General features: G+C 36.3%; 7 protein-coding genes, 2 long non-coding RNA genes and 1 pseudogene across 12 annotated transcripts in view; 5 read left to right on the top strand and 5 right to left on the bottom strand.

The window, feature by feature from the left end:
- Positions 1-1,911, bottom strand: part of LOC149050189 (uncharacterized) — a 2,821-nt pseudogene extending 910 nt beyond the window's left edge.
- Positions 1,912-10,029: 8,118 nt separating this feature from the next.
- Positions 10,030-13,492, top strand: LOC113667472 (uncharacterized). 2 transcript variants are annotated; one of them, XM_089196150.1, is made up of 3 exons: positions 10,030-10,167; positions 10,497-10,660; positions 12,375-13,492. In XM_089196150.1, exons 2-3 carry the CDS (start codon positions 10,515-10,517, stop codon positions 13,096-13,098), a joined length of 870 nt encoding a protein of 289 aa, XP_089052276.1. In that variant the 5' UTR covers positions 10,030-10,167; positions 10,497-10,514; the 3' UTR covers positions 13,099-13,492. The 2 variants fall into 2 exon arrangements, with proteins under 2 accessions (XP_089052276.1, XP_027039090.2); XM_027183289.2 differs by lacking the exon at positions 10,030-10,167 and having other exon boundaries at positions 10,371-10,660.
- A 714-nt stretch (positions 13,493-14,206) lies between these two features.
- On the top strand, positions 14,207-22,950 carry LOC113667483 (BRISC complex subunit Abraxas 2). Of its 2 annotated transcripts, none has more exons than XM_089196149.1 (10): positions 14,207-14,309; positions 14,383-14,473; positions 14,566-14,602; positions 15,716-15,788; positions 16,525-16,636; positions 17,237-17,330; positions 18,209-18,334; positions 18,916-19,000; positions 20,121-20,235; positions 20,619-22,950. In XM_089196149.1, the coding sequence occupies exons 1-10, from the start codon at positions 14,238-14,240 to the stop codon at positions 20,915-20,917; spliced, it is 1,104 nt and encodes a 367-aa protein (XP_089052275.1). In that variant the 5' UTR covers positions 14,207-14,237; the 3' UTR covers positions 20,918-22,950. The 2 variants fall into 2 exon arrangements, with proteins under 2 accessions (XP_089052275.1, XP_027039101.2); XM_027183300.2 differs by having other exon boundaries at positions 20,469-22,950.
- A 771-nt stretch (positions 22,951-23,721) lies between these two features.
- On the bottom strand, positions 23,722-25,777 carry LOC113667480 (uncharacterized). The gene is made up of 6 exons (XM_027183297.2): positions 25,532-25,777; positions 25,312-25,391; positions 24,567-24,641; positions 24,337-24,403; positions 24,150-24,209; positions 23,722-23,856 (listed from the first exon to the last, which is right to left on the bottom strand). Exons 1-6 carry the CDS (start codon positions 25,668-25,670, stop codon positions 23,798-23,800), a joined length of 480 nt encoding a protein of 159 aa, XP_027039098.2. The 5' UTR covers positions 25,671-25,777; the 3' UTR covers positions 23,722-23,797.
- LOC113667479 (ES1 protein homolog, mitochondrial) lies at positions 25,762-32,240 on the top strand. The gene is made up of 8 exons (XM_027183295.2): positions 25,762-25,889; positions 26,603-26,655; positions 27,447-27,560; positions 28,242-28,361; positions 28,715-28,807; positions 29,612-29,645; positions 29,820-29,942; positions 31,798-32,240. Exons 1-8 carry the CDS (start codon positions 25,782-25,784, stop codon positions 31,918-31,920), a joined length of 768 nt encoding a protein of 255 aa, XP_027039096.2. The 5' UTR covers positions 25,762-25,781; the 3' UTR covers positions 31,921-32,240.
- On the bottom strand, positions 29,144-33,615 carry LOC149050188 (uncharacterized). The gene is made up of 3 exons (XR_016183599.1): positions 33,274-33,615; positions 30,266-30,319; positions 29,144-29,327 (listed from the first exon to the last, which is right to left on the bottom strand). It is a non-coding gene; the product is annotated as an uncharacterized LOC149050188 (long non-coding RNA).
- A 472-nt stretch (positions 33,616-34,087) lies between these two features.
- Positions 34,088-41,917, top strand: LOC113667463 (alpha-L-fucosidase). The gene is made up of 9 exons (XM_027183281.2): positions 34,088-34,173; positions 35,544-35,908; positions 37,241-37,347; positions 37,423-37,553; positions 38,275-38,405; positions 39,238-39,338; positions 39,765-39,897; positions 40,228-40,398; positions 41,121-41,917. Exons 2-9 carry the CDS (start codon positions 35,571-35,573, stop codon positions 41,362-41,364), a joined length of 1,356 nt encoding a protein of 451 aa, XP_027039082.2. The 5' UTR covers positions 34,088-34,173; positions 35,544-35,570; the 3' UTR covers positions 41,365-41,917.
- A 4,754-nt stretch (positions 41,918-46,671) lies between these two features.
- LOC149050187 (uncharacterized) lies at positions 46,672-48,914 on the bottom strand. The gene is made up of 3 exons (XR_016183597.1): positions 48,774-48,914; positions 48,007-48,083; positions 46,672-46,811 (listed from the first exon to the last, which is right to left on the bottom strand). It is a non-coding gene; the product is annotated as an uncharacterized LOC149050187 (long non-coding RNA).
- A 587-nt stretch (positions 48,915-49,501) lies between these two features.
- On the bottom strand, positions 49,502-63,868 carry LOC113667481 (putative ATP-dependent RNA helicase DDX56). The gene is made up of 26 exons (XM_089196148.1): positions 63,765-63,868; positions 63,645-63,686; positions 63,443-63,519; positions 62,095-62,137; positions 61,915-61,998; positions 61,634-61,704; positions 60,589-60,661; positions 59,363-59,460; positions 59,197-59,248; positions 58,717-58,755; positions 57,946-58,010; positions 57,449-57,499; positions 57,276-57,329; positions 57,046-57,117; positions 55,963-56,054; positions 55,513-55,531; positions 54,975-55,024; positions 54,188-54,254; positions 53,428-53,531; positions 53,228-53,301; positions 52,852-52,882; positions 52,464-52,522; positions 51,773-51,878; positions 51,597-51,694; positions 50,753-50,815; positions 49,502-50,132 (listed from the first exon to the last, which is right to left on the bottom strand). The coding sequence occupies exons 1-26, from the start codon at positions 63,828-63,830 to the stop codon at positions 50,106-50,108; spliced, it is 1,677 nt and encodes a 558-aa protein (XP_089052274.1). The 5' UTR covers positions 63,831-63,868; the 3' UTR covers positions 49,502-50,105.
- Positions 63,869-64,345: 477 nt separating this feature from the next.
- LOC113667455 (transient receptor potential cation channel subfamily A member 1) overlaps positions 64,346-69,660 on the top strand; it is a 6,963-nt gene continuing 1,648 nt past the window's right edge. The window contains exons 1-5 of one of the 2 annotated variants that reach the window (XM_089196146.1): positions 64,346-64,469; positions 64,609-65,412; positions 68,050-68,297; positions 68,773-68,898; positions 69,386-69,660. The exon at positions 69,386-69,660 is cut by the window's right edge and continues 1,648 nt beyond it. In XM_089196146.1, the coding sequence (XP_089052272.1) occupies positions 64,797-65,412; positions 68,050-68,297; positions 68,773-68,898; positions 69,386-69,660 (1,265 nt within the window). In that variant the 5' untranslated portion in view covers positions 64,346-64,469; positions 64,609-64,796. Of the gene's footprint in view, positions 64,470-64,576; positions 65,413-68,049; positions 68,298-68,772; positions 68,899-69,385 lie in introns of those variants that run through there. The other variant, XM_027183274.2, reaches the window with a different exon arrangement.

Here is a 69,660-nt window from a genome sequence, read left to right as displayed (position 1 = left end):
GTATTGGTAAAGTTCTGAGGAAGCTCAGCAGGATTTATGAGATCCACAGAATTGTTCCCAAAGTGTCACCTTAATGGCTCCATGTGGGTCCACAAGATAGGCAAACAACTTTTTTTTTTCACAATCCTCTGTCTTCACTTTTTTTGTTGATGACATCTGAATAAGTTTGGCTTTGATGGTGATACTTTGATTTGTGTTTGCAGCTGAAATTGATTGGATATTGTTGGCACTTGGCAACTCAATTCTTGAAAAAGGTATTTCTTTTGTAGGCTCTAACAGTACATTGTTATTCATCAGTACTGTGGTTGCATCTCCTGCTCTTTCAATTCTAAAATTTTGAAGTTTTATTGGAGATTTCTTTCTGCTCATTTGATCAAAGTGTTCCTGTTTACTTCTAGAGAAGCAGACTCCTCTTACTAAGCCATCGGTGGTTTGTATGGACATGTCAGAAGTAAGATGTCTTGCTACTTTTTTTAGTTGGAGACACATTGTGTAAGAAACCAACAATCTCTTCTTTTTGTTCTTCCATTGACTGCAAGTGAAAAAGAACCTTTTGAGTTTGTTTCATAGCAATATAATGTATTTCAAAATTTCTAATAACATAGGGAGCACTGCATCAAAAGACGACGACGACTACGACTACTACTACAAATTTAACTATAACAACAAAATGCCAAAAAAAAAAAACTTACCTAGGTGAATTATAATTTTTTATTTGTTAACTTATTCATTATAAATCAATCAACAACAGCAGCCTCTACAGACAGGAAGGAATAACACTAAATGAAGGTTGGGGAGTGCAGTATACTGCAAACTGTTTATTAGATGATACTAATACTGAAAATCAAAGTGAACAATTAAAAGAAATAGAAAAGAGCAGTGGTTCCAATAAGCAAGATGGAAATGACAGTAATGATAATGATGATCAGTGGACTGAAGATGAAGCAGAAACACCCGCTGGTGTTACTGACACCATGTTGACCAACACACATTATTTTGAAGACAGTCTGCCTCAACGTATTTTAAATGTTGCACCAGGAGAGGGAAACAAACCCTTAAGTATATTCAAAGATCAATATTCTGAAGAGTTAGCATATCCTGGTATATTCCTTGGTCAAAGTCGACCAGAAAATAAAGATAGACTGGCTAATGTTCATTATAGCGACATTTATAAATCTGAACTAAGACGATCAGATAGGAGAGCTGCTATGTGTGTTGAAAATATATTCTTCAAAACAAAAAAGCTTCAAATGAAAATTCTCTTAGGAAAATCACAAGTTGCACTTAGGAAGTGCAAAGGAAATAGCAAATCTTCAAATGCTGGACAGTTGAAATGTGAAGGAGCAATTGAGCGCTTGATTCATCTTGATGAAGGATTCCAATTTTTGAAAGCATTGATACCTTACAACTGTATGCAAAGATCTGTTCCTAGCGATGCTTAGATAGTAATTATCATGAAGAATACTAGTTCTAGGTTTCTTTCCTCTGTATAAAATCGCCACAGCTTTCGCACATGTTTGTCCAGTGATAGATGTTTTCACGTGTGTAGTGAAATACGTGTATCTTCTGCCAAATCCATTTCGTAAACAGGGCATATTATATCCCGCATTGGGCTTTGTAATCCCCAAGTGAGACTTAATAATTCCCTTAACGGGCTTTTCATTCCCCAAATGGAGCTCAATTGTTCCCCGAAGGGACTTTGCATTCCCCAAATGGGTCTCATAAAGCTTATTTTGCGTCCTGAGCACTTGCAAAATGGCCGGGCGATGATCGTGTTGGCGCCGAGAAAGCTTCAGTCGATTTACAAATTCAAAGCATCTTTCAAAACCTTTCACTCGGCCGGAATGACACCCAGTGCGAATGCTGTGGCAAAATAAGAAAACACCCTTTAAGAAATCCATCACAAATATGAAAAGCGAAAAGATCACTCACCTTGCAAGCAAAAATAATACACCCTGGCTTGACGAACGAAATCAGGACGATACGACCCAACGTTTTTCGAAAGCACATGGTTTGACGAATTTGACTTTGTCCTTTTCTCAGATTTGATTGGTTCCGAGTCTTCCCGGAAATCGGTAGTTTGCCACGACCTCTTTCATTTGTCCTTTCCTCGTATCCTATTGGATAGATTATTCCCCTGAGGAACGAAGTTTGCAACCGAAAGTATTACAGGCCGAAAGTATTACAGGCCGAAAGTATTACAGGCCGAAAGTATTACCCCTCCGTGTATACTTCATGTATCGTGTCACCAAATGGAATCCGCATTTAAACGTCAAGAGTAAATCCGAGATCTTGTCGTATATGAAGTAGCTGGTCGCGCGTTTTACAGATTACCTAAGTGACTGCATACATTATAAATGCAGCAGACACAAAAATCAAGTGTAGTTATAGACATTTTAATATGTTTCCAGTCATTTTAACGGCCAGTGAAGATATAACTGACCAAAACAGTTATTTGTGTCCGACACGTTTAATTTTGTTATTATGCATCTCGTTATGGCGTCATGGTAATTTAACCGAAATTCGGCTGGTGGTCATCTTTTGATGGTCAAAGATCCCAAAGAAATAAAACCCAAATCGTAAAAAACTATCTTTCAAGGCTTCTTGGTAGTGTTATTGTAAACTTTGAGACACTACCACATGTATTTTTGCCAAGCTATTCTAGGCCACCTTTGCCTTGATTTCAAAAGGCCGAAGATGTCGTCTCTTAATAAGGACGTAGCTCCTCCAAGAATAACATGAGACAAAAACTATCACTTTGTCTCGATAATGCAAGTCCAACTCAATAAATCTATAACTAGAAAAGCCCTTCCGTTGCATTTTTGTTAGCATGACAAGTGCCCGAAAAGTGCATAATTTCAGGATCGCGCTTGGTGAAATTTGAGCTATTTACCCCCGGAAATGTTAAAACAAATTATTCCCGTTAAAGTGCATCTTTCAAAAATCTAACCCCATTTCCGTTTGTTTACTAGATAAGGCTACCCACAGGCAAAAAATAAACCAAATCGATTTTTGACCGTGTCCGCGACTTTTTCGATAATATGTGATTTTTATTGACATTTACTCTTAAGTCGTTCTATTATGATTCTTTACGTCCCGGTATACTGAGACCCTCTGTTCCTTTATTCTCATATGAATGAGGTTTTCTTAGTAAATCAGCGTCATATTTAGTCAACAGAATGATGGCCATGGATAATAAGTTTGGCGATGGGAACACTTACCAATAATACACAAAATGATTCAGTATTGTTTGACAAACTGATTTGTTAGATCAATTATTTATACTGCATTAAATATTATTTCTTTTGATTACAGCACGTGTCTTGCTTCCTTTCTTTCATAGAGTTCGCCACACTTAGCAGACATGCCTTAATATTTCCAGATGAAACAGCTTCGAGATTCTATCGATTCCCAATCCTCTGACCACTACTACAAGTTTTTTTAGAAGAGCCTTTGTTAAAAAAAAAAAAAAAAAAAAAACGGGAATTTTATTTAAAGTTTTCGCAGAAAGAAATCTAATAGGTGTAACAGGACTTCTTTGTTTTTGTAACAGTAGAACGCATGGCTGAACCTGAACAGACAAAAAAAAGCATGGGACAATTGTTTCACTCACAATTTTCTGTTTGTTTGTTGTTTCTCAAGAGTATCAGTGTGATCTGTTTATAAGCGCGAATTTATTTGATTATTCCCCGATATTAATCAGGAAATCGAAGCGTTTTTGAAGAGGTGCCTGTTTTCCTGTTGAGATAGTTTTGTCAAATTCATGAAATAAAAACCATCTGCGATAATTTTCGTCTAACAAAATGAAAAGACTTTTCAACGCTGAACAAGTAAAAATAGACTAAACATTTTTGATACCCACTTGATCATTTCACACGAATGTCTACAGAACTAAGAAAAATCTGATTCTTCCTTAAGGATTGCACAAGCCCAAGAGATTATAAACAGTTTCTAACCTCCTAACGAACCGCGGCCAATTTCCCATTCCCTTTTCCCCACCACAAGTTCTGTGCTTTTTTTAACATCACCTACCGAAAAGTGCGATTATTGTTAATTCTTCAAGACTAGACAACAATAAGAATTAAAAACAGCCCTTTCGATCCAATTACAGCTCTTTAAAACGAGCTTATTCTATTCAGGTGCTAAAGCAGGGCAAACAACAGTAAGGCCAGTGATCGATTCTTTTAACAATGTCCAGAGCATATACTGAAGAAGCCTAGTACGTGCCCTCTTTTTTTATCATCATATTTTTATATGATAATATTATCATATTGTCATATTTGCAAAAAGGATTTTCCTCCCGTAAGGAGAACCACATCGGTAGGATAGTTTCTTTTTGAAGTAATCATTTCTTCAGTTGATTCCTGGTCTCTAGAACCTGTGTTACCTTGAATTTCTCTTAACTCGAAGTGGTTTTGTTTCCTCAAGTACATTAAACTTCGTTTCCTTTGTCATTTTATTCACGATATCGTCAACTTTACCATTACTAGTATGGACCAGGTTTTAACGAGACCAGAACGGTATTCGATCCTTTGTAGATCATTTTATTAATGTATTTTTAGCAGTCTGTTGACAACCGTTTTGTTTATTCGGTCACGCTCAGAATGACCACGATCTCATATCATCTTAAAAAAGATATCGCAAGGATCTGAGAACGAATTAGCCACTTACGTTCCAAATATTACTGCGGCCGTTTTCACTCTCTCCCACTCTCTCTCTCTCTCTCTCTCTCTCTCTCTCTCTCTCTCTCTCTCTCTCTCTCTCTCTCTCTCTCTCTCTCTCTCTCTCTGCTTGAAAGTTAACGTAACCATGTTAAAAGCACACTCCTTTTCAGTTTTTTTCAGCAATTTCCTGTTGTTAATTTTTTCCTATCTCTTTTAATTTTAATAAATATGCTACATAGGACGACAATTATACGAGAGTTCTATTTTGTGGATTGGCGATTTATAATGTTTCTCAGGACCACATTTTTTAGTTCAAGATGAGTGAAATTTCTCCTGGAAACTAATTTTTGCGATTTTCTGTTCCTTAGTAATATGAACGGAACAACATTTTCAAAATTTTCAGGTTGTCGAGTGATGCACAAGGGAGTTACACAACATTTTATTGGTAAATGGATGTTTCAAGTGAGTTCGCATTCGAAAAGTCTTTTCATTTCACAGAATAGTAAGATTTTTATGCAACTCTGTTTTGATACATCTTGTTTCATTTCCCTTGAAGGTTGTAGATACGGGGAGTTCGATTCATGATCCGATCAGAAATTCGAAAATACGCGCAGAAAATCAGCGGAAAATTTCATTCATAATTGTTCTTGGAGTTGATGTTGGACACGAGCTAAGTCAAAATCGCCCCTTGCTTGAGGTACCGGACGTGGCATGATAACTGACGGAGCTTTCAAGTAGGGTTTCTTCTTTCAGACCCTTTCTTCATCCGCGCACTTAGACAACACATGGCCGCGAGACAGGCTTTCAACATTGTTTCAATAAAACTGACTGAACAATTACCCCCAAGCCTTGTGTGCTGAGATCAAGTCGCCCCTGGAGAACTTCAGAAAAAGATTCTTTTAAGGATTAAGATAAAGATACTATCATTTACAAAATTTGTGCTGCAAACAGCTGTAAAGTTTGAGCAGTGTGGTTCCAAGCTGCCTTCGAAGTGCGCAAACGGCAATCTCGCTTCAAAAATTTTATTTTACGTTATTATGCAGTTTATAATTATGGGTGATTCTTATAACGTCAACACTCTCAGACTCCTCTTGCTCCTCTCCCAACCTCCCTTTTATATGCATTCATTGATAGCAACATGTGATGTTTTTCATTACATAACTCAGATAACAGTGAGTATAGAGACAGTTGGAGGGGTTTGAAAATAGGGATCTTTGTACAAGGAAAGGAGTCACAAATTATTTCAACTACAATTCTGCAAACTGGCAAAAAGGATTTTTTTTCTTTAATGATCATTTTGTTAACTGCCAAAAATACAAGTAACAAGAGATGAAAAAATTCTTAACTGTTTTACTTACACTGTTTGCGTGGATACGATCAGATACGAAGCATCTAGAGAGATCAATTTTATCAGTTATGTACCTCAATGTTGCCATTTCCACAACTGGTTGATCCTTTTTCAAAGAGCAAAGGAAGCATAAGTTGGACCCATGCTCTTTATCTATTTCTATGAGGTTTTTTTAATTCCATACGCTTTGTTGAGATATTAAATTCAAAGTGACTCAGTCAGTTATGTCTCAGGTCGCGTGCTCGAACGACCTTTACAATGACGACATTTGCAGCAAAAGCATTGCCAGTTAAGCACGAAAAGATTTCATTCACACATCTTTCCATGAGCTCCTTGATTGGTGTCATGTTAGCGGAAAAGCAATATTAACGAGCTTTCCTGAAAAGGAGGCAAACAGAAAGCGCAGTATTTCGTGGATTGAGCCAAGTGCACTATAACGAGAGTTTTCATTCAGATATTTTCGTATGGCAGTTAACGTACACAGTTAATTCAATTTTACCTGAATAAATGGCGGTGCGTATCCCTTATAAAATTTGTCTCAGTAGCCTCATTGAATTATGTTGGTCGATTCGAAAACTGAATGGCTAATGAGCATTTATCATGTCATTGCCCACGTTATGTAGAAAGGGGGTAAGTTTCTAAAGAAACTGTGGTGCTGCGTCTGTGGAAGAGTATAGCAGAGTAATTTAGTATTGTCAACTGATTCGACAACGTAAATTGGCCACCGTAAATAGTTTCAGAGCTGACGTTTTGAGCGTTAGTACTTTGTCAAAGAGTTCAAAGGTGGCGATTCGAGCGTCAGCCCTTCGTCATTCCCCTGACGAGGGGCTAACGCTCGAAAGGTCAGATTTGAAACTCTTTAAGGTGGTCGATTTACGTTATCAACTCAGTTGATAATAATGAATTATCACGTTATGAAGGTTAACTAAGAACCTATGTAACCAGAGACTAGTTTGATTCCAAATCAGATACCTATGAATTTAAAAATTAAATTCAACGAAAAGGCAAACAAAGAAACGCCAGCTCTCCAAAATTCACCAGGGTAGTTTCTCTCCCTTTTTTGATTTTTTAAGTGTATAACGTACTCCACTTTGTGATCATTTGCACATTCACCAGCGTTTCACTTAAAAAGAAAAAAATAAATGCAATCTCATCGCGTCCGAGCTGAACGGTGACAATATAGAACGTATTAGCACGTTATCTCATAAAAAAAAACATTCCATGTCCCTCACATGGTAAGTCGGCCCACCATACCTGCTAAATTTTGGAATTTTCAGTTAATGATGAGAATAGTTTTCGGACCCCACTCCTTGCGACTGCAAACCAAAGGAATAACAAATTTGTTTAAACAGCTTAATGATGTAATTTTCTCGAAGCTGAAGGGAATTGAGTTGCGCGCAAGCAAAGAATTAACGTTAATAACAGATGGTTGCCACTGAAATGCGATTACTTTGTCATATGCCAGGACCACTTTAAGAAAGGGGCTTTAAACACTGTCTTACCGAGTTCACGGTCGTATTCACACGCTCACACGTACGCAACCTAAATTTTCCTCATGCTAGAATTGCTAACTGTTTGTTTAAAATTTTCAGCTGCTTCATCGGCTATCTTTGATTGGAAATAAGTATTTCACTCTCGATGAAGGAAAACTAAGGTATTTTCTTCATAATTAAAATTATCGCATTTTTTCTATGGCCTTCAACTACTCAAATCAGTCAGCCAAAACGGCTTAAAGCTTAAAAGCAACAGCAAAAGACACAGTACATTTTGCTTCAGTAATGTTTTGTATCAGTGGTGTTGCACGATTTTGGCTTTCAAGCTAGAAAAAACATCCATTCAAGAATGGATAGATAAAGAAAATTGTATTTTGTTTAAAGAGTGCTTATTATAACTTTCCTGAGTAGACCATCAACCCAGTCACTTTCCGTTTCCATAAACAGGCTAAATTTTGATCTCCAAATAATTTGCAAGAAACTGCTAAAATGTAACGTAAAAAAGGTTCCTGTTCGTCATAAAACTTCTTTGCTAGTGCGAAAACTGTGTATAAAACGGGGGAACTTGAATGTTGTTGCCCTAGATTAACGTTGGAGCCAAATAGAAGTATGATTCACTCCTTTGCTTGTTTGATTTTTTGGGAGTTCTCATCCAACCTATCATTCAAATGAAAAGATGACCGCAGAAAGCAATTTAAACTGACCGAGTGGCATCAAAATTTTCGAGAAAGCTATTCAACGCATAGTCGTTTTTGTGTTTGGCGGAACACATTTTCGGAATTCGAAATGTCTGAACTTTCTGTTAGGAATTAATTTTTGTGATTTTCTGATCAAGTAGCTAAACATTATGATGGAAAGATAATTTATATTTTCAAATTTTTGAACAGAGGATATATATAACTCGATAGAAGGAGATCTCGATTAAGTTCAAATTCGAAGTATACGAATGACCACTTTATCCATTTGAAGAGTTTTCATTCAACTGAAGGTGTTCAATTATTGCTGCGTGTGATTTTGCGGTACCTTTCTTATTTTGCGGGGAGTGATTTTTGCCGATGAAGGACAATCTGGAGAATCTGTCAACACTAAAATCTACAAGGCACAATTCATGCGATTTATCCGTGGACTTCTGAATAGAAGAAAAAGCTTTAAAGTTTAGACACAATGAGTTGACCACGCAACCTATGCCTTGAGCGGTGTCGGGTCTATCATGTTTCCGACTTTTCAAGCAGGTGGAGAGGTGATCATAACCAAAACGTTATGTTTATTGTCTCGTCAAGAACAAGCAAACACAAATGACAATTTTATGGCGATAAATAACATGCTAATGATCCTAAAGAAACGGGTTCAGATCATTGTTTATTTATTTATCGCGAGCTAAAAATCTGAATTATTGGCGCGTGTGAAGTGAGCCACAAACACGTGTTGGTTCGTCGCTTGAACAATATAATGTTCAATTATCACTTTCCTGGTAAAAGTAACAATTTGTTTGTGGCCACTTAAACCCAATTCGAGGAACTGTTGCTTAAATGATTACCATTTAACTTTTACTGGTGGTTAATTCAGCAAAACGCACGTACATAATTTACAAAATAAGTGATCTTTTTATTTTGGTGCTGTCTTCAACTGAGCAGAGAACTATTCCAATTGTGTTCATTGTTTTGAGTTATCATGTCCTGTATAATTATGCTTGAAGTCGCGTTACTGCTGTTTTTATTTCTTCAGTTTTCTAATCTAGAAATCGTACGGTCGGCACAAAGATTTCAGGCACCGGCGAAAGGGAAAATGAAAACTTTGTTACTCTTTCAAGTCAATGGAAATTCGTATCGTTAGAACAAGATACCACGCCATGTCGCGTCCTTTATTGTGGCAACATGTAACAGTCTAATTGCACCCTTTTGAGTTGAAAGGAGTTGTTTTAAGAGGCCTCACAGCGAAACGTTAGGTCTAGCTTATTGTTCAAAGCAACACTTACTCCACAAAGAATTTTCGAGTTAGCTACAGATACGAAACAGATTAGCATAAAGCCTCGCCAGTGAAGTGTGTTTTGCTGGCCGCATGTTGGTTTTCGTCTTACTTACCGTAGAACAAAGAGGCCTGCCGGCGTTTTCGATCATACATTGTTGTTTTTCAAATTTCCTCAAATTAGAAATGATGGCTTTCCCGCTAAGCGGCTCGAGTTTGGCATCTTTTTTCAGTGACACAAAAAGTGGTACTCGAAAAGCACCATGGCGGGGCTCCAAATGGGTGGTAACGTCCCGTTATTTACGATTTGAGTATTTTTCTTGTCAATAGAAACACTTGCTATTGAAATTACAAATTAAGCTAAAATTGGCTTTAAATTGAAGAGGTGGTAGTTCTGTAAATGCTAATTAGGCGGGCAGGCGCATGTATCAATTGTTTTTTCCCGCTCATGACCGCGTAAAAAGACGTGTTAAATGACGAATTACCTTTCAAAAACCGCTTTATATTGCGGTGCAAAACAACTTCTCGTTTATTCTTAGTCACTGCCCTTCCCAGTGAGCAGCGGTTGGCATCCTCAATTATCTGAGAGCGAATATCCTCGAAGATTATCTACGCAGTATTCTGTCAAACTTGAATCGAAGACAGCTAGACAGCGCAGATCGAGAGAAATCTAAACATTAGGAAAAGATAACTTCTGGTGAGTGATTCAAGTTGAACAAATCATGAAGCTGTTGTTTTGGGCTGATTCTTTTTAAAGCACTCGTTAATTTTTCGAAGGGAAGTGTTGCTTTCGAAACTTAATCTCAGTAAGAAATTGAAGTAAGACCAAAGTTTGATGTTCGCATAAGCTTTACCGCAAAGAAAAAGAAATGAATTTGGAAAAATTTGGATTAAATGAACGGGCTAGTTTGGAACCAAATATCTCATGTTTGTCTTTCACTCCCTTTGCTGAGAAGTTTAACAAAAAATACATAATCTTAAAGATAGAGAGATTTTTTTATTGATGAAATTAACGATCCTCCACAGAAATAAACTCTGCCAAGGATGAGTAATGAACAGACTGTCATTGTGAGAAATTCCGCACAGTCACTTGGCGCGCAAGAAGAGAATTTTGCCACCGAGAGAAGGACAACCGATCGTCAGGCCCATATTGGATCTGTGATATCCATCAGTGGAGAGCCAAGCGCACCGTAAGTTTTGTTTTAAATTCTCTTCTGATTCCTCTATACAGCCGTCAGTCAGAATAAAATCTTGATTTGTTAGTTATTGAAAACGAAAGAGAAATCTGTTCACATTGTTCATGAAGGTTCTTTAAGGGGTTAACTAACCGTCATCTCTAAAACGGCAAAAAAAAAAAAAAACGTTTGGCCATTAACCGTAAAAATTGGTAAATTTTAACTTTTACTTATAAAAAAAATTCAACGGTCAACGTTCTTCTTTTAATTGCGATGGGGAGAAATTACCTGTCTGCCGTAAATGGCCAAAATTTCAATTCTATGACGTAAGAGCCATCGTCCCATTGAGACCCCCTGTTCCTGTTACAGGATCAACTCAAGAACTGAAGGAAAAAATTCGGTATTCCCTCGTATTATTTGATATTTCAAAGAAGATTGTAGAAAATCGTTGGGTTGAATAATTTATCTTACGAAATTCAAGTATTTGGTCAAGAACATACAGCTCTTGCTGCTGATGCTGTTGCCGTAATGGCGGTATCATTTTTATCGTTGTTGTTGTTGTTTTATTTTTAACCTTCGACAAAAGAAAAAGAGAAAAAGAAAATGTTAGGAAAGAAACAGAAACGCACTTTCGTTTGAAATACAACATGCCTGCTAGTGCTTAACTGTTGTACGCAACAACAAAAAATGAAAGCCTTTCTGATCCTCTCAAGCTTTTCGTCACCGATTCTTGTGCTGTAATTTCATTCAGCATTGCCCTGCTCGAACAAACTTTACCTCAGAGCCTGTCTGGTTACTATTGTAGTCGCAAAATCGTAATAGATTTATAGATTTATTGATATAAGTATTTAAAAAATCAGCTGACGATAGAAACAACGTCACTAATAAGTCAGTTTACCTCAAATCGATTTCAGTAATTATCTAATTAACGCCTCCAGGTAAATTAAGTTGCATAATATTTCCTGATGTTTTTGTTTTTTGCATGATGTGGTTTTTCAGATACTAAAAAAAAATTTTCTTTATGCTCAAAAAATAATTTGGGGTAATTTCATGTTCTACTCAATTATTATCATTTAGACTACGTGCAGTCCCTACGTTGTTGCTCCGTCTGACGTGTAATTCAAAACGAAATGCAAAAAAACATTTTATTAGCGCGCCTAAAAAGAGCTATCTAAAGAGAAATTTTTAGGGACAACTGGTTTTTAAACAATTTCAACCAGTCATAGGGGAAATTGGGGAACTTCGATTTATGTGGAGGTTCACAGTAAACAGAAAATAAAGGAATAAAAAAACAAAATCTGGAACTGAATCAATTGATGTCCACTGAAGCGAAGTAACGAGTGGTTTTTATTTGTAATGAGCCTTGTTGCGGATGACGATGACGGTGCCTATATGATATAATAAATCAATTAAAAAACCTCAGTGAACTAAGCTTAAGCAATATTTTCTAAAGGAGTTTGGTAGACATGATGATTATGAATGATTAAATTTTTAAATGAGTGTCGAACGTCAATGACTTCGCTTGGTGAGTTCTTAACGGCTCCTCGCGATATTTTTCTTTCTTGAGGCTGGCTGTTGTGATATCTTTGGGTTTGGTTATACGACACTCCGGATCGAAAAGTGCTCTGTGTACCTGTGCTCTGTGTGATTATCATGATCTAATAGCCAGAGTGTTGAAAGTATCTCCTTACGCCCCCGCTGAAGTAACTTTGCTTTGTTCCTTTTTCAGTTTGTCCCTGATGCATCATCGTTCTGCAATGGAGAGATCTGCGTTCCATCCTGTTCATCATTTCCCCCCAGGCTTTCTCCCTTTCAATCACGGACCCAGCTTGTTCCCTTCCAGTTCCCTGACCTCCCCATACCTTCCCGGACCATCACACGTGGGCATACCTACTTTCGGACCAGCACCAGTTCTGTGCGGCGGCAGTGTTCCATTTCTACGATCATACCAGCCCTACATGCACAAGTTCTTAAACCCAGCAGTTATTGGTTCTTCCAGAGTGTCTCCCAGAGAGCACTCCAGTGATGATGGCCCAAAGAAATGCCCCGTATGCGGGAAATCTTATGCACGATTGTCTACCTTGAGACTGCATTTGCGCACACATAGTGGAGAGAAGCCATACCAGTGCCTGGTTTGTTTAAAGTCCTTCTCTCAAGCCGCCAATCTAACGGCGCATTTCCGCATTCACTCCGGTGAAAAACCATTCAAGTGTCACATCTGCAACCGTCAGTTCTCGCAGTCTTCGTCTGTGACTACGCACATGCGCACTCACAATGGAGAACGACCCTATCGATGTCGTGTGTGCACAAAGGCGTTCGCGGATAGTTCCACGCTCACTAAACACATGCGCACTCACACCGGTGAGAAACCTTACCAGTGCGATGTTTGTTACCAAAGGTTTTCCCAGTCGGGGAATCTTAATCGCCACAAGCGAATCCACAACGACGCATAAAAACATTGTACATCTTTAAGACAAAATTTATTGTGATTTAAATGCATAACTCACCCACTTTATATCACGCGATTGCGGTGGCTACTTAACGTCACGTGGTGCAAAATTACTGGACAATTATCTCCCAATAACTCCCGTATTTTTGTGCATGTTAAAATCGTGGTAGCTTATGCATCTATATGATTGTAAGAAATAATGTCATGAATTAGCCGTAAGTTTTGAACAAATATATTGTAAGCCTATTTAAAGTACAACAGAGGTTAATAAACCGAAAAAAAGGGTCACATACAGATTTGTTATCCATAATTCTGAGTAATTCATTTTGCAATTAGTTGAAGTTAGATTTTATGTATTTTCTCTCAATCCTAAATAAAAGCCAAGAAAACGCTATATATATATGTGTGTGTGTGTGCGTGTGTGTGTGTGTGTGTTTGTCAAGAATTTGATTCTTGGATGCTCTTAAAAGAATAGGGAATGTTATTCCGAAAAGGCTTTGGAACAAAGAAATAAAGAAACCTTGTTTAAAATTTAACCTTAGGTTATCGCTAATCGGCCTTAAAAGCTCTTTACCTTCGTAAGGGATATGTTCATTTTTTTTTTTTTTTATTAAAAAACGGGTGTAGTTTTTTTATTAGGCGAATTACAGGGAAAGAAGAGAAATCATACATTCGAACTGAGTTTTTGGGTAATTTTTTACAATTTTAGACTTCAGCACTGATGCCAATCTTCGTGTATGGGCTCGGAGGTGATAGGTTTTGTCTTCTGAACGAGATACCAAATAAGAGATTAATGGGGATGGAGAAAAGTGAGTAGAAATTCAGGAATCCTTCCATGTAAAATCTTAACTTAGATCCACATGGAACCTGTTTGATTATTTAGCTTTGGCAGAAGTCAGAAGGATGTGCGTCTAGTCGATTGTGATGTGACTTCGTGCATCTTCCAGATAAAAGAAGATTAATTGAAAGCAGAAAAAATCCAGAAGCAAATAAAAGCAAAATATGAAAAAAACGTTAAAAAAATATTAATCAAACAGTGCGATACTGAGCCTGCAACCGAGGAATTGTGAAGGACAGTGGTTTTTACACTTCCGAAAATCCACGTCATGTACTTCTAAATCTAGTGTAGCTAATTGATTAAAGATGGAGGTTTATGTTTCTGGTTGTGTGTTCTCATCGCTGGTCTACGAACTAGAGAATAGCATAGGAGATGTCGTGAGTGCAGTAATGTTGATTTGCGAAATAATTTTGAGCTGCAGTTTATGTTTTTTTAATCCTATCTTGCTAGGAGGGGCTCCTATTGGGCCAAATTACAAGCCGTATCACCAACACAATCACAGATTCACAATCCGAAAACTTGACACACGAGCGAGTTGCAAGTAAGTTCCGCATTTGTTTGCATTATCTACCGTTCTTTTCCTCCAGGATAATTGTTTGTGTTAATAACTCTTTTAATGTACTCCACCTACAGCGATTCAAGGGTTTGTTCCTTTTGGCAAAGTTCACAGGTAAGTATTTAGATTACGATCAGGAATTTAGCGGAAGTGACTGACTATTGACAGAGGTGGTAATTTTGCAATTATGCGTATATTAAATTCATACGAACAAGGCTACACTTACCACATGCTTTGCTAACTTTAAGGGTATTATGTAGTTTAATAACAAACAAGGACGTCTCATCGCTGGGATTTTAACATAATTAACACAACGAAAATAAAGTTGGTAATACAACTTTTCAAATCATACCTGCATGATAAGGAAAGGGAGTTTCTAAAACTGACGTCAGGGGCTAAAGCTAGAAACGTCAGTTTTAAAAGTCTTTGCAGTGGCCAATTTATTTTATCAACTCATTTGGTAAACCAAAAAAATTTTGCAATACCCCACTGATGTAGCTCTACAGTTTATTTACAAACTTACCCCCTTATTGATCAGGAGAGTTACTGTTACTAATAAATTTAGAATGACCAAATGATTTCAAATAAATTAGATTGATAACACTTATACTTGCCCACTTCAGGCCTTGGAAGTTTACTTATGTTAAAAAGTATATATAGAATGAGTGGAAAAAGCTCTAACCTCCTCACCTGCAGAGAAAATAAATAGTTGAATGCATTTGAAATTGACTTTTTTTAAGCATGGTATTTGAAAGTAAAATGTCAAGCTAATCTATCTTGTTATTTCTCAAAAAAAAAAACTGCAAAACTTAGGAATTAAATGCTTACCAACCATGTAACTATCTGGTCACATGCCTGAAAATTTTCCTGAACTAAAAGAAATTGAAAAAAGGAATGAGTTATATCGCTGGGCCCAGTTTTTCAGCCAATTAGTGCTAGCCCAGGGTTCAACTTTAATCCAAGTTTCTATATTTCTCTGTTTAAAAGCCCTTTTGGAATAATTCTCCCAATTCTTTTTAGAGCATTCAATCATCAAATTGTACTCAAATGGACTTAACCTGAATATTCTTTTAAAGCTTTTGGATCTGAAATAAAATTTCACACTAACCCTGGGTTATCTGAACCCAGCTTTAAGAAACCTGGCCCTGGTCCCTCAATTCAAGCTATGGCCTTGTAATGATTAATGATCTTAGTAACAATATGACCTTTATTTATTTTTACAAACAGTTTTTACACCAATAGTGGGCACATATTAGAGGAAGCTATTTCAAAGGAACTTAATGATAATGAAAAGAGTGAAGTAAGTATGATAAAATAATTATGATGATAAAGTCAAGAACATTTATTCACCCCAAATATATAGTGGGTTCACTATTATTATTATATTTTACTTCCAACTTTGCATTTCTAGTGTTCTGATTGGTTCACTCAACACCAGTCATCAGTTCATATCCTGAGTCACCTTAAATGGAAATGCATTTTGCCAAATATTGTGGAGCTGAAAAAAGGCTCTAAATATCCAAACATTCATGATGTAATGAAATTTAATTAACTAATTATTCTATGCATGCTTGCTGGATATGAGATTAGTTATAGCCAACTTAATACTATGTGCCTGATTTGTTATTTACGATCTCATATTCCCCAAGCCTGCTTATGGAATAATTGTTAATTGTTATTAATAATTTAGCTTCTCACTTTGTGGTGATATGATTTCTTTCTACCACCTTAATGGCTCCAAAACTACTGGTAATCAGACTATAGTTTGTCATAACCCTTTCACTCTAGAGATCTCTTTAGTACAAGTAATTCTCCTTACCATATGTAACACATTGCTTACAATTTTAGTTCTGAGAATGTAGTGTTAGATCAAATGGCAACCCTCTTATTGATATTGTGTTTATTCTCACCATTTGCCTTCTTGATTTGGTATTGACATTGTAAAGAGAAAATATGTCTTGGTCACTCATGGGAGTTAAAGGGTTAAAGGCAGGATAACTTGCATTGATACTTTTTGTTGTTATTTGCCATTGCAGAAAGTCATTGGTTGGTTTTCATTTCGTCGAAATACTCAAGGACAGGTGTCTATGAGGGAAAGATTTATCCATCACAATCTCATTGCAAAGCTCAACTATACCCCTTCCAAAGGTGTGGATAAAAATGCACTACATGTATAATGAAATTTTCCATCCTTTTGAATGGAAAAAAAAATCCTTTTGACTTTGCATTATTCTGGTTAAATCTAGTTGTATCACACTTTTTAGTGATACCCTGGTTTTATAATTTCCCTGCTCTAATGCTCCTTCCATTTACATGTTTTGAAGAATTTGCTGACTTCTTGAAAGATATGGCAACAACTTGATCTTGTATGACTTGCAAATGTTTATAACTACTTGTGTCTTTCATGGGAGTAGGGCAGAAACATGAAGGTTATCAAGTTTTCTCATTATATTATGGTGGAATCTGTTCTTTTGTGGAAGTAGTCAAAGCCCTTTATGGTACCTGAGCAGTGTACACAAGACATTAAAAAAAAGGAACGAATATAATTGAGTAATTACTGTGTTGTGATCTAAACATATTTTAGGTAAATCAGTTTCAAATCATAATGTTTTAACAATGAAAAGCACAAATTGATTTGGGTCAAAATCATTTTAGCTGAAATTATTCTCAACTGCAACAGATACAGTTCTCTTTAATGTAGATAGTATCATAAAATGATGTTAATGGTAGCATTTTTTCTTCTTAAAGAATTCCTCTTAGCAATCTTCACATCACACATGTCCAGGGATCTGTCCTCACACAAATTTGACTACTGCTTTTGTTGTTCTGCTGAGAGAGAAGGGTATGTCTGAATTATAATAATTTTGGATTTTTTTTAGGGAGATATTTTCTGCAAAATGTATTTTAAAACTTGTGAAATTACATATCAATCAGTAATGCCAAAAAGAACAGTCAGGTAGTTGGCACTGACTCCTGCTTACCTGATATACTGTAAGTGTACTGGACTGTATGTAGAGGAGGGATACACATATTTATGGCTTGTTTTGTTTGCTGGACTAAATTTTCTGTAAGAGATGAATTAAATGCTCTCTCAACAGTTGTTTGGACATACAAAACTGTTATCTTAGTTTATACAGCACCACCACTGTTACTGGTCACCAACTAAAGAGGCTCTAGATTGTTAAACAAATTCTCTCTGTCAGCTCCTTAAGAAATGTATAGAGAACAGTATGGGGAATATACATACTGTTGTTAGGGTGTAAATGGTTATAGGTACCACACATGGCTGGCTTCACAGTGAGACAAGTTGCAGAGAAGTTGCTTAGTTTAATATCCCTTGCAAATTTTGTTTGTGTCTGTTGCTCCAGTTGCTGTGTAATACAGAGTGAGAACTTGATTAACTTTTTTTCAAGAAACACTTGCTGTAGAAATATGAGGCAGTTTCTTACATGTACATGTAACTTGTGTAGTGACAAAATTGAAAGAGAAGAAAAACTACCATGAGCAACTAGACCCTAAATAATGCTGAACCTTGTGAGTTGGTGCAAGTAACTGTTGGCTGTAGCGAACTCCTGATCGTGGGTCAAATATCATGTTTGTGTGGCCCCCCAGCTTTCCTCCATAGTGATTTTTGAGAAGAGATGGAAGTTTATGGCTTCCCTTTTTAAAGTTTGTTTCTGGACATCTTTCTTAATGTTGTAGTCACACTCTTCCCCACAGGTTTTTTGAACCAGTTCAGGTACAGATATTAAACCTTGGAGATACATCACATTCTGAGTATAGACTTAACTGTCACTCTGCCCAAGCCACGTCCAGTCTTTTTCATGAAGTGATAGACTCTTACAGGTAACAAGCACAGATAAAGTGTACTGTACATCACCTAGAATGCTGCTATTTAAAGATCAGAATAACTGCATTCCTAAGATATACTTGAACCCTTCACTTAAGCAATCCATTTTATATAATATGTAATAATTGCTTAATTTATTTGTTTTAATCATATGGGTAGCTTGTGCATCCTTTTTGGGGATTTTGTGGGTAGCCATTGATCTGAAAAATAAGTTCTCACAGAAAAAAACACTTAACATAATAAAAGGCTGTGAAATTTATCTACCCTTTTTCTAATAGTAAGACCATTGTTGCAGAAGTGATCAATGTCAAATTTGTAAAAAAATGCTGATTCAGAAATTACACTTGAAAAACAAAATGTGACAGCTTTAGGCCTTGGATGATCAATACTGCAGGCTTTAGAAATCACAATTTTACACTTATTTAATTTTATGTTTAAGGATTTTTAGGTATGAGAAATGTACTTGACAACTTTTTAATCATTTTCATATGAATCAGACAAATAGTTTAGGTCTTAGATGTTTAGTGAGAAAGTGGTTTGATACTGGTTCTAAGACTTGATCTGTTATTTCTTACAGAAATGAGTTTGTTGATGATAAAGGATGTATACAACAGTCCTCCAATATGCATGGCATGTACATAACTATGATGAAAAGGTTGCAGGTGTGAATTTAAAGTATCTTGTATGTTAAATTGATGATTAAGGTTCCCTTGACAGTGGAGGGGGAGGGGCTGCTAAACAGGGATTCTTACATAATTGTGCAAAGGACTAGTCAAACCTTATCAAGTACGTTGTGTTTGTAGCACAAAAGCCCATGCAAATCTTCACCCCATCATTTATGATGATTCTTGTTAAGACATTGATTGACTTTTGCAAAAACCTTTATGTTAATCAATTTTATTGCAAACACTATACTCTCCTTTAAATTCTGGGTTGAAATTTGTTGTTGCTAATAGATGTTGATTGACATGGGTAAAGTGCTGGAAGATTGAACAATTGCGTGGGTTGTAGGTTTCTGCAAATTATGTATGTTTTCTTTCCCCTGGGACTCAGAATCTTCTGTGAAAACAACTGTTTGCTCTCTTAGAGCTCTACTTATTACTTTGCTGTTAGTTATTTGTTAGTAAAAGATGTTTTACCTATAAAAGCAGTATAATATTGTTGACTTTACATATAAGTATAAGACATTAGTGGACAAATGTTATCCATCAATTTGATGATGGATTTATAACAAAACATAACTTGTTACATAGCCACAAACTAACATAGTTAGTAAGTTATTAAGATATTTTAAAGAATCTTGAGAAAATGTTCTCAGGGTAATGCAATTTGATTACAGAATGAAGCATATGGTTAGGGGAGGGTTTTACCCATGGGGTTGGCATTTGGGTCTGCTTTGGGTAGGCATGTGTCCCCTGATTTTCAAATTTGGAGCTGTATTGAGAAAGAATTCACACCCAAAATCATACATCATGCTAAAAATAGCTCAGATTTGAACCCTTGTTGGAGAAATTTTAGTGGTTTGTGTGAGAAAAGATGGTTTCTCTGTGCTCAAAATGTCATGTCCTCCTCAGGAAAATTTCTCTTAAATGGACACCTTGCACTAAAGTAGGAGTTCAATACCTTGGCCCCATTGGGCAGCAAATACCTGTACACTAGGTATAGAACATACCTGTATACTGAGTGTTTTCGAGGGGTTCCCTCAGGATTTGCTTTGAACAATAGAAAATTTTGCTTGTGCTTTTAATTTCATGAGGTAAGCAGTTTATTTTATCTCCCAAGAATTTAGTTGAAGTTGTAAAAGGTAGTGAAACCACTGTGTCTTCATTGAATGAAGAAGTAGAAAATAGAAGAAAGGAACTGGAAGAGTGTCGTAAGGACCTTTCAAGGAAAAATGGTAACTGAAACATCACTGCTTCTTTTAACTACTCAATAAATTAATTAAGGGAGTAGAAAATTGTTACAACTACAAGTCTGTTGCTAAGTAAATCAAAGGTTGCAGAGTTTGTTTGATCCATGCTCCATTTAATTGTTTTGAACAGCAACATGTGGAAGACTCAAAATTAAAACTAACCCCACTCATTTCATACAGATGTTAATTTGGGACTACTCTACTTTTTATTGTAACAGCTTCCTACGAAGTAGATGAAAAACGGCCTCTCCAGCCTAATTCTCTATTAAGTGAATCCAACCAGGAGAAAGAAGAAGCAGAAAGAACTTTTGAAACACATGGATCAAATTTGCCTGGTGATGATAACAAATCTATAGCTTCTGTTGCAGCTAGTGATAGTGAATTGGGAGAGAAAAATGACCAAGGAATTTCTGAGGAAAATACAGATGCCACTGCAGAAGGATCACCAAATGTGAACTCTCCCAGTTTTAACAGAAGGCGGAAACAAAGAACCCCTGCTAGAGTTGTTGTTTGTTATGTTCAGCCAGTAGTGGCTGACGATGATGATGTCACAGATGATGAAACACAGCCATATTCTATAGAGGATAAAATTACAGGAAGTGGACCAGACTATGAAGAAAAACTCTCTCAAAATCTTGCAATGGAGACGTCGTCACCAGTTTTCTGACAGCAGGGAAGATATTTTAAAGATTCTTATGTTGTATAAACTTTTGATACAATAATACCTTGCAACACATTTACTGGTCTAAGTTTATAATAATTATGAATAGTTAGGCCTTTGTCCATTAAACAAATGAATATTATTATTCTAAAAATCACAGAGAGATTGCCACAAACTGTATTCTTATGTTTTTTAAGTTGATATACAAAGGTAAAACTTGCTTCCTCCTCATTGCATGTGTTTCTATAAATTGACTTTTTCTTTTATCAAAAATTATGTAGAAGGGAATCAAGTTTGCTGTGTTATTGCAGATTAATAGGCCATGATCAACAACAACACAGTCAAGTGTGTGATCTCAGACTAAGTGAATGTGTTTTATGGAGACAAACTACTACACTGTATGTTACACTAAAATGAGGCTGCTCTAAAAAATAAGAAACTGATCAATCAAAAACTGATGGGAAACCTAGTTGTGAATTAATGGATGGCATTCATGTATGTTGGAAAAGTTATAATATACAAAGAATAGATATTTTGGATGCTAGCTTAAAACCATGTGTTGAAATAGGTTTTGTTGTTCTTCTGTCAGTAACTTTGTTTGATACTGATAGGAATGAGTTTGTAGTGTGGTGTAAGATTAGCTCAAAATTTAAGTAGAACTATGTCATCCCAATTCAATGTTTTCTGTTTAGCTATTCGTTTGATTGGTCAGTTTTTGTCCAATTGGCTTCAGTTATTAGCATCATTGCAGTTAAAAACTTTGCTTAGCAAACTGGAGATACAGGGGTAGTAAGAGGTTTGTCTACAAAGTTAGATAGGACACTTTTTGTTAAATTTCACAAGTCACGTAATTGAACAATCTTATTTTTGCACATCTCTCTCAAAATAAGTTTGAATGATACTCTTCATAATAACTGCAGGTTAAACTGTCCTTCAGTACAACAGTACCAAAATAATTAGGACTACATTTATTTAGCCAGTTAACACATTTTTTATAAGATAAAAACCATTAAAGTCCTGGCTTTGTTTAAGGTTCTAGGGAATCAACCCTCCAGGAAGAAAATAATCTCACCTGTGATCTGTTAGAGAAAACTATCACTTGCCTGCTTAAGATTTTTGCAACTATGATTATTACTGACAGTAGTTTTCCAAATTTTCTACAAAGTTTATGAAATTTGTTAAAAGCGCTGCAAGCATGTACTTCACTAAATAATATCAGTGGATATTTTTATCCTAACTGTTTTAGATTTTATTTTTCTGTGTTTTGTGCTCATTGTCACATTTCAATACTCAAAACAGTGGGTCAAATAAAAATTTGATCTACAGACATAAAACAAAACCCATTTATCTCAGTAATTTAGCATTATCAACTGTGTTGTTATTGTAAATTGGTCACCATAACAAGTTTTGGAACTTGTTACAGTGGCCAATTTATGTTATCAACTCACTTGATAATACTTAATTACCCTGTTGTACTCTCCCACTGACGCAGCACCACAGTTTCTTAAGGAACTTACCCTTCACCCATTTATCTTGCCCTGAAAGCATAAAAGTGTAATGTGTTAACTGTATTACATACAGTTATTACAAACAGGATGAACAGTTTTTTTTTCATGAATTCCTATTTATTCATAGCCTGGCAAATATTTTGATAGCCTTCCTTTTTTTTATTTTTTTTTTTTTTTAGCAGAGTTGCATTCAACCTTGAACAGAGCCTTCTTAGGGACAGCTCAGTTGAATATTCATAATACAGGAATAACTCTAATTTACCTATTGAAGACATGGTTACTGTTAAATATTAATAGCATGGCTGATATTTAGAACAAAACAATGTAGTTTTTCAATTATTGCAAATAAGGATTATGTATTATTAAGACCTGTATAATGAATCACTAGTCTCTTTTTAAATACAGATTTACCACTTATGGGCAAAAGATATTTTAAATTTTGCATGTTTTATGTACTGACTACAAACTTGTCACACATTCATTTTATATTGCAATATTAAAACAGAGCTGATTATATTATCTACAAAAAAATTGACTCAAAAAAGCATTGCTTGGCAGAGCTTATTTCTTTTTCCCAGGACATTCATACCCATCCTCTTTCTCCCTGATATACACTTTGCTTGTACACACCTGTATCCAGTTCAGCCCATACAGGATCGGAAATAATCAGGATAATTTTTGGAAAAGCTTGATGATACTTTTTGATGTTCAATAAAAAAGACAAATTTGTTTTGCATTGCTCTAATAAATAGATTTCTAGGAACTGAGGGGGGTGCCATTATTTAAGTGTTTGCATCCCTGTGAAGTTGCTCAGGATCAAAAATGGACTTTTCTTCATGTGAAGGTTGGGTTTGTTGTTAGTTCACGACCTTGTTTTTCAAATTTTTCCTCTTAGTTCTTTGATTTTCCTTTCAGTCCAATCCTGATACACAAATCAATTTTGCATGCTCTCTAGAGTTGAACCTTTCCACTTACACAGGGCAGAAAAATCATACATTTTCTCTTGAAATGAAAGGCTGGTCATAAGAGTGAGTGACACTGTTTGCAGCTGAAATGCTTGTTTTCACCAGATAATGAGACTATAACTCTTTACATCATGAATGATATTTTTTTATCTACCACATTGAGCTGTTGCTAGTGGTGCATTCTAATCATTATTTCATCACCCCCCAAAAATTATTTTTTAGAGTGGTCAAACCTGGTTTAGCAGATGCTAGTGAAACATAGTTATGTAGCAATATGTTTCCCACATACCCTTAATACTTTGTCAAAAGAGTCGAGTTCAACAAAAAGATACCAAGGTCACTATTAATTTTGATTTTATTTACAAAATAGTAATGTAGGTGTAACCAGGGCCAAAACTGTTTCTAAATTGCTGCTAGAATAAATTTGGGTCCTCATGGAATTCAAGGTACTTCATGGTAACAGGCATGAAACCTGAAAACAATCAAACAGAGAAATAAGGAATTGCTCAAAGCAGAGAAAAAAGTTCTAAACAAGCAGTCACAGGTAACCCTTCAATGCCCAAGAGTGATGAGCATCTAATTTCTCCCAACAGTATCACTCCTGAATAAAACATTAAGGTCATGAGATTAAAAGAAATGATCATGAGGTCAACATGCTATTGATTATTACCTTAATTATCCTAAGAAACATAGAGAGAACAGTATGGAGTATTTGCAAACTGATCTTAGTGCATTAACTGCTAAAATAAGGGACTCACTCCTTACCCATGGCTCTAGCTCTTCTGATGTTTTTTCCAATTTCTTTTTGTTTTTTATGACACAAACCTTCCAAGACAAGAATTTTGCAGTTACTAAAATGGTATACAACACTATTAAGCAAACTATGATTAGAAAAATAGCTCTGTCTAGAGCTACAAAAATAGTTAATTTTGTAGGTGATACACAAACTAACCTGTAAGAGTGCGTCCATAAATTCTACCAGTATGAGGTGAAACAAACTGGGACAGTAAACGGACATTCTGTGGGTACACAAGGATAAATTATAAATACAAGAATATAACAAATACCTTACTATTCACACATGCACTTCACAAGCTTGACTGCAATTTGTGACCAAAATGACAATTTATATTTTAAACTTTAGCCTCTTACAGACCATGTAATGGTTATTTAATAACTTACTTTGTAGTCAATTTCCACATCTCCCCTCATTGGACAAAGTAAACAGCCAGTTGGCCTGTCTTCTTCATCTAACCTCTGATCAAAATAAAGAGGAACAATTGAAAAAAATGGAGTTTACATCTGTGGGATTGTTATCACATCACACTTAAATCTATTCAACTGTTCTGATTCAATATTACTACCTAAGTACTCAATTAATTATATTTAATATCTTATAGGACAGTCAGAGGGCAATTGAAAATTTACATTTCCAATATTTAAATTAGTTTTACTTTTTTTTCCTTCTTGTTTTCATTTGTATTTTGTTATAAAAGATCATTCATTTTATCACTCATGTTCAAGATCACATTAAAATATTTTATCACCTAAGGCGTTTCTTTGTTATGAAGTTCTGTGCAGCTTTGGTTGATTGTCAAATAATATTGTAAGTTTGTAGAGGTTGGTAAGGTAAATCAGCTCGTTCTCAAAATCTGCTGTTTTTAGTGTCAAGAATACCCCGCAACTCATTTACATGTGTCGGGAGGCTTTGAAGATCGAGGCATAACACAATAGACGCTATTCTTATTCAATGACATGTAAATAAGTTGCGGGGTATTCTGAAGTTGCTCCGAAGTGGCTTATTCTATTTTGCGAAACGAAACGAAAATAAACCAGGCGAGATGTAACGAAACTAAGGAATAATGCGGTATACTATCAACAGAAGTGCAACTGAAAAAATTCCATGCTTGTCCTGTCATACACATACCTCTAGTTTCGCCTGTAACTGGTTCAATTTAAACCGGCGAAGCATCCTTTTTCTCCGGGTGTTGTGATACTGTTTGCTATCTGCAATGAAAAACCATTTTCAGCTAATATGATTCGATGAATCAAAGAGACATAACTAAGTGGCCTTATATTTAAGAGTTAAGCGTTAGCTACAATGCATCACTTGAAAACGAAAATAAGAACGCATTCATCACGTTTACCTGACGTGCTTACGTGGAAACTGTGGCTTAAGACGGCTGTAAACGAACGCAGAGGGGCTAAAAAGTTATTTGTGTTTTTCAGTGCTAGCGAAATCAGTGGAGATCCACAGAACACTCTCGGTACCCTAGTGGCCGCCATCTTTAATTTTTTAACGAGGGCGATGAGATGGCGGGCTCATAGAATCGTAACCAGGATTTATCGGTATTTGTTATCAACGCCTGTTACATTTTGCATGATCCTTCAATCAAGATGGCTGCATATGGTCTATCTGCGATGCGATCTTTAGCAAGATGTCGATCTTTTCAAGCGTATTGTGCATTTTCCACGGGTTCAACGTCTCGTGCGTCAGTTGCTGTGGTTAGTACAATGAATTTTGAATTTTGAAAGAATCATAAACAGCGTAAATTAAGTGGACCTGAAAGAAAACACGAAAATCAATCATTTTGTGCAATTTTTTTATCTCTTAAAAAATAGTATATGTATATAAAATATCGTTGGACCAATAGTAAAAACTTAATTATAATACTCACTCAACTGTGAGATATTTATCGCTTTTGATTGACATTATCAACTTATATTCGCTATGTTTATTATTGTTGCGTCTTTACTGATCAGTGATTTCATTGGTTGATATAACTGTACCTACATATCATATAGTGAATAAATTGCACACCTTTTTTCTTTCTTTTTCAAAGGTTCCATTTCTATCAAAGATAAATGCTTTCACAATAAAGTTAACTAAATAGATTCCTTGTGCTTTCCATTTGTTTTGCAAATTGATTTCGGGTTACCATGCATAATGTCTGCTCAGTTTTAGATTTGTGACATACTCAGCTGGATCTTGTGTGCTACATTTATTTTCTTACCACAACTTGGATTCTATTTGTTTTTTACGATAAAAAGAAAAATGTTGATGGTGAGGCATCTGAGTGTGCATTTGTACTCCACTAAATCATTAATAAGAACCAATAAAAATATATGCATAATTCAACTTATTATATATTCAGTTATAGATCACAGATGACAAACTCTCTTTCAAGAAAAAATTTACTGTTTTATGCATTTTATAGGTGCTATCTGGGAATGGAGTTTTTGATGGTGCAGAAGTTCATGAGGCTTCAGCGTAAGTCTTCTGCTATGTATTAGAGAATAATGTAAATTTTCCCTGAAGATCAATAATCTGCATCAAAAGTAGCTGGAAAATCTCGTTTGAACAGTTCTATTTATCATTTATGTGTTGCATAACACCACTGTTGACTTATTGTCAATACCATGCCATGAATCATTGAATAACACCACTGTTGTTATTATTAACACCATGCCATGAATCATTGATCTAAATCCTCCCTTACCCATTCAAGGTTGCCTGTATGTAACTTCTGTAAGAATTCCTGGAATCACAATCCAATATTTTTGGGAGGGAGGGGATGAATAGGTTAACTTACTTGAGGGCAAAAGAGATAACATTAAAGTACTGGGGGGGGGGGGGTCCAAAAGGTCAATGTGTCACCAATTTGTTGCCAATTGTAGATAATTTATGTATTAGACCATTTTTTAATATGAATAATTTTAGCTATAATATATATTAAATATATAAAGCCAATCTATGCTGTAAACCACCGACCAGCTTACTGCGCAATTATAACCTGTACCATTTTCATGAAATCTAACCCATAGATTTGTACCATTTTGAAATCTCTTGAAAACCCTGGGTTGTTTAGTTGTCATAGTTATTATGTAACAATAAAGGTTAGGTGCAATATTGTCAGGGCATTTTTGGAATGGATAAATTGGAGGTAAACTCTGTTGTTTCAATTCTGTCCTGTACTTGGTTTGGTGGTCTGGGTGGCCCCAGTTTTTGTAGATGCACTGTTCCAGGTGATTTAATACAATATTTCTCTCTCTTAACATAAGGGTACTGGTCCACCTGAGCCGAGCTGGGGCTGATGTAAGCATGTATGCACCAGATGTTCCACAGATGCATGTATTGAATCATGCTAAAGGAGACGTAATGGAGAATGAGACACGGTAACGGATTACTAACTTATCACATGATTGTGATAAGAGAAGACTATTGAATAAAGAAGGGAAGAGAAAATAAGTTGGAGAAATTGTTTCACAAACAAATTTTTCAAAAGGCATATGGTAACATATTAGTTCTTGAGATAGCTTTTGATAAATTTATTTTGACAGTTTGTATCAAATCTTAATATTTGCACCAGTTAGTTGATTCGAGTTGACATGTAGTTTCCCCAGCTTTTTGGCTTTTTGTTGTTAAAATTTTCTCGTTTGGACGTCTTTCTAAGAACAGTTAAATTTAACTAATGAAAACTCAGGATATTTCCTCAGTCTTGGTAGAATCAATGTATTATTCTAAATTATGGGTGATGTGAGGGAACCAGAAAAGGAATTAAGACTGAAAGTGCTTTGTATTGATCAGTTTCAGTAAGCATCACTTGTTAGCTTTTTATAAACCCCTTCAATTCCAAGAACTTAATAGTAATTCTCCTTACTGTCTGCCATACAATTCTTATGATGTAAGTTTGGAGAATTTGGTATCGAATCAACTTATATTCCCCTAGTTGATATTTTTCTTTATTCCTATCACTTGTCTACTTGATATAGTATTGATACTGTAAGGGGAAATTGTGTCTTGATCATCAATGGGAGTTAAAGGGTTAATAGCTTAATGACAATTTTTGATTTCAGGAATGTTTTAGTTGAGTCTGCCAGAATAGCTAGAGGGAAGATCACTCCTCTTGCCAATCTCAATGCTGCTTCCCATGATGCTGTCATTTTTCCAGGAGGATTTGGAGCAGCAAAGAATTTGTAAGTCCAGAGACTGATGATTATAGATTTTTCATATTTTTCACTGCAACATCCGGAGGAAGAGATTCATGAGATGAATTCCATTTTTTATTTAAAACAAATATTCAAAGGTAATATTTTATTAACAAATCACCTAAGAAGCTCTGATTGTTAAATGAATTCTCCTTGTCAATACCAAAGGAAATGTCTAGTAAAGCATAAGGAGAGTATGGAGTTGTAAGCTAACTATTAGGGTGCTGAAGCTCCTAGGTGGGAAAGATGTTTTATAATAATTAACTTATATTAGTAGTAATGATAATTAATTTTTATTTTTGAACAAAACAGATAATATGCAGTGTTTGTATTTTTATCAGGAGTTCCTTTGCTGTGGATGGTGCAGGTTGCACAGTTAATGAAGAAGTTGCAAAATGTATCAATGATTTTCATGCTGCCAAAAAACCTATTGGGTGAGAGCACAACTGAATTGTGTACATTATATTTTTTATTCTATTCTGATCTCACATCAGTAGGAGAGGTCAGTTCTTGTGGCCTGATGGCTGTCTCAGATTTATGACTTGTTACACTCTAACTCTGTATAACAGGGTAAATTAGTATTATCAGCTGAGTTGATAATGTAAATTGGCCACCGTAAAGAGTCTAAAAGCTGATGTTTTGAGCATTAGCCCTTTGTCCATTAGACTCTTTATGGTGGCCAATTTACATTATCAACTCAGTTGATAATACTAATTTACCCTGTTTTACCCTCCTACCGAAGCAGCACCACAGTTTCTTTAGAAACTTACCCCCTTGTATGCATAGCTTCCAACATGTGGCTGGATCAGTAGCTCAGTTGGTAGCAACACCCAACAAGTATCAGGAAGGCACAGGTTCAAATCCTGTTGAGGCCAGAATTTTTTCAGGCTTCTTTTCTGCAGTTGCTTAAATTGCAGCTCACCTGTGACAATCATGGCTTTATTTCATTTCAATCTGCAGGTCAATGACATTTATTTCATTTTAAATTTAATGTATATATCTTATATGATGTAATACTAAAGATTCTCTCTATTTGACCAAATGTCAGAAATGTTCTAAAACGAATAACCAAATAATTTTACAGCAAAAGAGCACCATTTCTAACCTAATTTTACCTTAATAAAACCTGACTTGTTCCTGCATTCCTTAAGATCAATAGTACAATTTTGTGCCAAAGATGAAAAGCAACCAAAACAACAATTGCATATCAAAAATGTTGTCATCTTGTTTCATTTCAGTCTTTGTTGCATTTCTCCAGTGTTGGCAGCCAAGGTTAGTTTTGTCCCTAACACTTTGTTATATTTAAAATTAATTTCAACAATTTTGCATTGCTATTTGTAGATTCTAATCTCCTTTTAGATAAAAAAAAAATTGATCGAAGTAAGTTGGCAGGTTCGTTACATCTCTTAAAATTGATATCTGACATGGAATATTTATCAATGTCAGCTCATCCCGGGTGTTGAGATAACAGTAGGACAGGACAAGGACGATGGAGGCCGCTGGCCATATGCGGGTACTGCAGATGCTGTGCAACAGATGGGAGCAAAACACATAAACAAAAATGTCGACATATCCTTTAAAATTGTGTTGCTTTGGTTCTAATCCTAGGGTGATGCGTGTAACAATGCAACAAAAAGAGAATGTGCGAGTCAATAATGTCACAATCAAATCCCTAACGGTGTGCGAGACTCGGTTACTAACGTAATGATCAGACACATGACAAAGTGTGCATGTCGCTCAGGTGACAACAAAACGTTAAGCAGAGAGTGTGAGTCATCAAACTAACAATCAGACAATCGCTCTGACGAAGGGCTAACACTCGAAAAGTCAGCTTTCAAACTCCTTACGGTGGCCAATTTACGTCATCAACTCAGTTGATAATACTAAATTACCTTGTTATACTCTCTCACCGACGCAGCGCCACAGTTTCTTTGGAAAGTTACTCCCTTTTAAAAATCAAACAGATAAGCTCAACCTAACTATCCGATAAAAAGACAGAATGCGCGAGTTACGCACCAAACGATCAAACAGAAAACAGAAAACGCGACTTACACTGTACTAACGTAACAATCAAACAGAAGCAGAGTGCACGAATTAACTACATAACAATCACACAGAAGAAAGAATGTACTAGATACAAACGTAACAATAACACGGCAATCGAAGCAATTAATCAAAAAATAGTATGCGCGAGTCACTCACGTAACAATCAAACAGGAAACAGAGTGCAGATTACTTACGAGACAATTACACAGAAACAGAATGCACGATTAACAAGCGTAACAATCACACATAAAACAGAATGTGCAAGTTACAAAAGTAACTATCACACGGTAAAGAGAATGCGCGAGTTACAGACGTAGAATGCGCAAGGAGCAAAGGTAACAATCACACAGAAACAGAATGTGCTAGTTACTAGCGTAATAATCACACAGAAAACAGAATGCACGTTACCAACGTAACAATCACACAAAAAACAGAATGCACGAGTTACCAATGTTACAATCACACAGAAAACAGCGTGTGCTAGTTACTAGAGTAATAATCACACAGAAAACAGAATGTGCTAGTTACCAGCGCAACAATTACACAGAAAACAGATTGCGCTATTTACAACGTAAAGGTAATGACCAACGTAACGATCGCACTGAAAAAAGATTTTGCGAGTTACCAACGCAGCAATCATATACAAAACAGATCGCGTAAGTTACAACGTAACAATCATACGCAAAACAGATTGCGCGCGGAACCAACGTAACAATCTCACAGCAGTCGAAGCAATCAAACAAAAGTCACACGCGTACGTAACAGTCAAACAGAAAACAGAATGCGCGAGTGACTATCACACAAGGAAGGGTGCGAGATTTGCCTATGTAACAATTTGTAACTCAAAACGGAATGTACCCGTCACTATCGTGGCAATCATAGAGAAAACAGAGGGCAACGTGCGCCAGCCATAAACTTTAAAATCAAACATCAGAACAGAGTCTAGGAGTAACTAACGTAACTATGAAACACGGAACAGAGTGAGCGACTCAATGGAAGTCAGTGAATAACACCGTAAATACTGTTTCAGTCTGCCATCATCACGATATCAGAAATGCCCTGTTTGATTTAAGAAATTTCCATATAAATCTTTCTACATAATAACGAGTGTTAACGTACGTGATTTTAATGAGGTTCTTATTTTGAAACAGTCTAGCTCTGTTCTTTACTAATCATTCTCAAACAGAAAGGGTTTAAAAAAGTTAAAATAACCCGGCGAAAAAGGGATTATTATTTGCTCAGATTTAAGTAATTTAAAATATTTGTAAGCGTACTTTACATAAACAATGGACCACAACAGTCATAAGGATATTTAGATTCCTCATTTTTTGCTGCACCGAGATTGAAGGTGTTGGTGCTTTTCCTTAACTGCTTGCACGAAATTCATGTGGACGAACAGAACAAAGTTGTTACAACCCCAGCATTCATGTGTGAGACAAAAGTTCATGAGATACACGATGGTATCGGCAAGATGATAGAGGCGATCGTGAAGATGTTTTAATTTCACTCAACTGTCAGCATGTATGGAGCGGTAGTTCCTCGGGCTGAGCTCTCATCACGGCGTTCATTTATTCGTATAGATCAGTTACTGTTGAGATTAAGTGCTAATAAGAAAGACTGTTTTTCATAACTTAGCGCCAATATGGGTCGTTCAGATCGCTTAAAAATAAGTACCTGTACTAACCCTTAGAGGTGATACCTCTAATAAAGTAGCTAAAGAGATGGACATCTTGTAATGGGTAACGATGTTGGAACTGTGCCAAACACAGAAAGTGTCAACCCGACTGGGATAATAAATTAATCTTGTTTTTCTTGAGTCTAGAACTGTTTTCCTCTTGGGACTGTATACTTTGATTCTGAAAACGTTTTGTGTGATTTTTTTTTCTAGGTGAGTTTATTACTAGCAGTGGAAACCCCATAGCCTTCTCGCATCCGATACTCGTTGTCTATACTCTAGGAATGGTTTGTTGTGTACGCACAAGTAAAACAAACAGACGTGCCATTGTGTTACCCAATAAAGAAACAAGTCCAAAACTTGTCCAAAATGATTTAAATATAAAGTCTCCTAACCCTGTCAATGTCAGTCTAAATTTCGCATCATTTGGATCTGCTTTAGTAGGATTTGAACTTGTGGAACTTACGCTAATATCTGATCGCTGTCCAATACAACACTTAGCTGCGGGAATTTAGGCCTGTCCACTGAACTAGTCCAATCCGGTCCGAGGCTGTCCTGTCCTAAACTAGAAGCCGTTTCCTCATGAGGCCGTTTCTTCAAACGTTGAGCTGCGGCTGCTTGGTAGGCTTACAAAGAGGAGAAATAGGGGAGCGCAAAGCGACAACACTTTGAAATGGGAGGGCCCCTCTTTTACTCATCTTCGTACGCCTTCAACCAAGCTTAGTCTATAGGCCTGATTGGGTGTAGTCCTGAGTGGCCCAGTCCAGTTCTTGTAGAAGTCACAAATGATAGCTTTAATGACAGCTTATCGATTACAGGTTGATGCGAGCTTCACTTTTGTAGATATGGTCAATCTAGATCATTCTTTAAGATTTCATTTTTTTTATCTGGATTTTTATTCCAGAAAGAAATCGACATTTGCATGGTTAGGCACGATGGAGCACATTCCGGAATATTCAGGAATAGTCTAGAACTTTACGTTATAAGCTGTGTAACAGACGCTGTCTCCTAAATTGTGAATATAGTCAACCACAGACCTTTGTTTGGACAAGTATTTTCTGGTATTAAGAGAACTCTTCGGTTCTGTGCCTACTCGCACTCAGCCCCCTGTGCCTTCAGAGTCATCCAGTTTGATTCTATTTCAAAGTTGAGGTAAAATAAGATCAAATTCTAAATTACCTTCTATTATCGTAACGAATATCTCACGATCGTCTCCACATACAACTTCGTGATTCACAGAAGTAAGACATCAACATCTTAGGACTAATCTTCAAGGTTTGTTGTCTCATGTGCACATCTTGATCGTCCGTAAATCAAATCTCAAATTTCAAGTTTTCGGCCTTTTTTTCGCGTTTTGTTCGCACTTTGATTATTAAAATATCCGGATCGATATCAGTATCCTCAAACTCCACGAGTATTCACAGAGTTAGAAATGGTGGTAAACTTGTCATACTCTTTCATTCCTCTCCAAAAAATATTGCAAAAAGGTGTCGATCGCCCAGTTGAAAATCCGTGGAAGAGCACGGTAGTTACGAAAACGAAGACCCCCCCCCCCCTACGAAAACGAAGACCATTACGAAAACGAAGACCATTACGAAAACGAAGACCCCCTACGAAAACGAAGACCCATCACGAAAACGAAAACACATTACTAAAACAAGTTCAAAAGAGGTTGGTATTAACTTTGTGGACAAAGATTATGTTCATGAGGCACATTACGAAAACGAAGATCCCTACGGAAATCTTGAATTCTGAATTTGGCACGTCTGTAATTTATTACGGAATATTTCAACAATAGAGCCTCATGGAGCCTTCAATGGGACTACTTTAGGGCTGAAACGAGACGTTTTCGTAGGGAGTCTTAGGTCTTCGTTTTCGTAGGGAGTCTTAGGTCTTCGTTTTCGTAACTCAGGAAGAGCGCTGAGAATATCAGAATGACGCCGAACGCGCCGAACAAATTTTATAAGCGCATGCGCAGACGAAATCCCTCTCTGCTTGGCCACTGTGTGTCACATTACATGAGTATACTGAACATGCAGACAGTGCTGCAACGCTGTGAATAACTTTTAGTTTAATCTGGTAAGTAATGCTGATTTAGGAGCAACTTCAGAATACCCCGCAACTTATGTACATGTCATTGAATAAGAATAGCGTCTATTGTGTTATGCCTCGATCTTCAAAGCCTCCCGACACATGTAAATGAGTTGCGGGGTATTCTGAAGTTTAGCCCGGATTTAAATGGATCATATGAGGTTTTCATTGATACGAAAGACTATAATAGTGAATTATCCCGAAATGATCTGCGTGCGATCAGTGATACACAACAACTTGAAGTGAGGTCTGCGACAGCATCGTTGTTTATAACAAGTTTCACCCAGAATCTTCTCTCATATTGAAACCAGTGTTTTGAAAAATTTGAAAAGAAAGGTTTCATCTGAAAATAATTACCAATCTCTGCTTTTTCACAACTTTTTCTAACTACACCTCTCTTCGGACACATATCTAAATGATTGGGACTGTTGGAAGGGCTAGAAAGTTTCTTTCATTTGCCAATCACATGATTAGCACATGCACTCGTCCTGTGGAGTATATTGCAGCGTAGTAATTGCTTATTGCGCAGAAAATGTTTTTCGTTTTTTAAATTTGTTCCTGCTTGTGAATGTAGTACATTTCTCCTCGCAAGGGATGTAATATGATAGACTAAGGAAGGATTTGTCAAGGACACCCCTGCTCCTGATTGTCTATTTGGTCCTTTACGAATACTAATATTTCAGATGAAGCTGATTATGTGCAAGAAGACTTTGAACTTTCCGTCTGTCTTGTGTGCTTAAATAAGTTGGGCCCTGACATTTTGATTTTCAAGCTGTCATTTTTTTATAGCTATGAGATGAGAAAGAAACGATAAAACAGCTGAATAGAAAGGAAAAAAAACTGTTACGTTAGATGTAAGCTGCATGACACTTGAGTGGGATTCCATTTGGAAATGGTGAAATAGGCAAGGGTCTATTAATGCTCTTGTTTTGCAACCAGGCACATCCATGTCACCTCCTCTCTTGATACAACTCAACCAATGCAACCTGATTGAAACATTATTTAACAAATAGATTCTATGTAACTGTGCATCTATTACATAATAGATCACAGATTAAGTAGTGTGTATCTCTGATGTCCTTACCGCATTTTTCATTTTCTGTGATATACTATTGTACAGACCACTTGTAACAGGGATGCTATTTGTTTTGTATAATGAAAGATAGAAATGTTGTTAATGGTGACTTATTAAATTGCATAAGCATCTCAGCTTATTATGTTATCGGTAATGGAAGACAGTTTAAGCAGAGAGGTGTCTACACTACTCCCATATGAGGGAGAATAAATGACAATTACAAATAATTATATTGTTGGGTTATTTTTAGGAATACTCAATTGCAATTCATGTTTTGTTGCAGTGTTGCAGACTTTCTTGTCACTTGGAGATGAGATCCGCACAAGTCATTTTCACCCTATCCCTCCTCACCCTTGTGGCAAGTAAATATGATCCAACATGGGAATCACTAGACTCCCGTCCCCTTCCCCCTTGGTACGATGAGGCCAAGTTTGGTATATTCATGCATTGGGGAGTGTACTCAGTACCAAGTTTTGGAACAGAGTGGTTCTGGTACAGATGGAAACATGACCAGGATCCAAGTTTTGTGGAATTCATGAAGAATAACTATCCACCTGACTTTGAGTATCAAGACTTTGCCCCAATGTTTCATGCAGAATTCTTTGATCCAGACTCTTGGGCAGATCTTTTAACAAAGTCTGGTGCAAGGTGGGAATGGACAATTCATGATTTGTTTTATACTTCTAACTACTAAGAGTGACTAGCATGACTACTTCCTCCTAACATTACAAAACTCCCTTTAGTCACACAGAGTATGTGTCAACTGTCAACTATTTATCATCATATTGTAGATTAAAAAAACCATCCAACTTCACACTGTCCTTTGTCTCTGAGAACCATGATTATACCACTAGAAGTACATCTTGTAGCTCTTAAACCCTAGCAACTTCAGAGTAAAAATTAGGAGATTCTGTCCAACAGTTATTGGATGCTATTTTAAATGACATTCATATATATATATACATACAAGTTAAAGAATTAAATAGGACTCATCGATTCTCTGTGACTCTGAGTTTTGCACCTGTCTGATGAGTGCTTAGGTACGAAACTCAGTCACAGAGAATTGATGTGTCCTCTTTAATTCTTACCCCCACATTTATATATATATGAAAGAAGCCTATTAGCAAACTATTTAAGAGAGCACTTTTCTTGTTTTATCTCAGCATTGATCAGTGTATTCTTTTGACTATGTACTATTTAAATATCTGTTTTTTTAAGCTGTGATTCTTCTTTCCCTCTCATTTCTGCTTGTGTGTTACTGTGTGAAAAATTCAATATAAAGTAAAGGACATCTAATTTGCTTGCTACATTATACCTTTCTCCATTTTCTCTCTCCTTTATAATTTTTCACAAGGTTGTCTATTGTTGAAATGGAGGAAACAAAAAATACAAAAATACAAATACAAAAAGAATCATACATCAAGGTCACAAGAGAAAAAGAAAAGATCACAAACCCCACTATGTATTTGCATATAACTCAGTTTCTACATAGAGTGATATGCTCGTGCTCAATGCCCACTGTGCTGTACTGCAAATGATGTGTTTTTCAGCCATAGTTGTATCTGTTCTCATTTGTGAAAAATGGCTGATAGCTTCCCCAAGCTGGCAGAAGGTGATTTCTCTTAACCCTTTACACCTTAACATCAGTATGCATATTCTCCATACTGTTCTTTATACACTTCCTAAAGTGCTGACAAGGAGAATTTGTGTAACAATCATCATGACTTTAACATGTGGTTTGCAGGTGATAATGTGAGGAGAAATTAGATGCTAGTCACTCTCAGGGATCAAAGGGTTCATGAAAAGTTATGAAAAAAGTGGAGTGTAACACTTATAGTTGAAATATAAAACAATTTACTAAATTGGGTTTTTTTTAAAATATCATCATTATCCTTTAATGTCTGCCAGATCAATTGTTTGTCTCAGTAGTCAGTTTGGTAAATCAAGAGAGTACATTATTTTGTTCAACCTTTTTCTCAGATATGTAGTCCTGACCAGTAAACATCATGAAGGTTGGACAAACTGGAGATCAAATGTATCATGGAACTGGAACTCTGTTGACAATGGTCCACATAGGGATCTTGTGGGTAGGGAAAATTTAAAGGCTAAATATGTGTGTGTGGAAGTAAAGATTATTAGAACTCTTTATTTTTCATTTTCAGGGGAACTGGCAACAGCCATAAGAAATAGAACAGACATCACATTTGGATTGTATCATTCACTCTTTGAATGGTTCAATCCTCTCTATTTGAAGGATCGTGCCAACCACTTTGAGACACAGGATTATGTAGAGGTATATTGATACATGATCCTTTTTGTCCTGCTGTCTCTTACATTTGAATACCCAATATGTTTTTACATCAAGTCATTCTGGTCAACTAGCCAACCAGGTTTTAATGGAATTCACTCAGATAAACAAATCTGTAGTTGATTTAAAAACAAAAATCCTTTACCAACAACTCTGTTGAAAATCTTGCCAACTTAAGCATGAGTGTAAGCAAGAACTACACAACAAAGAATCAAAACATAAACTTCAGTTCATATTACAAGACCGTTATCAAATGTACCAGTGATACTAGAATGTTGAAGAAGAGCCAGCTAGGAAGGTGTGAAACAAGCTGATAATTGTAACAAGAATGCAAAAAAAAAAAAGCAAGAATGAAGGGCGAAGTATAATGACATGTAAATTGCCTTATGGAACACATTTAAGTAAGTTTGATGATAATATAGTAAATAACTTCTTGTTAATGCATTAACAAGAAGTTATTTACTATATGCACAACAAAGGGTAAACCTTTTCACAATAGTTTATAGATGAATTCCTTTCAGGCTCTTGAAACATCAATCAAGTTTATTCAAAAGTTGTAATAAATTCAGTGAAGAGGTTCACTTGTGGCAGTATTTCAAAAGAGTGAAATTGTTGAGTTTATGTAGAAGAAATTACCAGTACAATACTTGAGCTGTTGTAGAATCAATTATCTTATCCTGTTTTTTTTTTTTTTCTTTTTTTTCAGCAAATTCTGATGCCAGAGTTGTATGACCTGATTAACACATATAAACCTGAATATTTATGGTCAGATGGTTCAAGTGGACCTGACACTTACTGGGAGAGCACAAAGTTTCTTGCCTGGCTTTATAATGAGAGGTAAAGATGATACTTTGAATTGACTTCAAAAGATACGATTCTAATGTGATACTTTTAGTTATTAAGAAATCCTTTGTAAGCATCAGCCATTTATAATGAAACAGCAGTATGGTTGCTACAGTTCTGTAATTTGGTAGGGAAAGGAATCTTTTTTTTGAAGGACTAGGATGGAAAGGTGAGATTTTTGAAATCCAAGGAAAATTAAAGTTACCATTCTTATTTGGCTTTTATAATCATTTCCTTCCAGGCTTGATCTCAACAGTTTAGTCCTTTGAGAAGAAGGCAAATTTTGTTTTCACTCTCTCAGTCTTAACAGTTTTGTGAATTAGGCCTTGATGTGGATGTTTTACTGGGAAGTTTTTATTGGATATTCATAAGTGTGGAAAGGATTGAAGTAAGGGAGGGCTAGAAACATCTACAGTGATTATGGAACACTTCTTATTTATTTGTTGGGGAAATCTTATTAATATTAGGGAAAAGTTTCAAAAGGGATTTGAAAACCATATTTTTGGCTACTACGGTACATGTATGAAGAATAGTAATGTAATGATCTTTGTTGTGTTAAGGGTGCAGCCTTAAACTCCCAGAAGTGATTAACATTTAAGTTCTTGCTAAAATGTCCACACATTATACATCAAACAGGAAATGGGAATACTCAAATGCATCAGGTTGGAGTTGTTATCTTGAACTAACACCAAATTCTTGTAAACAATTTGCAAGGAAATGTGTGGCAGTTAGAGGGGAGAATTTACAATCCAATCTTGGAAGTTAAAGGGTTAAAGTATGATAGAATAGTCTTCTGACATCTGACCTTTTCTTGTCTATTTACAAGTCCTGTTAAAGATACTGTTGTGACAAATGATCGATGGTGTGACAATGGATGTCTCTGCCATCATGGTGGGGTGTACACTTGTCAGGACCGCTACAATCCAGGTTAATTGTAATATTGTTTTATCAAATATACTGTTGTTTGCTGAATATGATTTAATTTTTTTATGGCATGGTGGCCACCTTGCCCTGTTGGTATTAGCACCCATTAATTATTTTGTAGCCACTTCTTAAAGCCCTCTTCCAATTTCTTTAATTACAGTTTTCCTGCATGGATTAATGTATCCACTCAGCTTTAAGAAATTCTAATGGCAATTTACTTGTAAGAATCAATTTGTTACATATTTTCACTGTCCTTTGGCAGTTTGTGGTATTAGGGTTTTATAGTTGACACAGTGGGTTGATACTGATTTCAGCGATTTTCTAAACATCATAAGTGGTGTAGCTTGGATTTCATTCAAGAGATGACTGTGTTAAAAGGTTAACACAATCAACAGTTGACTGTGTTGGTGAATTTTTATTTTAACAAAGGCAAATTGCAAAACCACAAATGGGAGAATGCACTGACAGTGGACAAAGGATCTTGGGGCTACAGACGTAATGTAGACATTGGCTCCTATTTGACCATCAATGAACTCTTATATCAGTTGGCATCAACTGTTAGGTAAGGGTCTACAGCAAGGTTCTTTTGCACTTTAGATTTCACAGCAGTAACTTGTCAAGCATTAGTTATAAAAAGAATTTTTACTTGCACAAAAAGATTCCACACAATCTGATCATAATTCTGTACTGTTAGTAAACCATGTGATAATTGTAGTCTGTGTGGTCTGTAATTGCACAGTTTGAGTTTAAGAAGAAGCATTGGAAGAGAGGCCTTCTTTATCTTGTTTAAAAGAAGAACACCCTCTTTTAGAATTCTTCACTCACAATTTGCTCTATGTCATTGTTAATTTGGATTAGCTTTCCTCTCAAGTTTTTCCATCCTTTGTTTTAGTTGCGGAGGGAACATGTTGTTGAATGTTGGCCCAACTGCAGATGGTCGCATTATACCTGCTTTTGAGGAGAGATTGCTTCAGATGGGAGAATGGCTGTCTATAAATGGTGAAGCTATTTATGGCACCAAACCTTGGAGAGCTCAGAATGACACCGTTAACAAGGATGTATGGTAAGCTTAGACAACATGGAGTGATGCTGATAGTAAATAAACTCTCAGTTGTTATGCTCAAGTGGGCTTCTGGTCTTGCACTCTAACATGTTCATGTCCCTTTTTTAGGTTATGTCCTCGTGTACCGGTACACAAAGGAACGAAACATTGACGAACTGCGTCACAACTCCATGTATGGATATGAAAACAATAGGAATTCCCCCGTGTACCGGTACACCAGGACAGCCCCCTTTTTTATCAACACATAAACCTCTTAGACCCAAAGAGTGACCAGCAACTAATTTCTCCTTTCAGTAACAGTGCTGAATCATTCATTAAGTTTATAAGAATAAAGGAAATGATCACCTACCTTAGGAAGCTTTGATTGTTAAACAAATTCTCCTTGTCAGTACCAAAGGAAATGTATAGAGAAGAGTATGGTGAAAATGGATGCTCATGTTAGGGAGTAAAGGGTTAACTCTTAAACTCCCAGATCAAATTTGTAATTTTCCTTACTGTCAACCATACAATTCTTATGATGTTAGTTCAGAGAATTTAGTACTGAATCAACTAATTATCCTCAAATTGATATTTTTCTTTATTCTCATTACTTATCTGGTTGATGTTATATCAATATTGTAAGGAGAAATTCTGTCTCGGTCATTTGTTGGAGTTGAAGGGTTAAGAGACAAAAAGAGACTTTTTAGCAATTTTTTACAGATAAATTTTTTTTTAATCACTAGGTACACGTTAAAAAATGAGACTGTGTATGCCATTGTTCTTGAGTGGCCCTCTTCGGATCACCTGAATCTCGGAGCTCCAGTTTCCACTGCAGACACTCAAGTAACAATGTTAGGCTATGATGGAAAATTTCTTTGGGAGCCTGCCGGTGAAAAGGGTGGCATGGTGATTGTTTTCCCTCCCATCGCTGTTAACAAGATCCCTTCTAAATGGGCCTGGGTTTTAAAATTGGAAAACATTAAGTGAATGCATCTTTCATCAAGCAATGATAACGTGAGCAAATCGCTTAGTTCCATAATTAATCACTAGTCACTTTTTTAATTACTTTGAACTTAAAGTAAACCACATTTGTAAAATGTAGCCATTTGTATCCTGTGGTAGATGGGTTTGCTTTGTACTGATGAAAAGAAAGAGATGATATGGGTGTCGTTAAAGAGGTAATCAGCCTAAGTTACTAAGAAATTTGGTCTCCTACCAAAATTTTTTTAAAACAAGTTTTGTATGTTTTTTTTTCTTAGTAAAACTGATCACTTTTTGTAGTACAATAATAATAATAACTTAAGTTTGTAAAGGAATAATTAATTGAGCCAAGGAGCTAACAAATTGCTTGGTTCACTTTCAAACCTCTTAGTAAGTAGTTTTTGTTTCATTTCAGAATCGAAAGTTTTGTAGCGCATGTTCACGTGCTGAAAATATTTCACGATAGCTGTTTCTGCAATAGCCATAATTTTACTCGAGGTTCTAAGTATGATTATTGTAAGGTAAAGAGAAGAAATTATTAAAAAAAAGTTTAATATGATGGTGCTGGTGGTGTTGAAGTACTCTTTACGTCTGGAGGATGCGCATTAGGTTCGCACTATGTCTAGCTATTTGTACTCAACTTCTCGGTTTTTAGAAGGAGTGAATTTTCATGTTGAAATATGAGACAAAGTTTTAAGATTCGATCCTTTTATCTCATAGTACATAATATCAGCTACAATTCATTCCGCCCTAAAACGGGTGAGACCTCTTGATAGGATCAGTTGGAAAATTGGAAAGTATTTTCATGAGCCAACATATGAAATGGCTAGTGTTCTCTCTTGTCATGGTCGGCAAATTTCGCAAGGCATTAATCCTCTGACCCCTTAGAGTGACTAGCATTAAATTCTCCTTACAATATCGACTCGAACCACACATTAAATTCACAAGAAAAAAGTTGATGATCACTGAAGAAGCTTTTGATTGCTAAACAAATTCTCCTTGCCAGCACCTTAGGAAATGTATGGAGAACAGCATGGAGGGTTTGGGTGTAAAAGGTCAGGTAAAGGAACAATTAATTTTGCAAGACGATGTAATATTATGATCAATAGCTTCAATTTGATGCGAAAATACGCTCGCACATTAATCGGCGAATATTATCCATTCTGAAAAGCGAACGTATTATGCATGCTTCACCCTGTAAACTGCGAACTTTGAGGTACGGATAATTTCCAAGGACAAACATACGAGCACATTTTGAAGTCAAGAACGGATGTCGAGATTTCAGATGAAAAAATACGTTTTGATAGATTGTCGAACAATGAGACTCCGCTACCTCCCCTTCCTTTCCCTCGTCCTCTCTAAATTCTCCTTGGGATAAGGTTATTCGTCAAAGCAATGTCAAAATAAGCGCCGTCTTTTGAAATAAGTTCCAGCAGTTTGATGAGGTGCAAGAGATTATTATCTTGTGAGTTTTTAACAAACAGTTTATTCATTCAATCCTTTTAAAGCTTCAGAGCTCTCTCCTTGCTACGGAATATTCTAAAAAGTGCAGTAAAGTTAATTTTTCCCTCATCTCACACGTCAATTCACCTTACATAATGCCTCTCATTCCTCTGGATTCTCGATTAGTTCTTAAGCGTGAAAAAACACCTTGCACCTAATCATTGACGTAGCAGCTGATTATTGGCTGCAGTTGTTAATCCATATTCATCAGGATTTGTGGAATTTTCAGCAAACCACGCTTTCCGTCGTAGAGTGAAGACGTGTTGTCTGTAGGGCTGAAAATTAAGTTGTATTCTACAAGTAATAAGACAGTGGACTGCAAAGCAAAGTAACAAAGCACCCTTAAGCCACTTCATCAGAAGGTGAGCATTTCGTTTAGAAAATATTTGCTTTAAATTCCTCCAAAGAGCCAAACGACTCTTATCATCTCAGTTTAACGAGTTTACACAAGTCAGTTGCTTAATCTTGAGCGGGTCTTCAATTCGAAACTTGATTGAACTAGGGTCTTAGCTTCGAGAAAAGAAAAACCAAGGAATGTGAAATATCTCAAGAGAAATTCATGGCTATCTTTTGCTGAAACACTGAATTAAAGATTTTAGGGAGGACATTCTTTAGTTGAAAACGCCACGTGGATATGTGACTACTCCTATTCAAATAATTCAGTAGCCGTGATTGCCTCGCCGTGATTTACACTTTGATAAGTTTTGGTGTTTTCCCTCTCTTCTATAACTGTGTTATGGAGGAAAGAAAAAATTAGACAAAGCTGAAAGTTAAGAATGCGTGTTATTGTTTCGAAAGAAAAAGCATTCCCTGAGCACATTCATTATTCATATTTTCAGGAGAAGCAAAGTTGTAAGAAGCATGCAAGGACAAAGATTCTAGTCAAGAGGAGACACAGGAATGACTGAATTGTTAGTGGATACTGCAAAGATAAGAACTTTTAAGTTTTTTAGTAACAGTAGCAAAAATGGTGGCTCTTTAAATGTCTTATTATTTCAAGAAGTCTTCATCTTTTCACCAACTGTTATGGAATGGATAAACCTGGACACCTGGTGAGTCAATAGTTTTCAATTATAGCCACCATTTTTGGACTAGTTTGTGACGCGGATTGTTATGCAGACCTTGAGCGATAATTTGGTGCAATTTACCTCATTACATTGAAATATGAAAATTAACAATTGGAAATTGATTTAACCTGGCTGAAGAAAGTTGAAATTGAAATCGCCTCTAATCGCTCAATTTTGTTTGACTAACAGTTAATAGCACAGTTCCATCACATTTGATTTTGTACAAATGAGATATTCGTTAAGCTGGCACTCAGACAAAGACCCAATGAATTGAATTCTTTGAACAGGTGCATAAATTTTTGGCTGTTTAATTTGTATCAAAAATCGCATTGCCAAACACCACCAACTGACAAACAACATTTTGACTGGAACGTTGCAAGACGTCAATCATACATTGCTCTGCCTTAAACGACTGAAAAAGATCATTGCGCAACCAAAAAAGACTCTTCAATAGATTACGACAACAGACCTTCCCTCACTTTGACTCATAAACGGACTAACGCCATTTCAGTCTGACAGCCACTATTACAACACTGATCAACCAGTTTTACGAACCAAAGTTGTGGCGTTCGACTTCAACTCTTCACTTGACTCTAACGATGACTTCTGCTCAGGCCAGTCCCCAATTTCGACAACAGACCTCTTCAGGACTACACGATTGACAACGAAAAGCTACCAAGAGAAAAATTTGGCAAAAAAGTATTCTTTTAATTGAATTGCATTCTTGGCATGAAATTATAAAACTGAAAATTTGAACACTTTTTTGGAAAAGGAAGCATTTGTGTTTTGTCCTGCACGAAAAAAGTGACTAGTACAGTGCCATCTTAAATCCTGTATTCATTTCTTTGTACAATCAACTGGTGTTGGTTTTAGTGTAGAACTTTTATGTTTAAAACTCTGATGCCTGGTCAAGAGCTTGTTTTGGAAACTGAGTGAACTGAAATTTAGCGTTTTATAAACCAGTTTTTAGAGCCCGAAATTTCAAGCACATATTTTATAGAAATGACGAAAATAAATAATTTCGCAAATCGTTGAAAAATAGTAAGCAGTCTGGACGAAAATCAACGAGAACATACGCACGAGCCAGTCTTTTGACGAACAAAAAATAAATACGACTATTGCCAAACGTTAGTTTTAATGAAAGAGCAAACTTGTCTCAAACAGACAGGAAAATGGAAGAAATCCTACTGTTATTTTCTCGAAATAGTTTGAACTTCAGCGAAGGCACGTTGTTAATTCGGACAAACGTGGACTGACAAATTAGGTGATTAATTAGTTTGACCAATGATAAAAGCGATGTTTTGTGTTCATGTTTAATACTTTCATCGATTGATGCTGAACAAATAACATGGAAATTAAAGAAATTATGACCATATTTGCTCTAAATCGAATTGAAATTTGTGCATAAATGCATGTTGATTTTACCAAACCGAAAACAGAAAGTAATAATATCCAAATCAAAGGTTGCGTTTATTTTTTATTCGTGTTGAAAAGCTAGTGTTTGATTATTTTCTACTCGTGATGGATGTGTTCTTGCTGGTTTATACAACAGGCAATTAAATTTAACTCGCAGTCGAAAAAATGAATCTCTTGTTGCTCTTCCGACCAGGCATTTGGTTTTAAAGTAATATGGAAGTTAATATATTTATTCCTCGTTCTGAGTGGAAGAAAGATCTTTTGTGCAGTCATTCGGTGTAACACAGTGTGGCTAAATTCAAATTTAAAGAGTTTGCTCCAATAGTTTTTTTTTTCACTCAAATTTGGTCCAAATCTTTGATCATTTTTTGTTTTCGGTGCTTTTACAAACTGTGCCCTGTGTTACACTCGAAATGTGGCTGCTCTAAAGATATTTGTTCCGAAAAAATATCATGGCAAAGTATAATCTTACAAAAGAAAAAAAAGGATTGGACATGTAGAGGGAAATTTTATGATTTGTAGTAGAACCCTGGGTTACTTGCCATGGTGCTTTTTCGAAAGAACTTTCAGACAGTATCTCGTGCAAAGAATCGAAGTCCAAAAGAAAAAGGTTAGGAAGTCAAGATTTCTTAGAAACGAAACATTTAGAAAACCGTTTGATTTTTTTAAAACCACGATTCTTGGCACGAGATGTTGTTGAATTGTATTTTGGCGGGAGGAAGAGGAAGTCTCGTTAAAATTTTTGCTGAAAAAGTTGCCAGGGAAAACTCTGTGCAAATTGGTCTAAATTTTCCCGCCAAAAGTCTTAGTATATATACGAATTTTATTTCTCGACGCCTTTTTAATAATTTAATTGAAAATTACTTAACCAATTAACTTGTAATGAAAGAGAATTATAAAACAATAAAATGCTTTGTCGAATGTGAAACTTTTGTGGTTTATTGAGTGACCATTGAAAAACAATAAAAGATGAGACAGAACAACAGATGAGTCAACTTTATTGACGTGTTTACTAGCAAATGATAATACAAGACAACCAGCAAGAAAAAGATACAAGTTTATTGGCAATGAAATAACATAACTTGGAAAAAAAAAAAAATCCGGCGCATGCGTATTTTGGAGCACCGTATTTTTTCTAAGTCTTTTGGCGGGAAAATTCACCACATTTGAACAGATGGCGCATGCGTTATAAAAGCACCCGTATTTTTTCTAAGTTTTTTGGCGGGAAAATTTGTAATATTTAAACAGCCCTTAACACGACTTTTGAGCCGACAAATTGCGACAACACTTCCTTACGTAAGGCTACAAGTCGTCGATTTAAGCAAATAACTCTTGGTTCTCACTCGACTTTCTTGAGAGAAATGCACTTCATCTGTTTTGTACCTCTGAATAAATCTTGACTTTTCTTAACTACAGCCTTTCTTGTTTGATTCGTGCTTGAAACAACAGTAATATCCACCCGTCAATCTGCAAGAAAATGAAAAGAAACAATAAATCATAAAATTCAATAGATCTTAATTCAAGCGACAGTCAAACGCTAAAAAATATTTCGCAATGTTGAATATGTAAAAATACAGAATTTAAGTCCTGTAGTGTCAAGTTATTCAATGAAGAAACATGAACGTAACCTGGATTTACCGATAAATTCAATTTGGTACCCGTTAAATCTTCTCATAATTGTTGACTTGCCTTCTTCCTAACTGAGTTCAAGTATTGAAGCATTGAGTTGTTTAAATTTGAGTCATTAAGTTTTGATTTTGCATTCATGCAACAACAAGCAATAAATGTAAAAGTTCGCTGGCAATTCCTCTCAGAAAATCTTACAGAAATGTTAATAAGGCAATTGTATGATTAGAGTTTCATTAACAACTTATTATCATATTTGCTTAACTTGCTTCGTTTTTGTAAAATTTCCATGTTACAAAAGTCTTTTCTTCTTCACATTTTGGTCTAAAAAAACGCCAAAGATGGATACGGTAAGTTTTCTGGTTTGAGACAAATCTTCTGCCCACTACCTTTTGGCATCATTATACAACCCTCTAGTTCTTTTGAATGCTAGAAAAATTGTGCCATATTAGTAGCCACGTGCAGTCTGAAACTACCTACTTTTTTTTGTTTGTGATTGAAGTAAGTCAAGGTCTTTAAAAATTGGTGGAAAAGCTGAAAAGCTGAAAAGCTGAATAGCTATTTGCGAAAATATACCTTATGCTTGTAGTTTGCCCTTTTGATTAGATTTTTCCGATTTAACGGAAGTTCCACGGAAGTAGAAGTTACCGATAAGTTGAAGTAACTGATAAGTTGAAGTTAAATCAACTGATTGAGTCTAAAGATGGCGATAAGTTTCAGAACGAATACTAAATATATTTTTTTCGACTGAGGTAATTTTCCACCAACAGAAACAACGTGGTGTTATTAATTCATAAGCCAAATAGTGCTATAAACGACTGACAATCACCTTAATAAAAGAGAAATTCACCGGAAATAGAACCGAAAAAAAAAAACCAATCATTTCTTTGCTTGTAGGTTTCCTACATTTTCGACTCGTACTAGTTTTAAATTGCAGACATTCGATAAATCCAGGTTGATACGTTCAGTAGAGACCAGCAGACCAGACTTACAAGCGCAGATAGCTAATTCGTAAAAAAAGGAAAAATTAACTCACGTTCTTGGAAGTTGTCCTTTGTTCCTTTCTTGCCTAGAATTTCTTGATTGAGTGATAACCTCATTCTATGCTTGATGCTGCCTTGATGAGAGAAAAAGTAGAAAATTTATTTTGTGAAAATGTGCATACTTAAATTATGGTAACTGACTTGGAGCCACCACAGACTGGATTTACAATTTCGATGTTCCTAATTGAAAAAAAGCAACAGGTAATTTTGTTTCCACGACAAAAGCTCTTACAAAAAAATCGAGGATCGCTAAACTAACTCTGACTGGGGTCTCAGCAAGCTGCAATCCCAGACACATTAGCTGGGACATTTACCGCTTCCTCCACCTCTCTCAATTGGCAATTATCAACATTTAAATTGGGGAGAAGGGTGAAAAAAAATTGCCATGGTTATCTGATAAGACAGAGTGTGTTTCTATGAAATGTTCCTATGAACCTATCAGTGTTCGAGAACCAACACACATACGTAACTATTTAAGAAAAATTAAAAAAATAATAATACAAATAAAAATAAATATGTAAATAAGCAATCAGTACAATATCACTAAAGCCCGAGTTTCTCGCTGCTGCTGCCCTTAAAGTCACGTGATCCAGCAAGAACTGTTATGGCGGCTGCAATTAACGATTTGTCTTAAACTGAACTATGTGTGCCATCCTCTTCCGTCCTACATCAAACTCTCAAATTAACTTTACATGAGCAACACCGAGAAACTCGAGCAAGGTATTTTTATCCAAAATGTATCTGCACGTAGGCTATTTACCTAAATAAAAGTCGTGACATATTGACATCCATTCATCCATCCTTGTCGTCGAGTTCAAGCCTCTCCCTTCCGCAACTTCGAGGAAACACTCGCCAGCCTCTACAGAACTGAGGATTTCCAAGGCATTTGGGTGGAAATAATGCGTTCCCTGGCCCCACAGAAGCTGAAAAAGACGCTGACATTTCTTAAAGTTCGCTAGGTCTTCCCACGTGCAAGACTGATCGAAAATATGAATATTAATGTTTCAAAATATTTGTAATTCAAATCAGTTTTCCGACCGAAAACCTTCGAAGAGCCCTTCGGTCATTTTCGTTAATTTTAGGAAGAGGTGCAAACATCGTTTTAATTCGAGATTAACAACAAATTACCTTAAAAATCATTCCAATCATTTTAAAACAAGGTTACTTGAACTGTCTATTATCTCAGAATGTGTCCCGTTTCCGTTGGCATTTCGAATTAGCGGGATTCTAAAGTACTTGAAGTTACAAATATGCCGACACAACACGTAACAGAAAAAGGAACAGTCGTGTTTCGCAACCTTCTCCTCCGATAAGGGCACATACATTTCATAGTAAACATCTTGGGAGACCGAAATAGTAAACTTCGTTACTAACCTCCAATTCTTAAGTCACCCATATGTATTTGCACACGGAACCACTTTCAGGTCAAATCAACGATACTGAAAAACTACCAGTTGGAAAGAACGGTAAGCGAAAAGGGCTGCACGCTTTAATTCAATTCAAATAATTTATTTCAAAGAGACAGCATGTTCTGGTTGCACATTTCCACGAAACACTGCTCAGTAATAAGACAGCAATAGTTCGCGATAGGAAGTCCTAAAAAATTTTCCAGTTTTTTGGTTCCATTATTAGTAAAACGCTCTCATATTAAGGAAGTATAGTCGGAGTTGATCACTCAAAGGCAAGTCTCCGAAAAGACTCTTTCTGTATCAATACTTCTGTTCCCACATGAATAAATTGATTTGTGTTGCAAAAAAAATTGTATCTTGCCAGGCATAAGGACAAATCTGCACACACAGGCAGACTTCCAAGACGACGCATTTCCTCAAAACTGTATCAGTTTGTTGTTCATATTGTGGAAGAGGACAGCCCCATTATTTTGTACTCCGTGGCTCTTTCTTTCTCTCAATTAATCTCGGATATGCTGTAAACTCAGGCCAGCTACACCTCACCACTCACGGCAGAATTTCATTGATTTTAGTCAAACTTGTCCTTTGTTTGAGGGCTGTGATCCACGAGGAGCTAACAACAATCTACCCGGGCTTCATGGGAATCAACTCTCTAAGTAAAGAAGAGGTCCAGCGATGACTGCCTATCCTCTCTTACCCTTGCCGTGTCCCTGAAAATGCGAAAAGACCTTGTTCAAATGCCTTGCTCTGATATTCAGGGGGGATTTGTTCAAAAAAGGAACACACGGGATGTACTTATTAGGGTACGAACATTTCTTATTGAGTGACATGAGCTGCATACTCCCACAGAGAAATTCCAGGTGCTCCAAGTAAGAGAAAAACCCATGACCTTTCGCACAGTAACTCGAATACTCTACATCTTATCCCACGAAGATTCGTGTTAGCTTAACTAATAAGGGACAAACCTACTACCTTTCGATCATTAAATCGAATACTCTGCTTCGTGTCAGCTTAACTATAAAGCTGGATTCGTGCGATAAGCGTACTACAAACTGCTAGGATACCCGTGTCGCACGCAGTGTGCAACTGCGCAATGTTTTCATTCAGTGGTAAGGCATATGAACTGCAAAAGGCGTCAAATCAACCATGTATGTGCATCTCTAACATTATAAAATTTCCATCTCAAGAGATAGTTCTTTTACATCGCCACGTTTAGAAATTGTATAACCCATGCTTTTAAATCACTGCTTCCCGCATAGGGTGAGAACAACAAGAGAAACAATGGCAATAAGGAGAATTTATTTATTATCCTGAACAAGGATATACATACCTTATTTCCCTTTGATTGATGTCTCTGATATTTAAAACTCTTCAAAGGATCCACCTTTCTCTTCTAAAGAAAAAAAAAATAACAATAGGGCACATTAGACAAAACACGATAAACACATGATCACCAATCTACCCTGGAGTTGTTTTGTAACTCTTCTCACAAGAGTAACAAGTCAAATCCTCTTATTTCCTTAAGGCTACTCTATGGCTAAACCCTTTACACTCTAACGTCGATATGCATATTCTCCATACTGTTCTCTTTACATTTCCTAAGGTGCTGACAAGGAGAATTAGTTCGACAATCAAGAGTCTTACGCTGATGATCACTTCCTTTTTTTTTTCATGACCTTACTGTGTGATTCCGGGGTGATATTGTAGGAGGAAATTAGATGCTTGTCACTCTTAGGGGAAAAAGGGTTAACTGGTGAGAAGCATTACGTTCAGTCAGATGTCACGTTCTAGTAAACCTTCAACCCCCTATGAGTGACTAGCATCTAGCTTCTCCTTATGATATCATCCCTGAAATACAAATAAAGGTCATGAGAATAAATGAAATGATCACCAACTACAGAAGCCCTGATTGTTGGAAAAATTCTCCTTGTCAGCACCTCAGAAAATGTATGTATGAACAGTATGGAGAATGTGAATACTGATGTTAGGGTGTAAAGGGCTGATAGGCTAAAAACGGACGGTGCTGAAAAGCTTTCGAAACTGTCTACAAGTGAATTTAACGTATTTCGCTTCAATTGGAACAATCCATCTGCAATCGACGACAACTTTAAGCTGTGAAATGTCCATTGAGGGAAAAGCTATAGCGAAGTACAGAATATAGAAAGTAAACTGACCTTGCTGTGTGCGGTGTGAGCATTTTTTTGTGATGATATGAATGGACGTCTTCTCTTTCGGGAAGATTTGGCCATGGATGGCCGCAGAGTGGGAGGAACTGCAATTAAGAATATAGAACTCAGAGAACTGAATTACTAGCGCACAATGACTCAGCTCGCGGCAGTCGACAACTTACCGAGGTATTCGGGAACGTTTTTCAAATGAGGTTGAATTCTTGTGGGATGTAGATCTTTGTCATGTCTGAGCACTTGAAGATCTCTGGGATTTTCTTCGAAATATGCCTTGGAAAAAGATTGGACGAAAGTATTACATAAAGAAATAAAATTTTAAATGGTCACAAGATTACCTCATAAAATCTCTTTCACTGCGAGGAGATATGCATTAGCCGGTAAGTTTTCCTCTAGGCGCTATTAACACAGAGGTTTCAATAATTTTTTTCTAGAAGCGGATGTCATCGGTGTAGTAGGTGGCTGTACACGAAAAGCGGCCGTGAGGCGAAACCCAATCACGAGAGCAAGCATGCAGGCTAAACAGATGGTTTTACAGGTCTTAGAGGTCTCAGAAGTCTTTAAGGCGGCGGGAAACCTATTCAATTACAAGAAAGGGGCTGAACTGCCACCATACTTAAACCAATCTTTAAAACTTTGGAATCTCCGTACCTCTCTTGAGATGATTTTTGGGCAATCGTGTAATAACTGGAGAAACCCACCCCTTCTACCTTCACGAACAAGTTCACTACGGCTCAAAAGGCAACATTTGAGTCGCGTTTTCGTTGTACCAATAAACAACAAATAAATAACAAATTAACCATCCTTGGCAGTATGGTAAAGAACAGCGTTTTTCTAGGAGATAGAACGGATTCTTACCTTCAGTTTTACAGAATTCAGTATCTCGGACTTGATTTCTTTGAGACGCGCTTCTTTAACTGAAAGGTAAGTAAAAGTCAAATCTCGTGAAATTAGAAACATGTGAAGAAGAAAATGGATTACAATTGAGTTTAGTTAAATACGGAACAGAGCTCAATAAAATATTTTCCATCTTTTTTTGTTTTTTAACCTTGTAGATTCTCTCCAGCACTAATCCCCCCCCCCCCCCAGCAATTTTTTTTTGGGTTCCTACTAGTACCCTAACTAACTTATGATAAAATTACATCTATATCCTCGCATCCAAACAAATGTCGAAGTTGAGATTAATTTCTAAAAAAAGAGATGATCGCTAATAAAGTTTATTTTGCAAGCATGCGACTGTACTAACCTGCTGATTTTGTGACTGCCCTCAGTGCGTCCTGATAAGGATAAAAGAGCAAAGATGAAATTTTTGCGACAAAAATTTGAAAGAAAACAATTTAAACGACAAGGGAATGATACAGCGACACATTCTTCTTCGGAAGTTTGTCGAAGATGATGATTACGGTATCGAGCTACTTAAGGCGCATGTGGATCCAGAGGACCCTCCCTGCTGGTAGCCCTTTGCATGGCCAAGAAATGAGCTGAAATTCTATTATAGATTATCGTGCGTTGGAAAACAAGTTGGATTAACAGAATTGTTATCATTTCCTACGTCACCAAACACACTGTTGCAATTGGCTCTTAAACCAAGGCAGCATCCTGCTACAAGAAACTGCACTTACCTGTGCACGATACCTGAATCCCTCGATCTCCTCCATTTTAAACTGATAAGGTTTAAAAATTTCTTTTTTCTCTCCTAGAACATCCAAAATTATTAACAATTATTAACATCTCTACCTGACCATTACAATGTCTTCAATTATGTCACTTACATAGACTTTGCGTCTTAACGTCACGTCAAGCATACACTGGATGTTTGTACCTATAAACTCCTTCGTAAGTTCCTCTTCGGCCTTTTTCAGCATTTTATAATCAGTTGCTGTCACAAAGGACAACGCAGTACCGTCATTGTCACCACGGGCCGTCCTACAAAGTGGAGACAATAACGCCTTGTTTAAAAGACAACGAATGTTTCCTACATCAATAGAGCAAAACTGAAATCAATTCTTCCCAAGTCAAATGAGCACATCTTACAAAGTTCAAGTGCAGTAAGCTTTGCCAGTGACACTTCAATTTTACTTTGCCTTTTAAGGGCCCTTACCATTATCATTTCAGACCGTTGCTAGGGGTAAATTTAACTGATTGTAACTCGCCATTATTTTGCTGTTATTGGTCTAACTTTAAACAGGCGTCGTAGAAAATGAGTGAAGGTTCGTTGACACGCCCAATGTTACGCGACTCAGAACAAAGTATCTGCCGGTTTAAATTTAATTGCTTTTTGCATACCAACCGCGTAAAGCGGTAAAGAGATAGTGGTTAGGGCCCTGGAGGTTAAATGTAATTTCGTACCTTAAAGCAAGGAAGCATAAAGAAACAAATACACTATCAGTGTGCCATATTCTTCGTCAAGATTGTTAACAGGAGCTAATTTGGAAATTCAGGGAGGCTGAAAGAATGCTAACTAACTAGTCAAGCTTCTCCATAAGTGACTGAAACGAACAGCTCCCTGTCAGGTCCTCCCAAAATGGAGGCGACCTGCACAAAGAGAAAGAATTTGTCCAGAGATGAAATGAAACTTTTACCTTCCTACTCTGTGAATGTAGGCATCAACAGCTGTAGGGAAGTCAAAATTTATCACATTTTCAACTCCTAGAAACCCAAAAACAACCAGAAAGAAGGTTAGTGACCTGAGTTCCACCTGCTTAATATTTCATGTCCATTAAATAACTCCAGCAATACACTGTGAGGCAGACAAGATGATTAACAAAGTAAAAAGACAACTTTTAGCTATGGGATTTTTCCTTGACTAAGCAAATCTTAAAAAGCATGAGCAAAATTAACGGGCTAAAGTTTCTCATTTGACATCCAGGAAGGGATGCTAGTCCACTGGGGGTAAACTACTCTGAGTGATGTGTCATGTTTACCAAATTGTCTTTGTAGCAGCCATTTATACTCCTAGACCTAGTAGTAAAAAGGATGGATAACGCTATCCAACGGATAAATCGCTATCCAGCGGATATGGTGAGTCCAGTGTGCTAACCCTCAGTGATTGCACATCACTCACTGTTTCTATTCAAGTTAAAGTAAGTCATCATTCAGGCCAAATGTCCCTAGTTGCTGGAGTTTATCCTAGGTCCCTAGACAAGGGGTAATGCTATCCTCTTTGGATGGGATGCCAGTCCAGAGAAGGTTATCTCTAGCAATCCATTTATAGTTTCCCTGACAGTTCAGATGTAACTTAAGTGTATCTGCATTTGCCCTTGAACACAAGACAATCACAAATCAGGATCCCAATGTGCTACGTCTTCCCAAATTTCTCTTCAGGGGGAGCTCAGATTTGTGTCTTAGTCTTTTATTCTGAATACAAACCTTGAAAATCCACTCCTCGAGACACGCCATACTCTTTGTCTTTCTTTCTTCTGAAGGAACAAAATATGCGCAGAGACAGATTTCAGTCACTGGATACAAATTTGAAAGTTTGATTTATACCAATCAACTTGAATTTTCCTACATAACCAGTCAGGGTTTTCAAAAGGCTAAACTTAGAAAATCAAGAAAAATAATTCAAATGCAGTAATCAAAATTTCTCTCAAAAGAATGAGGAAAAAAAAAGGTGGCTTTGCACTGCCAGTATATTGATGAGATTGGCATATGTTTTGATAAAATCTTAAGGGAAACATTAGTATATCCTGACAAACTCTGAAATAGTCAAAATTTAGTCTTTAACTGGATTGATTTGAACAGTGTCTAGTATGCACAAAATGTAGAACATGTAAAAATGTTTCATTCCACATTTCAATTTTTGTAAAGCTTAAAAGCAAAAGAAAATCTGTGCAAAAGAATCAAAAGTATTCAATGTTCCTAAAAAAAGAGATACTTTGACAAAGAATCACATCAGTATACTCACTTCTTTTTCTTAACATTTGCTGTTCAAATGATTTCAAAGTCAAAGGAAAAAAATCTTGAACACTTGAGGCAACATTTTTTTAACATCAGCTGAAGTATGAAAACCAGTTCCCAAGACTGGGAGTAACAGTAGCCTTACACACACCAGCTAATTACACCTAAAAACTTCTGCACTGCAAATGTTTGCTTTGCATTGAGCAGACTGGTCAATATGAAAATTACTGAAATTCACATGATCATTTTTGCCCCAAGTCTATAACAACACAATAAGTCTAATGAAAAATTTGGATTGTGGATTGCAAAACAAAAAAAACAAACACACACATAGAGTAAATTTCTCTCATGGAAAGTTTTAAATCAATGCAGATTTAGATTTTAAGGAAATAAAATTAGCTCAGCATCTTATTACATTGATATGAGTTTTGTTGCACTTAACCTCTAAAAAGGATACTAGATGGTGTAGCAACAGCATCAAACACACTTTCGTCAGATGCAATGATGTAGTCATAAATGTCTCTGTTGAACTCCTCTACTATATGTAATCTGAATGAGACAACATACAAGTGCATTTGTTAAATTCTAAGTTTGCTCTGTCCATGCGCCTTGTCAAAAATATTTTTGGTACACACTTTGCTCAAAAAGAATATACTTACATGTAAATATCTGATAATTAATCAGGTGGTTACCACACCAATCTCTGATTTAGAGTCATTAAATGTACTTGTGTATTGTGTTTTTTGACAGAGTATACAGTTTTCTATAAATTTTGATGTGTTACCCCAATAGACAATTTATCTTTTTAACTCCCACGAGTGATTGGCATGAACATTCTCCTTACAATTCCAATACATCATTCAGAAAAGAAGTATTGAGAGTAGACAAACTGATCAGCCAGAGGTTGTTGTCTTGGTAAAGAAAATACACAAGAAAACACTCAGTAGCCATAAGGGAGGATTACAAAGCAAATCCAGGGGTTTGACCCTTCAGACCCAAACACTAAAATTCATATTCTCCACACATTTCGCTTTACATTTCCTTTGACACTGACAATGAGAACTTTTTTGACAATCAAGAGCTTATAACATTGGCGATTATTTCCTTTATTCTAACAACCTTTACATTTCATTCAAGGGCAAGGGTGGTACTATTGAGAGATATTAGAAGCCAGTCACTCTAGGGGTCAAAGGAGTAAGGGTTCAGGGTGCTTTTTAATTGAGTCATATAAAACAAAAACTGAACATATAATGACAAAAGAAGATATTGTGGCCAAAGGTCAGTATGCCCAAAATTGAATTCCACCAGGGCAAAAACTGGATTAACTTGTTGGTAGTCTTGACTAAAACACCACACTGCAATTGCAAAAAACCCTGTGGGTGTCCTACTTGAGAGCTGGGGTTACTGTTGTTAATCATGTTTGTTTGACTTCAATTGTTTCTCTGTGGGTATCTAGTAGGATTGAGCAGCAATAACTTACACTTGAAGCTGGAGTGGTGGAATACACCTCTAATAACAACATATACATTACCATATTTACCTTGAATTATGAGGTAATTCAGAATTTAAAACACAGGCTTTGATTGAAAACTGTTCAAGAAATAGTTTAAGTCTGCAAAACAAGAGTGCTGTCAGCATACATGTACACCACTTAATACAGTTACTACTAATAAAATTATGTCTGTAATACATTTCTTTACATCTTAAAAGGCAAACAAACTTTCAGTTTCATGAGTATGTTGTGGAAAAGATGTTCCACGCATAATTTACCTGTAACATCTGTCAATACCATTAACAAACAGAATTGTCTTCCCTTGAACAAGCCTATCCAAAAAAAAAAAAAAGCCAATCACAAATTACTGGCCTAAAAATTCCTTCTGTACAAAAACTACTCATAGATCCTGAAAAAAGCAAAAACTCAACCACACACCAGGTAATTCTACCTTAATTTGAGCAGGGTATATATCAAGAGGAACTTTTCCTCCATTTCACATCTGAAAATAAGAAAAACAAAACAAAAACAAAAAATGAAAAAAAAAATTCAATCAAAAACACACACAACCTGCAATCCCCCTACTTTATTAAGATAAAGGGCTTGTGCTTGAAAGGTCAGTTTTGGATAAAATTTATTAGTTTATCATTGACCATCTAAATGAACCAACTACATGTACAAAAAGCTTGTCAACAAAGCGTACCACAAGCCAACTGTTCCTGTACTGTAATGTGCTAACAATGATAAATGTGAACCTTTCAAAGGTGTCTCTGGGAAATTGCAAGAGAGGAACTTTGCTTCTCTTTCATGCTTTGCACCTTCAGTGCAGAAAAAAATTAGCTCCTCTCTCCTCTTTACATATTTAAAAAAATTGTCTCTGCATTATCTGATTACATTTTGTACAGTTACATGACTGTATAGTGTTGTTTATTGCTAGATTGAACATACTTTATAAAATACTGGGTAAGTTTGTCATCTGATGGAAGTTGTGACTCTTGAAGCTTGAGAATGACCTGTCAGACACATTTAAAAGAGTACACAAATTTGTAATGAAACAACAAACTTGCATAATGCAATGGCTGATTAGAGGTTACACGTGAAATACACATGAGGTTCACTAAAGCTCAAGACCTCTAAAAGATATTGGCAAGCACCTTTGTCTTCAGCTGTATAATAATAATAATAATAATAATAATAATAATAATAATTATTATTATTATTATTATTATTATTGTAACTATAATTATAATACACTTTATTTAAAGAGAGTGGTGCTGAATAGTTAAAATAACTGACAAACTTGTGGCCTTCTATCTAAAATCATAACAGAAATAAGATATTACATGTACAGAGTGTACACAAAAAATTACAAGCTAGATGAACTGAAAATGACACTACAAAATGTCAATATATGTCTGAGTATCAATGTTTAAAAATGTCTAAAATTATGATAAAATAGGATAATAGGAATATGAGGTGTAAAACAAGAATTAAAAGCTAATGATAAATTGAATATCAAACTACAAAATGTTGTAATTTCTGTGGCATATCAAAAAAGTTTTTCCCATAAATATTCTTAAAAGATTCTTTTGATCTGGAATTCCTGAGTTCCAGGCTTAAGCTGTTCCAGTGTAAGCAAGTTTTCTTTTTACATTGAATTTACATTCTGCTCTAGATAAACAGCAACAAAAAAAACTAAGAAATAGTAAGCAGACTTACTGGATTGTGAAGGACAAGCTTCTTCAATGCAGTAACATCCTGATAGAGATAAATTTTAAAATACTTATCACAGTGGGAAACAATTTGTAATGATAGTTTCTTACCCTCTATGGCACTTGACATTTCAGTGCTCCAAGCTCCATCTTTGCCATAATAAATTATAAATAATTGTTATTCATTCAGCTATCTGAGTCCCAGTGCATGAACTGTATTCAATCTCATTTGCTCTGGTACATATTTTCTTTAACAATCTGGTAATTAGTAAAAAGTGCTAATATCATTATAGCTATACATTCTGTAATTTTAATCCAGCTTAGCATATTTTCTTATAATCCAACTATTTTTTTCCATATTTCATCTATTCAGAAGGAGAATACATGCATTCCCATCTTACTTTACTCTACTTTATTGCTAATAAATCTTAAGAGAAAATCCTTTTAGGTTATTCTAACAAGTAATAAGCAGACCCACAATACACACCTCACTTAAAGTTGCAGACATTAAGAATGATTGATAAATCTTTGGAAAATGGCTGCAAAGACATCAAGTTTCAATCAACACATTAATACCATTATTTTCATCTGAGCATGGAAAAGTTATTGGAGTTCTACTTTTCAATATAGTGAACATGGCTTGTAGCAATTACCTCAGTAAAGATTTGAGATCATGTTCATAGCCATACGAGAACACAAGGTCAGCTTCATCAATAATTAACATCTGTAGACTGGCTTTAAGGTCAATATTCTGAAATAACAATGATCGAAAGTGAAGAAAAAATATCTCAAACAAGGGTTTTGAGTCATTTTTTAAATAACTCAAAAGTACTGCTAATTAATTTTTGGCCAAAGGTTTTTGGATTTGTTTCTTTGTTGTCTGACAATTTCCTTTTTCTTAGGGATGAAATTGTTTTGAAACTACATCTGTTTTGTTTTTCCTCTCAGAAAAAACAAAAGGGTAAGTGTGCTACATGAATCTGCATAAGTCTTTGGGTTGGGCAGATAAAAGAACCTGTAACTTAATAATTCTTCCTATACAATCCAACTTCACCCAAGAATCATTTCTGATTGTAATATGCATGTATTTGTATGCATGCTACATACAAAAAAGGTGACCTGTGACTTAAAAGAATTATTCTTGTAGGTAAATATAACAGACAAGAAAAGAAGTTTGGAAAGTTCTTCGCAAATAAATTATAAAAAATTATTTTTCTTTGAATGTTGTGCAGGAATTAGCAATAATTTGTCTTGGCAAAAATAGGACAAAATTTTTCTTTCTGAAGTTTGGATTCAAATAGCTGAGGGGTGTGATAAATCAAGCACACAAGAAAAAAGTATGTGTCTTGGTCTTTTTGTCTCTTTTGGTCACTTCAGTGATGGACACTTTACTTGAATCTCTTGGGGTGTTCCCCTATGATTGGTTGTCCATTGAACAGCTGACAGCACGTGCATAAGTTAGGGTAAGGAAATATAGTAGAGTAAAGAAATACAAAGAAAGCGATTGCTTATAACAGCTGTCACCAGTAGAGGAGAAGGAGTTAAAATGTAGGGTTTAAAATACGTACATGCATGGCTGACAACAAGATTTAGGGTATGATCAAAAGTCTACTGCACATGAGCTATCTGTTAGCACAGGGGAAGAGTATCAACTGTAGTTACAGAGTATTATTATTCGTATTCTCCAAAAAGCCTAGCAGCCAGCATTTTCACTTGCCACTGAAGTTCCAGCAGCTTAAATAGACAACACAGTCAAAACCTGTCTTGATCAGAAATAAATTTAACCTCTGCCTGTTATTTTTTATGATTGGCAGTTTAAAATTTCTGCAGAACACTAGCTCTTATTGACAGTTATAGATGAATAAATAAATACACTCACTTTGGCTTGAACATGACCTAGTAGCACACTTGGTGTTGCAACCACTATATCTGGACACTCCATCAAAAGTGACCTAAATGAGAAACCAACGAATTTCACATAGTGTGCACTGATACAATTATTATCTTCTCCCTGAATAAAAGTACAGCTGCACATGAAGTTAATACTTCCTACCTGAACTATACCTAGGTCTGACTTCACAATGTACAGGAATACAAATTGTAAATGAACATTTGTTGGTAAAATTATCGACCAAACCAAAAAAGCTACAGTATACCCTGATCTGACTTCACAACCTTTAAGAATACAAATAAATTTTCAATATTTTTTTGTAAAATTATCTATCAACAAAGACATAAGTTTCAATTTAAAACTACTGAAAAACTTTTTTGGTGGCCAGTGACCCTCTAACAATGTTAAAAATGTTCTTCTCAGTAATCTTTAACAGTCTTAGAATCCTTCCTTGATAGTATCTTGTTAGATACCATTTTGGCTAATTTTGACTCAAGACTGCTGGCAAGCTACATCTTATTATGTTATCCTTTGGAACAGTCACACGTCTGTACAGGGACTGTTGGGGTTTTATAGCTCTCCTAATGATATAGAGATGTTAATAACTTTTTTCATAAGCAGCTGCCAATTGTGTTGCAGTAATAAGTGGCTGTGTGATAAGGTGAAACCCCAAAAAGACACCCTGCTTCCAGGCTAAACAGAAGATGGTGAGAAGTTGTCTTACAGACAATAACCAGCTTTAATTGAGACTCGTGTGGAAATCAGATTATTTTATCTTTACCACTTTGCAATATACACACTAATTCTTATCCTTACCATAATGCTTTAATCAGGGATAATGATGTAAGAAGGCTTTTTGCCTCCCAGTGATCAAAATTATCAGGACTTTTAATGGAGAGTAACAATCATCTTAGTAACTTAACCAATAAGAATCTTACCTCTTTTTTTTAATTTCAATGAGATTGCACAACATACCAAGCAAAAGATAGACATAAATGTTGCAAATCCTTGCAAAAATGTAGGTAATACTCACTTGGTACTACTGAGATTTCCTTGTGCAACATCTGCAACTTTGATATCACGAGAACAGTAACAGGATAATTCCTACAATGAGAGAAAAAAAATAACATAGGTTAAAGAAGTTTTGATTCTTGTCAAAAATCTTTCAATTGTATAAAAATACTCTATCTTGTTTTCAATCTTAACATAATATTCTCTCAGAAAAACCTACAATTCGCCAGAAGTACATATCATATTAAAACCAGAATTTTCTAGTCCCTCAGGTACTGTTAAACATTTTTGACATGTACATACCTTAATGTTCCGATGAGCTTGCTTTGCAAGTTCTTTGGTGGGTACTAGCACAACAGATCTTATACCACTATTTGAAGAATTTGCCTGCCAGAGAGAACAGTTTCTTTATACCTCTGGCCTGGATGTTCATTTATACTAAACAGAGAATCCTGATGTAAATTAATGTTCAAATCAACAAACCTGTTTATCTTGTAGGATTCTCTGTATAACTGGTACTGCATATCTAGATTGATAAAAGAAACAGAAACATAGAAAGCTTTAATTTTGTTTACATCCCAGTAACATAATCATTCATATAAGCTGGCCTTTGAACAACTCTGCCTGATCACATAGTTGAGCCTTGGACGGACAATGCATGCATTCGGACACAGTGTTAGAAGTATGATTGGGTTCATTTTTAATTGAGAAAATTTAAAGGCACTGTTTTCATTCATGAATATATATTTGAATTATGGTTATTTTGTTGGAGACTGGAACTTAAAATTAATGTTAAGCGGTTGTGGTTGAGCTTGAAGCAAAAACATTGAGCATAATAAGTTAAAAAATAATAACTAGGATACACTTCCGCATTTTATTTCTGGGTAAACTGTTGCCGTTTTCGTGTGACTTTCATGAAATAAGTGCAATTTACCAAGAATAGTTTCACTGGCAAATATCCTAAACAGCCTCTGCGACAAACTCATAATCTCCTCCTTTGTTTATTCATATTATTTTTGAAAATAAACGTCATATTTTTTTTTTATCAAGTTTCGCGAAAAATCATCTGCACACGCAATGCTGCAACATTGTCAAAAGCTGAGACACTTCAGGGTCAAATATGCAATGAATTTCCATTGCAAATAAAAGGTCAAATCGGTGTCACACACCAAGCAAAACCCTTGAAATAATTGTCAATAAAACCAAGAAAGATGAATCAAGATGATATAAACAGATAGAGAGTAGCCGATTTAGCAAAACCACGACACGGGAATCAAGACAGGGTTATCTCGATTTGACTAAATCTGTAAACAAGAATAGGTGCACTGTTCAAACAAGATCGATGGCAGGATCATAGTCAAATAAATGGCTTCATTGGCTGTCGATGCTCTACATTTGTACAAACGGATATTTAAACTTAACTCGTTTGTCCAAGGATGGAACGATTACTCGCTTTCTATAATCCCGGAAAAGACAAAACCAAAGTAAGATACGGTCGTTCCGCATTTCAAGAACCGGTGAGTATCGAGCGAACGTTAGATTGGTACTTCGAATTGCCCGTAACAGAATGACAAACAAACAGTTTAAAGTTTTCCTTGGAACGTTAAACGGAAATAATTCTTTTAAAACGGATAAGCAAACCGTTTAAACGTTTTTGCTTCAGTGTTAAACGGATGCAAACTTTCTTAAACGGATGAGCAAACCATTTCAGCGCTTTCATAAACCGTTTAGACGGATTTAAACGGATAGCAAACGGTTTCGCAGTTTAAACGGGAAAGCGTTAGTGTCCGTTTTCCCATGGAGGGTCACAATTACAGACTACTTCACTCACGCTGCCGTTTTTCCTGACCCGGTCATGGCTCTCGCTAAAATATCCTTGCCTTCCAAGGCCAAAGGGATGGCCTTCTCCTATAGAATAAGGGTCTATTGTTAAGAGAATTGTCCCAGAAGAATAAAAGCAAAATGGAACAAGACAAAATGCCTGCTCGTTACTTATGAAGATTTTCAACATATTGTATACAAAAAGCACTAACCTGGATCAGTGAAGGTTGTGACCAATTTAGCTTGGCAATCGCCTTATAAAACAAAACAGATGAAACCGTAAGGATATAAATACAACTGGCTCCTTATAAAATCGCGAAAATATTTGTAACCTTGACCAATCGATCGTCTAAACCCATTTCATGAAAAGAGCTACTTTCTTCAACCTGATCCGCCATGTTGTTATTTTTGCACGTGGGGCGAAATGTGAGCGCATGTAACCCACGGCAAAGGTTCTGCAACACAGGCAACATCGCGGGCTCCAATTCCATTTTCCACCTGTCGCTCAGGAGGGTCTTTCAATTAGTTTTACCAAACCGCAGCGAAGCTTTTAAGTCATACCTATAATAACAAATGACCTACACGTTTAAAAATCTTAGACAGGAAAAATTAACTGCAAATTAATTTTCTCTCGATGATTTTAGCAGAGCAAGGAAATCAACTTACAAACTTGGCGACCTATCAACGGTAAGGAGTATTATACCGGATGTTCAATGTTTGAAGAAAAAAAAACGTGAAATTTTATTGTCGAGATATTTCAGAAATTATTATTTGAGATCAGTAGGAGGCACTTATTAAACCAATCACTTTGAGAAGTTCATTTCGGCGAGATAAACAAACAGTGCGCGCATGGTTGATTTATCTCCCAAAAGATTACAATTAATTTAAAACTTCTCGTCATTGAGGAATTTCCATCAGTGACAGAAGTCGCAGGTAGCACGATATAAAGCGGCGTGCATCTTTTAACATTTTAACGTCATAACGAGGAGCCTCGCGTCGTAAATAGGTCTGAGGTTGCTATACAGACAGTAAGTCAGGTAAGTGAACGCATATTTCCATAGTTTTTTGTCTATGTTTATAACTTACCTTTATTAGTCGTTATATTTGAACAAGTTAGCATCTGGCGATTTAGTATTAATTTTATTGATATTTCTTTTCGGCGTCATAAAACAAGAGCATAAACACTGACTCGGAAAATTGGCATAGTTCAGAACTTGTGGGCAAATAAACCAACAATTGTACTGGGAATTCACGTTTGAAGAAGGAGCAAGTTGAGGAGCCACCACATGCGGGAAAGATGAACTTGAAAAGGATCATTAGCATAGACGCTTCTGAAACTGACTTCAAGCGATAAGCGAGACAAAATGACGGCAAATGGAAAAGTAAATAAGAACAAGGTGATTCCGGTTCAACTCGCGACAGAGGAAGATGAAACTGTTGAGGAGAATAGAGGAGCGCAAGCTTGTTCGCCTGAGAACGCTGAAGAAAAGGAAAGCCCTAACTTATACAAAAAAGTACGTATGGTTTCTCCCTTGAAATCAGCTGGGCAAGCTAAGTTAAACGTGTCAAAATGGCGAAAGTATGCCAGGAGACGAGCCGATATAGCAGCTTGGCGTGAGCATCAAAAAGCGCGAATCGACTTTCCGACAATCCGCGAAAGCCAAAGACAGAATCATCAACGTATAAACGCGGCGCAGTTGAGTGATTTGGAAGAACTAGTGGAAATAACCTCCATCCACCAGGGGCATAGGAAAGATGGCGGGGTTACAGCTGTGAGCTCACCCAGCCGGGCTTTGTTATATTATTTTGCCAAGCTGGCCGCGTCAACTCGTGAAGAAGAGGTAATCGATTTGGAATTTGTAGAGACGCTTATTCAGAATGGCGCTTCCGTGAACACGGCGGATCGTCATGGACAGACACTTATGCACGAGGCAGCAAGGCAGTGGGATTTGTCCGTTGCTAAGTTACTACTTGAACGAGGTAAGGGAGAAATAACTTGAAGGGTTTTGAACTCAGTGCATAATAGTCTGGTGGACTAACGTCTAAATTTTTAAATTGCTTTTAATCGTTAAAACTACTCGTAAACATGGGGAGGCAGATATGTACAAGTCATTATTGGTTTTGCAAATATAGTCACGTCAGTAATTTTTATCTCAGTGCTGCAATCACTTGTGGCTTTGGTTGAGGTAGCATTTTTCTTCTAAGCGCTCTTTATTTCAGACGCATTTTAATTAATTTCTGAAAATTTTAGGAAAGATTCTTCAAAAAAGCTGTTCTTACGAATGCACGTAACTATACATCTTCAGAGGGCTTCTATGTTATAGCGAGAGGAACGCCAAATATTTCCTTATTTGCATGGAGACAAAGAAAACAGTATTCGTGATGTACAAAGCACTGAAAGGGTGGACAGGATTTTCCTTTCTTATCGTGATCTTATCATTTATTCTAAGTAAATTGGAATTAGTCAAATGATAAGCTAACATATGATAGGAAATGAAAATTATTACCACCGACTGTTTCTCATAAGCGTTGAGCGGAAAGAAAATGCATAAACACTGGTACATTGTGGCATCTCAAATGATCCGAAACTGCCAAAACAATTCTTGACCGACCAGTAACTTAGAAATCTACGCTCTTTTAAAATGGTGTCAGATTTTAACTTCGCAAAGAAAATTTGCAAATTGCGCAGTAGGAATTATATAGCTCTGAAATTATTAGAGGTTTAGAACTACTTTTTGGGAGCAGATGTTCGAATACAACTCATGAAAAAATTGACATGGAGCAGTTTTAAATGTCTTTATTGTTTTAATACACTCTAGCTCACTTTATGGACTCACTTTGCATTTAGGCACCAATTGACCGTCATTTGCTTTTTGGCGCGATTTTTGCCGCGCAATAATTCATTTCTTTCTTTCAGTCTAATTCAAACTATGCGTAGTCTGTAGTTTTACAAAACATTCTTACTCCAAACTTTCCAAAGTAAACATTTACCTAGAACAGGTACGGTTTGCTCCGTTTTTATTGCTTTTAGAAATTTGAATTTGCGTTTATCTCTTTTTTCCATTTTCCTGAAATATTAATTACAAAAAAAACAAATTGTATAGGTAGCCAGTTAAATGACAGCTTCTAATAGGGTAAATAGAAAAACAAATTAGCACTTTTAAAAGCGTTGAAAACATAATCTGCAGGTAATCGCAGATGTCTTCGTTCTCACCAAAAATTTCTCAAGGGAAGTAAAATCAACAACAAAATATTACTCATGAAAAACTCATACCCATACTAATGATGGAATAGGGAAATATTTGCTATGTATAGGAATTCCCTTAAATTCTCTGAACATTTTTCACACAAACAACGTTTTCGTTTCATTAGGTTTTGAAGCGTATTATTTCAAAAGCGTCGTGTCTCTAACGTCAGCCCGATATCGTTTAAGTCTCTAGCAAAGAAAATGTTTCAGAGAGGGTTTTATGATATTCATATATCAATTCACTTTGCACCTTGAACATCACTGGGTTGTTCACTATGGTTTTTGTTTATGGCAATAGTCATTTACGGCTTCCGTCATATTACACATAATCTACACATAACCTTACTTCAAAGTAAGCCGAACGAGCTACTCTGAGCATATAGTAACGTCTTCGTATTAAAACGTGCATCACTCTATAAAAGTAATTATATCTAAGAAGACTTCGGCTAAAATTGATTCTAAGAGCTGTTGTTCGATGATGGACCATAGGTTTGTTGAACACAAAGTCAACTTAACAAAAGTTTATAGCTTTTCCTAAGGGCAAGGCACAGGTAGACTTAAGCTCGTCAAGGGCTTAAAATATGCGTTAGGGAATAGACGAGTGCTTTCTTAAATAATTGAAGACTTCCGAGCTCGCAAAGAAACTGAAATAGTCACCTCCTTATGCCGAACATTCAAATAAAGGAAGGCGCCTATGGTACTCAATTAAATTCCAAAACACCGCACAACTCGGCATGCAATCTAATGTGATTATTTTCAGTTTCATATCAGCTTTTTTATCCATTTTCTACAAAGTTCAGTTCATAATGCAAATTTATTTTGTGGAATGGCTTCATAAGAACTTAAAATGTGGACACACATTTGACTTCTCGTGCGACGCGCCAAAGTTTGAAGGCATTAAACCTAAGACATGTCTTTGCTGAACTTAGCAGTATTTCAGTGGTAGATATGGAGACTATAGATGACAAAATAGATGCCTGGTACGCTGGACCAATTTAAAATTGAGGGTTGAAAGCAATCTTTGTAATTGGTCAAGAAATTTCACACCACTCTCTCAACCAATGAGATTGACACCAATTGCCACTTAGTGGCTTTTTTACTTTGAGCTTTCATTGGCTCATTAATATGTATCTTCGATTTGATTGGTTGCCTTGATCGCATTGGTTTGGGTTAGATTCATGACACTCAATCGAAATCTGCTTCAGATTACAGGATCACCCTCAGAAGGTTATCCCACTCTTAGAGCAAAATAAGGTCTACACCCATAAGTTATATCAAGCACCAATAGCTCCTTTTTGATCATGACGGGGAAACTGCTCTGGACCTAGTGGGAGTGTTTTAAAATAAACGATGTATAACTTCCTACACAGGGGCATCTATCAATCAAGCTGACAAATATGGCCGCACCCCTCTGCACGTGGCAGCCGCGGTGGACTATCCTGAGATGGTCCATTTCCTGGTGCAGCGAGGCGCAGACATTCATGCTAAGACAGGCAAAGAACTACAGACACCCATACACTTTGCTGCACGCAACGATGCAACTTCCTCACTAAAGATGTTGATGAAATGTGGCGCTTGTATAACCGATAAGGATTTCAAACAGAGAACCGCTCTGCAGGTCTGCACTAATGACTGGAGACAATTTTCGATGTTGATCCGTTTTTGTAGAAAAAAAAATGTATATCGGTTGGTGGGTGCGCTATTATTGACACAATCACACAAAGTTCGTGTCAAAAGTCAAAATCAGTTGGTGCACCACCTACACTTTGATGTTCACTGCAAGACGTCATGAGATTGTTACTTACTCTGGCAAACACAACGATAGCTTGGGAGATCTCATTCGCAGAGTGAGAATGAGAAAATAGTGGGAAAGGGAGAAGAGAAAAAAGAAATTTAGAGGAAATGCAAGGGGAAGGAAGGGGAGGGCTAAAATGTGTACCAGCTAATTATGTCTGAGAGCTGCATTTTGATGCGCATCAGGAGAGTGGGTTTTATAAAAAATAATGTAAGAAAAAGATAAGATGATTTTTTTTTCCACTGCGTTTTCAAGAATGAGTTCTTCTAATATAACCGGTCATCCACTTTCTCGTTAGGTCGCTGCCGAATTGGATCGCTCGGAAACAGCGAAATGTTTGGTAGAGCGCTCAGCGGAGGCTAATGTGGCTGATGACAGCGGCATGACAGCACTTGTCATGATGATCAGCAAGATGCCCAGTGTGGTAGGTGGTAACTGAACAAAACTGAACCAACTTTATCACTATGTATGATCAGAAAAAAAAAGAGAGAATGGTACGTGGACCCATGTGATCTCAAAATGAATATATGTAAACTGCCATAAGAGCGGGGAAAATGCAAATGACCAAGCCACAATTGATTTTAGATTTCGCATCTGGTTGGTTGAGAGGGTGTCGCAACTTTTCTGGACCGGGCATAGAGGATAGTGGAGCAGAAGGAATAAAATATCGCAGTACTTTCGACACTCAATTGAAAATTGCATTTCCATGTAACTCGAGCGTGTTACCGTGAAGAGAGGGTAATACGATTCGACACAGTGTGTGTGTGTGTGTTTGTGTGTGTGTGTGTGAGAGAGAGAGAGGTGTCGGAGATGATTTTATCCTTTCGGCCAAGGGCAACTCACTGAGACAATGATTGTTTTCTGTTGAATATTTTGACCCTAATTAATTTGTTTGTGTATTTCTCGCGCAGGCTAAAGAAGCACTTAATCAGTTTTACTCCACCGATCGAGCAAATAGAAAACAATATTTCTATTTAAACTACCTTGAGCCCCCAGTACCGACTTGTATGAGCAGCGGATGTGCCAGGACAGCACTTGAAGTCATTGTGCAACTCAAGCAGTTTGATTTGATTATGCATCCAGTGATACAGAGGCTTATCAAGGTGAAGTGGAATTATTTTGGAAAGCGAGGAGCCTGGATCCAAGTCGTAGTAAACCTGTTTTTCGTGTTAGTCTGGACTGTGCT

This window comes from Pocillopora damicornis, chromosome 2 (assembly GCF_964200805.1).
Source record: "Pocillopora damicornis chromosome 2, jaPocDami1.2, whole genome shotgun sequence".
NCBI classification, from domain to species: Eukaryota; Metazoa; Cnidaria; class Anthozoa; order Scleractinia; family Pocilloporidae; genus Pocillopora; species Pocillopora damicornis.
The sequence above is the reverse complement of the archived record's forward strand: the minus strand, read 5'-3'. Positions and strand labels throughout refer to the sequence as shown.

Excerpts from the sequence above, each read along its gene's own strand:
- LOC113667472 (XM_089196150.1), top strand. The coding sequence starts at position 10,515 with ATGAGTAATGAACAGACTGTCATTGTGAGAAATTCCGCACAGTCACTT. Across the intron at positions 10,661-12,374 it reads AGTGGAGAGCCAAGCGCACC|TTTGTCCCTGATGCATCATC; the intron begins GTAAGTTTTGTT and ends TTCCTTTTTCAG.
- LOC113667483 (XM_027183300.2), top strand. The coding sequence starts at position 14,238 with ATGGAGGTTTATGTTTCTGGTTGTGTGTTCTCATCGCTGGTCTACGAA. Across the intron at positions 18,335-18,915 it reads GAAGTGATAGACTCTTACAG|AAATGAGTTTGTTGATGATA; the intron begins GTAACAAGCACA and ends TATTTCTTACAG. Across the intron at positions 20,236-20,468 it reads GGACCTTTCAAGGAAAAATG|CTTCCTACGAAGTAGATGAA; the intron begins GTAACTGAAACA and ends TTATTGTAACAG.
- LOC113667480 (XM_027183297.2), bottom strand. The coding sequence starts at position 25,670 with ATGGCGGCCACTAGGGTACCGAGAGTGTTCTGTGGATCTCCACTGATT. Across the intron at positions 24,404-24,566 it reads ATGTGGAAATTGACTACAAA|AATGTCCGTTTACTGTCCCA; the intron begins GTAAGTTATTAA and ends GTGTACCCACAG. Across the intron at positions 24,210-24,336 it reads TTATGGACGCACTCTTACAG|GTTTGTGTCATAAAAAACAA; the intron begins GTTAGTTTGTGT and ends TTGTCTTGGAAG.
- LOC113667479 (XM_027183295.2), top strand. The coding sequence starts at position 25,782 with ATGGCTGCATATGGTCTATCTGCGATGCGATCTTTAGCAAGATGTCGA. Across the intron at positions 25,890-26,602 it reads CTCGTGCGTCAGTTGCTGTG|GTGCTATCTGGGAATGGAGT; the intron begins GTTAGTACAATG and ends TGCATTTTATAG. Across the intron at positions 28,362-28,714 it reads TTTGGAGCAGCAAAGAATTT|GAGTTCCTTTGCTGTGGATG; the intron begins GTAAGTCCAGAG and ends TATTTTTATCAG.
- LOC113667463 (XM_027183281.2), top strand. The coding sequence starts at position 35,571 with ATGAGATCCGCACAAGTCATTTTCACCCTATCCCTCCTCACCCTTGTG. Across the intron at positions 37,348-37,422 it reads TCCACATAGGGATCTTGTGG|GGGAACTGGCAACAGCCATA; the intron begins GTAGGGAAAATT and ends TTTCATTTTCAG. Across the intron at positions 39,898-40,227 it reads CAGTTGGCATCAACTGTTAG|TTGCGGAGGGAACATGTTGT; the intron begins GTAAGGGTCTAC and ends CCTTTGTTTTAG.
- LOC113667481 (XM_089196148.1), bottom strand. The coding sequence starts at position 63,830 with ATGGCGGATCAGGTTGAAGAAAGTAGCTCTTTTCATGAAATGGGTTTA. Across the intron at positions 61,999-62,094 it reads GAATCCTACAAGATAAACAG|GCAAATTCTTCAAATAGTGG; the intron begins GTTTGTTGATTT and ends TCTCTCTGGCAG. Across the intron at positions 57,500-57,945 it reads CTTACCCAGTATTTTATAAA|ATGTGAAATGGAGGAAAAGT; the intron begins GTATGTTCAATC and ends TCTTATTTTCAG.